Source organism: Dipodomys merriami, unplaced genomic scaffold (assembly GCF_024711535.1).
Source record: "Dipodomys merriami isolate MVZ:Mamm:240054 unplaced genomic scaffold, mDipMer1.0.p SCAF_750, whole genome shotgun sequence".
NCBI classification, from domain to species: Eukaryota; Metazoa; Chordata; class Mammalia; order Rodentia; family Heteromyidae; genus Dipodomys; species Dipodomys merriami.
Genome location: NW_027206347.1, coordinates 389,524 through 461,612, shown reverse-complemented (window position 1 = coordinate 461,612; position 72,089 = coordinate 389,524). Strand labels below are relative to the sequence as shown.

At 42.8% G+C, this 72,089-nt stretch overlaps 1 long non-coding RNA gene across 1 annotated transcript; it reads left to right on the top strand.

Annotated features, from left to right (window-relative positions):
- The first annotated feature begins 43,533 nt into the window (after positions 1 to 43,533).
- Positions 43,534 to 67,188, top strand: LOC138818406 (uncharacterized). The gene is made up of 3 exons (XR_011369113.1): positions 43,534 to 43,938; positions 58,225 to 58,329; positions 67,140 to 67,188. It is a non-coding gene; the product is annotated as an uncharacterized lncRNA (long non-coding RNA).
- Positions 67,189 to 72,089: the final 4,901 nt, after the last annotated feature.

Here is a 72,089-nt window from a genome sequence, read left to right as displayed (position 1 = left end):
TATATCCACCCTTCTTCCTTCCTTCCTTGTCTTTTTTTTGCCAGTCCTGGGGCTTGAACTCAGGGCCTGGGCACTGTCCCTGAGCTTCTTTTGTTCAAGGATGGCACTCTACTACTTGAGCCAGAGCACCATTTTTGGCTTTTTCTGTTTTTGTGGGACTGAGGTAGCAAACCCAGGGCTTCATGTATGCTAGGCAAGTACTCTGCCACTAAGTCACATTCCCAGCCCTGAACTAATTTTTCATTTAAAAATGTACATTTACCATTTGTTCTTGCTACACATTTTTATAATGCTATTAAAACTTACATAAGAAATTACAAAATATTATTTAGAGCTTGTAAAAAGAGCTCTATTGTTACTAGCTTTATGTATTTTTCCATTATTTTTGTAAATGTTGGAGCAGGTTAATTCTTTTTTCTTTCCTTAAGCCTCTTTCTTTTGAAGCAATTATCCTTTTTCTAGCCAAAGTATTAGGAAACAGAGACAATCTTCCTTTTAAATCTAAATGACAAAACTCAAACCAATTAAGATTTCAGAGACACAAGAATTAAGGAGGTTTTAATCTAAACTTATATTTGCATTTATGACCATTGCCTCTCCAGAGGGAGAGCTGGGGAAAGTCGACCCCTACACCTTGCTTTCAGGTTGAAGACAATCGACATGGAATAGTTTAACATAAAAGGCTTTTTTTGTGTGTTAAACGCCTTTTTGGAAAGGAGCATACAATCTTTAATCAAAATCCTGCCAATTTGCATTGTTCATTGGGGAATAGGCTTTCAAAAGCCAAGGAACAAAAGAGGATTTGGTTTTCCAATCTCCCCAAAGCAGCGGCAGATTGTGAAGCAGCTAACAAGAGAAATCAGAGTACTGTACACATTATCTAGGTGTGTGTATATGAGAGAGATCGAGATCTGTTACACACTATTTATAACAACAGGAGCATCAACAGATGCACTGAATCGACCTGCATGCTCCCAACTCCTGTTTATCTCCTCCCCACCCCAAACTGGGATACAAAGAGGATGGGAGGAGGGGACTAGAGCGAGAGAAATGCAGCCACCTATGCAGCAGCCCCCCAGAGAAGTCCCTGGAGGTCCTGCCCCCCCAGCACCGGGGTGGGGGTTGGGGCGCCCACAGGCTCGCCTGCTGGGGTAAAGGTACAGGAGCTGGGTTCTGGCTTCGGTGATGTTTACTCAGTAGGCTGGCAAAAGGGCTGAGGAGCAGGAAGCTGCGCTCCCATTAGGGTCAGGAAAGCAGGAGAGTCTCTGTGACCCGAGAACCCCCTGCGGAGTCATGGCAGTGCGAGCATGAAGGCAGGCTTGGGGAGGAGGAGAGTCTAGTGCGGGATCGCGTGTGCGCACCTTGTGCAGGTGCATCGGTGCCTCCTCCCTCTCCTTTCCCCTCCGCAGCAACAGCGCATGCGCCGGTCTAGGTGAAAGCAAAGCTGAAGCAGGTGAGCTCTCCCAATCAGAGACCGGCATTCTCCAAGTACGTATCCTGAAGCTGCCTGCACAGGGCAGCAGGAGGCGGGAAGCTAGAGGCTGGTGGCAGGTGGCAGAGCAGAGGGCAGGCCCCACGGCTGGGGGGGGGGGAAAGTGAGACTTGGGCATAGCCTGGAAGGCCGGAGAAAGTCCTAGAAGCTGTGTGTGAGGGAAGTTCCTTCTTTCCTCAGCCCCCGGAGGTGGCTGTTGTAAACTTCACCCGCGGGGGGCGGGGTATTCCCCCTCCCTCTCCAGGCTCCTAGAGGCCCTCAGGTTCCAACAGTTTTCATTTGGGGCCTCCTACTCGGAGGCTGGGAGCTGCCTCTGGGGTCTAAGGACCTCTGGACCACAAAGCCCCCAGAGGTAAAGGGTTCGACTGGGAAGGGAGGTGTGGAGCTGAGCCGTGGGGGGAACGGGGGTCCTCGGGCTGGTTTGGGCCGCTGCGGGGCCCCGTCGTTAGCCGGGACAAGCCTTCCCAGCCAATCCTGGCCCACTGAAGCTAGATCTCGGAGGAGCAACCTAGGAAGAGAAGAGCAGGTAGGACTCCACCTCCCCACAGTCAGCCCCTAGGGGCATAGCCTCGCCATTCACTCATTTGTTCATTCCTCATCATTTGTCATTCATTCATTTGTCAGCCCTAACCAGAGTCCGGCAAACTAAAGAACAATTTGTGCTAGACTGGCTTTTGCCTTCCCTCCAAGACTTGGAATATGTCAAGTTGTGAGTTTTTCTAAAGCTAGATTTTCTACAGTTATCATCTCAGTTTGAATGTTTATTCCATGCTGGTATTTTTTTTGTTTCTCTAGGCAGATATTTATTAGAAAGGGTGAGAATTCAACTCTTCCTAATACCTTACCCATTGATAAGTCTAATGATCCTGGAGGAAAGAACCTACCATTTCCTCATTTAACAGTGCCTCATAACAGAAGAGTGGTTAGAGCAGGAAGTGAACATGCTTTCCTAAGAAATGCATAGGCGGCAAAGGCACTGCCACCTGCTATAAAGGAAAAGGGAAGGATCCCTTTCATTCAGTACTTTTCTGTATTAGTCCCGGCTTAGCCATTTTATTAACGGTGTGATTTTAAGCAAACCACTTAATCTACCTGGGCATTAGATTCCTTCTTGGTCTGATAAGGAGAATGGACTTAGTTTCTGAAGTCTGTTTTAATGAACCCAGGGGCCTGTAGATGTATCTTCTCTGGTGAGCTACATCCTCAGCCCTTAAACATTCTCTCCCCTCTCTCTTTTCTCTCTCTCTCTCGTTTCTCTCTCCTCTCTCTCTCTCTTTCTCTCCCTCTCCCTCCCCACCCCCTGTGTCAGTTGTGGAGCTTGAAATCTGCTGCCCCTCAGCTCTTCAGCTCAAGGTGAGCTTCCACCACTTGAGCCACAGCACCACTTCTAGTTTTCTGGTGGTTCATTGGAGATAAGAATCTCATGGATTTTCATGCCTGGGCTGGCTTTGAACCTTGATCCTCAGATCTCAGCCTCCTGAGTAGCTAAGATTACTGGCATGAGCCACCAGTGCCTGGCTCATAAACATTCTCTTTAAAAGTAAAATGTGAAACTGCTGATGGACAGGGGTGGTTTTCTAAGGATGAAAGCACTGAATGAAAAAAGATGGGTTTACATTCAGGAATCCAAACTTCCTTGCTGCTTCAAAAGGGTCCCGTGAATTGAGGATGACTTTTGGGGGCTAGGAAAAAAGATTTATTTGGTGAGCCATTAAACATAAGAAGAGGATAGATTATATTCTGAAAGACCATCTTTTCATTTTCTTATAATTTTACTTTTTTTGGGCGGGGGGGTCTGGTCGTGGGGCCTGAACTCTGGGCCTGGGTGCTGTCCCTCAGCTCTTCAGCTCAAGGCTAGCGCTCTACTACTTGAGCACAGTGCTACTTCCGGTTTTTTTCTTATGTGGTGCTGAGGAATTGAACCCAGGGCCTCAAGCATGCAAGGCAAGTGCTCTACCACTGAGCCACCTTCCCAGCCCCAGGGCTTCACATTTGTTCACATGTTTCACTGGCATTCTACCACACCTCTTGCCCTGCTTTTTTTTTGCAGGTTATTTTCAAGTGTGTAATTCAATGGTTTTAATATATTCATTATGTGTTACAAAAATCACCACTAACTGACTCCTGAATATTTTCATTATCCATAATAGAACCTGTTATCAGATGCAGTGCCCTCCTGTTCTTGAATCTCTGGTAATCATGAGCCTTGTTTGTCTGAATTTGCCTATTCTGGACATTTCAATCTGTTTAATGGCTTTACTTACTTCTTTTCTGTGTTGTAAATTTCATTAGTCAAATGATGTTTCCTATTACTCCCCCCTCCTTTTTTTTTTCTTTGGCCAATCCAGGGGCTTGAACTGAGGGCCTGGGTGCTGTCCCTGAGCTTCTTTGGCTCAAGGCTAGCACTCTACCACTTGAGCCACAGCTTCACTTCTGGCTTTTTCTGTGTATGTGGTATTAAAAAATTGAACCCAATGCTTCAAGCATGCTAGGCAAGCACTATACCACTAAGCCACATTCCCAGCCCTTACTCCCCATTTTTTAGGAATACTGGCACCTACTTTTTTTTTTTTGGTCGGTTGTAGGGATTGAACTCTGGGCCTAAGCAATGTCCCTCAGCTCTTCAGCTCAAGGTGTGTGCTTTACCACTTGAGCTACAGCTCCACTTCCGGTTTTCTGGTGGTTTATTGGCGGTAAGAGTTTCATGGACTTTCCTGTCTGGGCTGGTTTGAACCATGATCCTCAGATCTCAGCCTCCTGAGTAGCTAGGATTACAGGCATGAGTTACTGGGGCCCAGCCTGTCACCTACTTTTTAAGCATTAATAATTCTGATTCCTATTTTTATGGCTTAAGATCATAAAGTCTTTTAGTCATTTTGAAATAGTTACAGTTTTCATGTGTTTTGTGAGTATGTCTTACTACACTACTTTTCATTCATACTATTCTTTCTTTATTCTTTTTTTTTCTCATATTAACTTTCTTATTCTTATTTTTGTGGGCAAATAAAATGACCTAACTTGAGAATGAGATAAAGCTGAGAAAGCTTTCCTTCTTTCCTTCCTTTCTTTCTTCCACCCTCCCCTCCCTTCCTGCCTTCTTCCTTCCACCTTCCTTCCTTCCTACCTTCCTTCCTTCATTCCTTCTTCCTTCCTTCCTTCCTTCCTTCCTTCCTTCCTTCCTTCCTTCCTTCCTTCTTCCTTCTCTTCCTTCCTTCCTTCCTTCCTTCCTTCGTTTCCTTCTTTCCTTCCTTCCTTCCTTCCGTCTTATCTTTTCATTTCTTTCTCTCTCTCTCTTCCTTCCTCGTCTTCCTCTTCCTCCTCCTCTCCTCCTCCTCTCCTCCTCCTCCTCCTCCTCCTCCTCCTCCTCCTCCTCCTCCTCCTCCTCCTCCTCCTCTCCCTCCTCCTCCCTCCTCCTCCTCCTCCTCCTCCTCCTCCTCCTCCTTCCTTCTTCTTCTTCTTCTTCTTCTTTCTTCTTCTTCTTCTTCTTCTTCTTCTTCTTCTTCTTCTTCTTCTTCTTCTTCTTCTTCTCCTTCTCCTTCTTCTCTCCTTCTCCTTCTTCTCTTTCTCCTCCTTCTCCTTCTCCTTCTCCTCCTTCTCCTTCTCCTTCTCCTTCTCCTTCTTCTCTCCTTCTCCTTCTCCTTCTCCTTCTCCTTCTCCCTTCTCCTTCTCCTTCTCCTTCTCCTTCTCCTTCTTCTTCTTCTTCTTCTTCTTCTTCTTCTTCTTCTTCTTCTTCTTCATTCTTCTTCTTCTTCTTCTTTCTTCTTCTTCTTCTTCTTCTTCTTCTTCTTCTTCTCCTCCTCCTCCTCCTCCTCCTCCTCTTCCTCCTCCTCCTCCTCCTCCTCCTCCTCCTCCTCCTCCTCCTCTTCCTCCTCCTCCTCCTCCTCCTCCTCCTCCTCCTCCTCCTCTTCTCCTCCTCCCTCCTCCTCCTCCCTCCTCCTCCTCCTCCTCCTCCTCTCCTCTTCCTCCTCCTCTTCCTCCTCCTCCTCCTGGGGCTTGAACTGAACACCTGCACACAGTCCCTGATTTTCTTTTGCTCAAGGCTAGTGCTCTACCACTTGAGCCACAGTGCCACTTCCAGTGTTTTCTGTGTATGTAGTACTGAGGAATCAAACCCAGGGCTTCATGCATGCTAGGCAAGCACTCTACCACTAAGCCTCATTCCCAGACCTTGAGGAAAGCTTTTATAACTTCATAAAATTTATTGTTTCTTTGTCCTATGTGTATGTTAATGACTCTAGCGCTTGCTTTTTGTGTTTATATTCCCATTTATTTGCTACTGACAATTCCACTTGACAATTCGAAAATCTTCTATTACAAATCAAATATTTGAAAATCAGAACACAGTGAATCATCTAATTCTTACCCAATACCTAAATGACCCAATACTGATTAAGTATATGCAAATAACTATTTCCTATCACAGACGTTTTAGCAAACAAATGACTGGCATTGAGGTATGAAGAGATACATAGGATCAAATAAAAAAATCACTGATACATTAGCTATTCAAAATTCCTGTCCTCTAGAATTGTAGCATTCAGGAGCGTTTTGTTCATAGGCTGTATCCAATCAACACCATGAGATTGATTCCTTACTCTCTGCTGTAATCAGACCCTAATCTTGCAAGGATCTTGGTCCCAATCATTCCTCAAACAATAGGTGGAGGTACATCTGAATTGCTTTTATTCACTCTGGTCAAGGCTGCTGTTTGGGCTTCATCCCCAGGCCCTAGCCCAGGTAGGTCCTTTGTTGAGGGATGGAGGAGCACACAGGCATCCTACAGCTGGTGGTCCCTGGCCCTGCTGGCAGACTGGGGAGTAGGGAGCATGACTTCCACATTTGGACTCAAGAAGTCATGGACCCCAAGGAAGCTGGAGGGGGCGGAGAGTCTTCTAAATCACTTGAGGTGCTGTCTTTGTCAGATACTTCAGAAGACTGAGGTGATGTCTTTGTCAGACACTTCAGAAGACTCTGTGTTAGGGTTTGTCAAAGTCCCTCTGAGGCGTCCATTGGCAGCTATGTGGAAGAGCTGAGAATAAGTCTCCAAAGAGGCCTGGGAAAATTATGCACTCATGAAAAAGCCAAAGACCAAAAGCCAAAAGCCAAAGTTTGTGAGATCTCATTTCAATGAACATGCTAGATATTGTTCTATATATTTGTAATTCAAGATATGTGGGAGGTATAGATAAGAGAGCTGTCTAAGACCAGCCTGGGCAAAAAGGTGAAACCTTCTCTGAAAAAAAAGGCTAGAGGTGTGGCTCAAGTAATAGAGTCATACTGGTTGTGAAGTTGTGGGATCATATGATTACCACATTATCTGTATCAATTATGTGGAAATTGAAGAAATTAATAAACTCCAGTGATTCATTTCTGTAAACTCAGCTTCTCAGGAGACTGAGATCAGAAGATTGAGATTTGAAACTGACCAGGACAGAAAAATCTACAAGACTCCATTTCCAATTAACCAACAAAAGCTGACTTGGAAGCAGGATGCAAGTGTTAGAACACCAGCTGTGAGCAAGTAAGTCAAGAGAGAACATAAGACGTTGAGTTCAATCCCCACTCCCCCGTAGTAGAAAAAAAAAAGGAAAAAGAAAAGAAATTGAAGAAACTGAGCTCTTTGTGGAAACTACTATCTGTCTGGAAGAACATTTAGATGTGAAGATGTTAGATGCTGAAATATGCTTGTAATAATGGGGATCAAATATCCTATCAATTTCCTTTCCTATAAGATAAACGGAAGGCTGTTGATACCTCTTTGCCATATGTGTACATATATGTGTGCAGTTTATTCCAAATGTGTACATATTTGTATGCAGTTTATTCCAAATGTGTGCAGTTTATTCCCAGTTTCCTAGTCTTCTTCCATTCTGAAGGCAATTTCTTTGGGATTTACCTTTGGGAAAATAGTGGTATAATTAATTAAATGATTTTGGGGCTCAGTAGTTTTTCCCTGACGCACCCAATTAATGGCTGCCTGCTCTTGGACAGTCTTTAGCCTCTCAAAATCAGATAGGTTTCCTTAGTTGAAGCAAAGATAATAAACCTGAGTAAGGGAAGGGGTGACAATGTCAAAAAAGAAATGTAAGCCAGGGGCCAGGGGCTCATGCCTGTAATCCTAGCTACTCAGGAGGCTGAGGTCTGAGGATGGTGGTTCAAAACCAGCCCAGGCAGGAAACTCCATGAAACTCTTATCTCCAATAAAGCACTAGAAAACCGGAAGTGGCACTGTGGCTTAAGCAGTAGAGTGCTGGCCTTGAGCTGAAGAGTGCAGGGATAGTGCCAAGCACATAGTTCAAGCCCCACGATGGGCCGAAAAAAAAAAAAAAGAAAAGAAAAGAAATGTACTCTACCTGACTTATGTAACTATAACGCCTCTGTACATTACCTTTATAATAAAATTAAAAATTAAAAGATAATAAATCTGAGGTAAAATAAAATAGTCAGGCTGGGAAGGTGGCTCAGTGGTAGAGTGCTTGCCTTGCATACATGAGGCCCTGGGTTCGATTCCTCAGCACCACATAAGCAGAAAAAGCCAGAAGTGGCGCTGTGGCTCAAGTGGTAGAGTGCTAGCCTTGAGCTGCGAGCTGAGGGACAGTACCCAGGCCCAGAGCTCAGGCCCCATGACTGGCCAAAAAAAAAAAAAAGTCACTTTAGGAGTCATCAAAGGCCTTGCAGATGGAATTGGGGTTTTACAGTTATTGTTGGATATTTGGTCCTGTAATTATATGACTTTTATTAAGGCATTTATAGTTAATGAGTCTTAGTTTTCTCCTTTGAAAAATGGGATAATTCTTTCATTACAATGTTGTCAGGAGCAAAGTTCTAGTCATAATTAAGTAGTAAGTTGCTCAATATATTAATAACTGGTATTTGTGTGTACCTACTACTGTTCTCAAGGTATTTAGGTCCTAGAGAAATTGGATTCTTTATCTCTGACCTTTTGGCTGACATTTCACTTTTTTTTTTAGGCCAAACTATTTTATTAGTTTATTACTCTTGAACATTTTGTGTTTGTGGTACACTTTACTTCTTTTTTTTTTTTTTTCAGGTTGTGGGGCATGAACCCTAGGCCTGGTCACTGTCCCTCAGCTCTTCAGCTCAAGGCTAGTACTCTAGCACTTGAGCCACAGAGCCAATTCCAGCTTTTTCTGCTTATGTGGTGCTTAGGAATTGAACCCAGGGCCTCATGCATGCAAGGCAAGCGCTCTACCAATGAGCCACCTTCCCAGCCTGGAGACGTTAGTTCTTGTTACTGGGTTGTGTCTTCTCCTTAGTCTCTTTATTTGAACAATTTTTTTTTAATCCCCAGTGGTCCTTTTTGAGGCTTGCTTAGTGGGAGCAGATACAGAGCACACTGGTATTTTGTTCCTCTTTTTAGTCTTCAGGATGTATTTTTTTTCTTTTTTCTTTTTGTTGGCCATGATGCTTGAGCTCCAGGCCAGTGTGCTGTCCCTGAGCTCTTCAGCTCAAGGCTAGGGCTTTCTACCACTTGAGCCACAATGCCACTTCTAGCCTTTTCTGTTTATATGTTGCTGAGAAATCGAACCCAGGGCCTCATGCATGTGAGGCAAGCACTCTATGGCCAAGTCACCTTCCCAGCCCCTTCAGGATGTCTTTGTACGTTCAAAATGTCAATAATTATTTCATTATTTCTTTCCCCTTCACCAAATCACTTCAAGTTTTACCTGTTCCCTTTCTTAATCAGGAATAATGTTTTTCAGATTTCTAGGTTAAGTGATAAAAACTGAAGGACAGGAACTTGATATGGCTGCTGGATGGGTGGGTTGGTAGTACAGAGTGATGGGAGGGGTGACTGATCTCAGATTCAGTGTACAAACAAATGTACATGTAAAACTATAACCCTTTTGTAGAATCATTAGAAGATAAAAATGAAAAAAATTAATAACAAAAACCCATTGTCTTAGAATATTAGATTTCTGTGAATAGACGTTCTCGTGGTTTATTAGTACTTGCATATATTTGGATGCTGTGAATTATTTTCTCTCTGTTTAGTATATTTACCCAGAGATTCCTTAATACTGAAGTAAGGTAAATTGGCTCTATATAAGTTGAAGTATCTCCTATAGAAGAGGTTTCTAGGAAGTAGGCAGGCTAAAGCAAGTGACAAGTTCTCTTTCCTTCTTCCTTTTTTTTTTTCTTTTGTCAGTTGTGAGGCTTGCACTCTGGGCTTGGGCGATGTCCCTCAAGGCGAGTACTATACCACTTGAGCTACAGCGCTACGTCTTGTTTTCTGTATGTTTATTGGAGATAAGAGTCTTATGGCCTTTCCTGACCAGGCTGGCTTTGAACTATTCAGCCTCCTGAGTAGCTAGGATTACAGGCGTGAGCCACCAGCACCTGGCTCCTTCTTCCTTTTATCTTTTTGCAAGAAGGCCTTTGAAAATTACCGTAGATTATATTATTAAAAGTTAATTTATGAAGAAGGCCTTTTGTACACATTAGTAAAAAAGATTTTTATAGAGATATCTCTATGATCAAGAGAGTTAATCATTATTATTCTTTTCTATGTTGGTATTGGGCTTGAACTCAGGGCCTGTTGCTCTTACTTAGCTTTCTTGTTCATACATGGACCTCTAACACTTGAGCTTTGGCGTTACCTTTTTGCTGTTTTTTTTAATTATTATTTTTTTGAGATGCAGTCTCAAAGACTTTTCTGACCAGGATGGTTTTAAATATTAATTGTCCTGTTATCAGTGAGCCACCAGTGTCAGCTGAATTTTCTTGCTTTTGTTTTTTATTTTTGTTTATCAGTGAGAGTTTACCTGTCGAGTGAGAGAGAGATAACTGTAGTTTTCTTTCCCAGGACTTGCTTAATTAAAAAAAAAGGGGGGGGGCATTTTAAACTGTATATTTTATTGGATTGTTAGCTTTTAAAAATTTTTTTAGGGCTGGGAAGGTGGCTCAGTGGTAGAGCACTTGCTTTGCATCCCTGAGGCCCTGGGTTCAATTTCTCAGCACCACATAAGCAAAATGAAAAAAGATGGAAGTGGCGCTGTGGCTCAAGTGGTAGAGCACTAGCCTTGAGCTGAAGAGCTGAGGGACAGTGCCCAGGCCAAGAGTTCAGGCCCCACGACCGGAAGAGCTGGCCCTCAGCTCTTCAGCTCAAGGCTAGTGCTCTACCACTTGATCCACAGCGCCACTTCCAGCTTTTTTCATTTTGCTTATGTGGTTCGGAGGAACTGAACCCAGGGTCTCATGCATGCAAGGCAAGTGCTCTAGCACTGAGCCACCTTCCCAGCCCCTTTTTGTTTTATTTCTTTTTCATGTTTTTTTTTTTAAATTTCTATTGAGGAACGCTGAATAAAAGAAACCACAAATCACCATTGGACCTTTTATTTGGGAGTGGTTTGGACTTTTCAGTTGCAATATTGTTTTACAACTATCTGGTTGGGCAGAGGGAGTAGGTGACTAATGCCTGTAATCTTAGCAATTCCTGAGGTTGAGATCTGACTATCTTGGTTCAAATCCCGCCAGGAAATTTGTTACTCATCTACAATTAACCACTAAAATGGCTGGAAGTGCAGCTGTGCGTCAAGTGGTAGAGTGCTAACCTTGAGCCCGAAAACTCAGGCCTTGAGTTTTAGCTTCAGGACCAGAACCAACAAAACAAAACAAAAAACTTCATTAGGAGGAGCTGCTTGTTTTTTGTTTTTTGTTTTTAAAGAAATAGAATTATCTGTCCTGCAGTTGGGTAATACATATTCCATTTCCAAGTTCAAACATAATTTGTTATTATTTTTCCACAATTATTATTTTTTGGATAACTTTTCTTATAAAATATTAAAGTAAATACCTGTTCTTTCAAGAAGGATCATGTTTGTGGCCTTTTTTAAAAAATGTTTTCATCATTTTTGCTTCCAATGCTTTTTTTTGTCCATTGTGGGGCTTAACCTTGGGTACTGGGTGCTGTCCCTGAACTCTTTTGGTCAAGGCTAGTGCTCTCCCTCTTTGAGCCACAGTGCTACTTCCAGTTTTTCTGGTAGTTATTTGGAGATAAAAGATTCTCATGGGACTGGGAAGTTGGCTCAATGGTAGAGTGCTTGCCTCACATGCATGAGGCCCTGGGTTTGATTCCTCAACACAACATAAGAAGAAAAAGCCAGAAGTGGCGCCATGGCTCAAGTGGTAGTCTACTCGCTTTGAGCTGAAGAGCTGAGGGACAGCGCCCAGGCCCAGAATTCAGGCCCCACGACCAAAAAAAAAAAAAAAAGAGTCTCATAGACTTTGTTGCCCAGGATGGCTTTGAATTTTTATCTTCAGATCTCAGCCTCCTGATTAGCTAGGATTACAGGTGTGAGCCACCAGTGCCTGCTGCTTTTTAAAAATAAACCCTTCTTTTAAAAAATCACTTGTTTGCTAAACAATAATTAAAAAAAATTAGGAACCAGCCTATAGATCCAAAGAAAAATAATCAGTTCTTTCAGGATTCAAATATAAACTTGCTGTTGTATTGTTTATTATATTAACAGACTTTAGTCCACCTAACCTGTAACACACACATCTTGAACAATTTCAATCGCCAATAAAGAACTATATCATTAAGAAACAGTGGGGTATTTTTAAGGAGTTGGAAGACTTACCATGAGTGTAAACTCTTCAAATAGTGCCACTGGTGATACTCAAAGGTAAGCCTCCAGTCTCTTTTTTTTAGTTGAAAAATGCTATTGGTTGCAAGGAACAAGTAATTGTGACTGTCAGAGCTAATTGGAAGAATTTTGATGGAAGCATAAAGGAAGTAAAAATATCTTGGAATGGAGGAAACAGGATGATGGCTTATAAACATAGCTCTGGGTCCAGAGATTCTATAGGGACTATTATGCTTCTTTGTGAACTTTGTTAACTCTGTGTATGTGAAGTTTGTCCTGAGACTAGAGCTTTGGTTGTTCTTTTCCATTACTCTAAATCTTTTACTTGTGTCTCTGCTTATTTCCACTTGGGTTTGGCCATTATTTCATTTTGCCATAATGTCTGTGATTCTAATTTCTCTTGTTCATCTCAGTAGCTCTAATTGCTTCTGCTTAAGCATTCTTTTAGTTTTAGCTCTACTGTTAATTGCTCTTGTACTTTGTATCTCTCAGTTTACATTTTGAGAAGATGCATTTAATTGCATCATTTGAAGGTAGAATGAGATTTTTTTTTTCTGTTGGCCATGGGGCTTGAACTCTGGGCCTGGGTGCTATCCCTCACCTCTTCAGCTCAAGGCTAATGCTCTACCACTTGAGCCACAGCACCACTTCTAGTTTTCTGGAGATTTATTGGAGGTAAGAGTCTCATGGACTTTCCTGCTTGGCTGGGTTTGAACCGAGATCCTCAGATCTCAGCCTCCTGAATAGCAAGGATTACAGGTGTGAGCCACCGGCGCCCAGCTTGCTTCATCTTTTTTGTATCATAGATTCCTTTATACCTTTGAGTAAGGTGATTAATTTTAGTTCATTCACCTATGGTAGGTGGAGTACAGTATTCTAAGGTATTACAAAACTGGGCCCTTGAGGAGAATTCAACTTTCTATTAAGTATAGTTTTAAAAAATGTAAGTACAGAAATTGAACCTATATATGTAGAACTTTTTTTTGTCAGTCGTGGGACTTTGAACTCTGGGCCTGGGCGCTGTCCCTCAGCTCTTCAGCTCAAGACTAGTGCTCCACCACTTGAACCACAGCACCACTTCTGTTTTTTGGTGGTTAATTGGAGATAAGAGTGTCACGGACTTTCTTGTCTGTGCTGGATTTGAACCGTGGATTCTCAGATCTCAGCCTCCTGAGTAGCTAGGATTACAGGCGCGAGCCACTGGAACCTGGCTATGTAGAACTTTTATAGTCACATAACAGAAAAATTCTGCTAAATCTAAAATAATTGGGGATTATATTCTGTATATTTAATTCTGTTTTCAAAATAATTTATTTAAAAGATATTCTAGGGCCTGGGAAGCTGGCTCAGCAGTATATTGCTTGCCTTGCATTCATGAGGCCCTGGGTTCGATTCCTCAGGACACATAAGCAGAAAAAAACCAGAAGTGGTGCTGTGGCTCAAATGGTAAAGTGCTAGCTTTGAACTGAAGAGCTCAGGGACAGGGCCCAGCCCCAGAATTCAGGCCCATGACCGAAAATAAATAAATAAATAAATAAATAAATAAATAAATAAATAAATAAATAAATAAATAAAAATCTTTAAAAAAGATATTCTACAAGCCAGGTGCAAGTGGCTAATGTCTATTATCCTAGCTACTCAAGAGGCTGAGATCTGATCAATGTGGTTCAGAGTCAGCTTGGGAAGTCAAATCCATGAGATATTTATTTATTTATATTCTTTATTTGTTTTAAATTTATTGTGTAAACACTGTACAGAGGAATTACAATTACATGGGCAAGATAATGAGTACATTTCTTTTTATTTTTTTGTCGGTCATGGGGCTTGAACTCTGGGCCTGGGCGCTGTCCCTCAGCTCTTCAGCTCAAGGCGAGGGCTCTACCACTTGAGCTACAGTGCCACTTCCGGTTTTCTGGTGGTTTATTGGAGATAGGAGTCTCACAGACTCTCCTGCACTGGCTGGCTTTGAACCTCGATCCTCAGATCTCAGCCTCCTGACTAGCTAGGATTACAGGCATGAGCCACCAGAGCCCGGCAATGAGTACATTTCTTATCAAGCATTGTAGCTTCCTCCTTTGTTTCCCCTTCCCATACCTTCCCAACCTCCCCCTACCCTGCCCAGTTAACTAGCAAAAAGCTGGAAGCAGAGGTATGGCTCAAGTAATATATTACCAGTGTGAGGGGGAGATTGCTGAGGGATGCTGAAAGGCCCTGAGTTTAAACCACAGTAATGGCAGATACAAACTGCAGAAGCATCATGAGGGTTGGGAGGGGATAGTCTTTTCTCATACTTCATTTGGCAAGGATAGATCTAGATGGTATACATGTTTGAATGTAATCCTACTTCTTAGAGTTTACTGCCAATAGTATTTTGGGAAATATTTGTCCAGACTTTTTCCTACAAAAGTATTAATATATTAATGGTACAATAGTTCACATTAGTTTCATTCTTTTTTAGTTTGGAAAGGGAAAATGACTAGAAATATTTCATATTATTAGTGGCTACAGTATTCTTCATAATTCTAGAATTTGAAAAAAAATTATTTAAACTACCAGTAACATATACATTTGTCTTTTAACAGATTCTAATTCATATCATGGAATATGTAGTATTTGTCTTCTTTCACTGGACATATTCTTGAGCTTTATCATTTTGTAGCCTGTATCAAAATGTTACTTCTTTTTATTGCTGAACATTCTATGGTATGGATATACTACATTTTGGTTATCTATTCAGTAGTTAGTAGCTGTTTGAGTTGTTTCCACATTTTTTTTTTTTTTTGTCGATTATGGGGCTTGAACTCTGGGCCTGAGCACTGTCCCTCAACTCTTCAGCATGCTCTACCACTTGAGCTACAGCACCACTTTCAGTTTTCTGGTGGCTTATTGGAGATAAGAGTTTCATGGACTTTCCTACTGGGGCTGGCTTTGAACAGCGATCCTTAAATCTCAGCCTCCTGAGTAGCTAGGACTACAGATGTCAGCCACCAGGCCTCTGCTTTGTTTCCACTTTTAACTTCTATGAACATTTGATACAATTCTTATGTCTGCAGGGGTCCTGTGGCTCACACCTGTGATCCTAGCAATTTGGGAGGCTGAGATCTGATGATCATGATTGGAAGCCAGCCTGGACAGGAAAAGCCATGAGATAACTCCAATAAGGCACCAGAAAACTGCAAGTGGAGCTGTGGCTGAAAGTGCTAGAGTTCTAGCCTTGAGCACAAAAAGCTCAGGGACAATGCCTAGGTCCTGAGTTCAAGCCCCATGACCATACCCCTCCCCCCAATCTTTATGTTGACATGTTGTTTCTCTTGTTGAGTTGATTCTTTTTTGTTTTGTTTTGTTTTGTTTTGAGTCCAGTAGTGGGCCCTAAACTCTGAACCTGGGCGCTGTCCCTCAGCTCTTCAGCTCAAGGCTAGCACTCTACCACTTGAGCCACAGTGCCACTTCCAGCTTTTTGTTTTTCTTCTGCTTATGTGGTGCTGAGGAATTGAACCCAGGGCCTCAGGCATGCAAGGCAAGTGCTCTACCACCTTCCCATCCCTGAGTTGATTCTTTTAAGTACCATTGTTGTATCATATAGTAAAGTTGTGTTAAAAAATGTAAACTGCCAAATTGTATTAGTAATCCTTCCAACAATATATGAGGGTTTTAGTTTCTTAACATCCTTCCCAATACTTTTTACCTCATTTAAAACTTTGAGCCTTTCTAGTGAGTGTGAAGTAATATAGCATTGTGATTTTAAACATTAATAATGTTATTTTTTTTGTTTTTTTGTTTTTTTGTTTTTTGCTTATACTGGGGTTTGAACATGGAAAATCATTCTTGCTCTGCTTGTTTGCTCATGGCTGGTGCTTTGCCATGCCACTTAAGACATTCTTCTAGTCCAGCTTTTTGCTGGTTAATTAGAGACGTTCTGTTGGACTTTTCTGCCTGGGCGATGCTGGAACCATGATCCTTGATCTGAGCAGCTAAGATTACTGATTAGAGCTACTAGTAACCAGCATCTTTTTTTTTTTTTTTGATCCGGTCGTGGGGCCTGAACTCTGGGCCTGGGCGCTGTCCCTCAGCTCTTTAGCTCAAGGCTAGCGCTCTACCACTTGAGTCACAGTGTCACTTCCGGGTTTTTTCTTTTTTGCTTGTGTGGTGCTGAGGAATCGAACCCAAGGCCTCAGGCATGCAAGGCAAGCGCTCTATCACTGAGCCAACTTCCCAGCCCTGTAACCAGCATCTTTATATATTCTTTTTGGCTAGTCATATACCTGCCTTGGTGAAATGCCTTTTTAGATCTTTTCACCATTTTTAATTGGTCATTTCAAATTCATTTATTCATTCACTCTTTCTTTCATTCATTTAAAAGCTTTTCGGTTGACCTGAGTTTTAAACTCATGGCCATGCTTGCTAGGCAGGAACTCTAATGTTGAGCCTTGTATCCAGCCCTTTTGCATGCTAGTTATTAATTTGGTGGTAGTACAAGGGTTTGAACTGAAGACCTCACGCTCTCATTTAGCTTTTTTAATTTTTTATTTTTTTTGGGTCCAGTCGTGGGGCGTGAACTCTGGGCCTGGATACTGTCCCTCAGCTCTTCAGCTCAAGGCTAGCGCTCTACCACTTGAGCCACAGTGCCACTTCTGGCTTTTTTCTTTTTGCTTATGTAGTGCTGAGGAATCGGTCCCAGGACCTCAGGGATGCAAGGCAAGCGCTCTACCACTGAGCCACCTTCCCAGCCCCAGCTTTTTTTAATTTTTTTTTTAAATTCAGGGCTGGTGCTCTACCTCTTGAGCCACACTAACATTTTCCAACTTTTTGCTGTCTCCTAGTTTTTCTCTCCAATCCTACCCTTATGTTGTATAGTTCATTTCTACATAGTGTCTAGTGAGTACTACTGCTGCATTTGTTCACCCTTTGTTCCTCCATTTCTGTGCCACCCCTTAAAAGACAGATAAATGAACAAACAAGACAGAAACAAAACAGAACAGCAACAAGAAAAAGCCTGTTTCCATTTTCTGGAGTTTATTTTTGATAAATAATTATTTTATATGATCAGAGGCACATAGGCATTGTGACTTTGTGTTCTACCCCTAAGAGTATCTTCCTTTGGTTTCATTGTGTGTGAATGCCTAGAGTTCTGTGTATTTCACCATGTTCAGTGTATTTTAGATCTAGCTTCCTTTCCTTGGATTTAATGGTTATCTCATTTATTTCTTGGTTTGCTTAATTTCTATGAACGTATCATGAATCGAACTAAGCTGTAGGAATCATGCCTCTACCAATTTCTATGACTCTCCATTCAATATGTTCAGATATTTTCTGTTGCTTCCTATCATCATCTTTTTAAATAAATAATTCCTAGAGGCTCTGGCCAGTCCAGTTGGAACAGATTACATTTTAAGTACTTTGCTGCATAAATGTCATCTTAGTATTTCTTTTTATCCCTATCCTGGAAATCCTTTCAATGCTTTCTTTTTTGGGGGGTCCAGTTGTGGGGCCTGAACTCTGAGCTTGGGCGCTGTCCCTCAGCTCTTCAGCTCAAGGCAAGTGCTCTACCACTTTAACTACAGTGCCACTTCTGGTTTTCTGGTGGTTTATTGGAGATAAGAGTTTCATGGACTTTCCTGCCTGGACTGGCTTTGAACCAAGATCCTCAGATCTCAGCCTCCTGAGTAGCTAGGATTATAGGCATGAGCCACCAGCACCTGGCTCAATGCTTTCTTATGTGTAAAACTTACTCTAAGAACTTAACTCTCAGTTTAGGTCCTTATTTTGGTGGAGCATATTCTCCATTAGCCTCCTAAGAACCTTTATGGGAGGTATATATTTTGAGATGTTGCAAATCTGAAGTAGCCTTTATGGGAGGTATATATTTTGAGAGGTTGCAAATCTGAAGTAGCCTTCCTTACTGTCTTGTCTTTGACAAGGCAAAAGTTCTAACTTGGAAATTATTTCCTTAGAATTTTGTCAGGCATTGCAGCATTATTTTCTAATTTCAAGTGTTTCTTTTGAGAGTTGATGCCAAAAATAATTCTTAATCTTTTATGTAGAGTTGCATAATGTCTTACACTTGTAATCTCAGCTACTTGGGAGGAGAAGATCACAGGAGAATTACCAGGATTTAAAGCCAATCTGAGCACAAAGTTAGTGAGACTCCTTTTTAGTCAATAAGCCTGGCATGGTGGTGCATATCTGTGATCCCATCTATGGTATAGCTTAAGTGGGAGGATGCCTGGCTTGAATGAGACTTGGAGTTTAAACAGTTCTCATTAGAGGAACTGTTATCTGTGCTGAGGTTTGAATTCAAGTCCTTATGCATGCTTGGCTTTCTGCTGCTTGAGCCATGCCTCCCGACTAGCTTTTTTCTGGATATTTTGGAGATGTTGTCTCTAGGACTTTCCTCCCCACGCTGGCTTCAAACCTTGATGATCTGGATCTTAACCTCCTGAATAGCTAGGATTTAGTGTGTGTCACTGGCACCTGGCTGGAGGGTCTCTCCCAACTCCATTGTCTGATATTTTTCAGCATTGAACACACATTGAATTATATTCTTCAGAATGTCTACTTTTATTTCCTTTAATTATTTCTTTTCTTCCAGAAAGGCATTATAGGTTAAAATGACATATCATGGAGCCAAACTGTGAAGTATGAATTCCATTTCTGTCTCATATTAGTCCTGTTAAGTAGGGCAAATGACCTTATTTTCCTGATTTGTAAATCAGGGTCATAATGGTATCTCTCTAACAGGTATCTATCTAGCAGTGTTATTAAAAAGATTGAATTTATGAGGCTGGGAATGTGGTTTAATGGTTGAGTGTTTGCCTACCATGCATGAAGCCCTAGGTTTGATCCCTCAGCAGGTACCATATAAACAGAAAAAGCCAGAAGTGGTACTGTGGTTCATGTGATAGAGTATTATCCTTGAGCAAAAGAAGCTCAGCGACAGTGCACATGCCCTGAGTTCAAGTCCTAGAACTGGCAAAGAAACAAGATTAAATTTATATGTTTAAAATGCTTAGGTGAGATTTTTCTCCCTCCCTCCCTCCCTCCCTACTTCCCTCCCACCCTCCCTCCCTTCGTTTCTTCTTTCATTCCTTCTTCCCTTCCTTCCCTCCCTCCCTCCCTCTCTCCTTCCCTCCCTCCCTCCCTGACTCCCTCCCTTCCTCCCTACCCTTCTGTCTCTCATGCTTTCTTTTCTTTTCTATTCTTTTCTTTTTCCATTGGTCGTTGGTCATGTCTTGAACTCAGGACCTGGGAACTGTTCCTGAGCTTTTTTGTTCAAGGCCAGTACTCCACCACTTTGAGGCAGAGTTTGACTTCTAGTTTTTAGGTGGTTAATTGCAGATAAGCATCTCAGAGACCTTCCTTGTGGGGCTTGCTTTGAACTATTATTATCAGACCTCAGGCTCCTAAGTAGTTAGGACTACAGAAATGAACCACCGGTGCCTGGCTCAGATGAGTGTTTGTAAAGCAATATTGCTTTTTGTTAGCAATTTAGGTTATGGTTATTATTATTATTATTATTATTATTATTATTATTATTATTATTATTATTATTATTATTATTTGGTAGTGGGGTTTGAACTCAGGGCCTAGGTGCTGTCGTTGAGCTCTTTGCCTCAAAGCTAGTCTTCTACCACTTTAACATGGTGCCACTTTTGGCTTTTGAGTGGTTAATTGGAGATAAAAGTCTCCTGGGGACTTTTATGCCTGGGCTAACTTTGAACATGATCCTAAGATCTCAGCCTCCTAAGTAGCTAGGATTATAGGTGAGCGCCATCAGTGCCTGGTCTATAATCACATTTGATAATTCTTTCTATAGATTTTTTTTGGTTGGTCATGGGGCTTGAACTCTGGGCTTGGGAGCTGTCCCTGTGCTGTTCAGCACAAGGCAAAAGCTCTACCACTTGAGCCACAGCACCACTTCCTGTTTTCTAGTGGTTTATTGGAGATAAGAGTCTCACAGATTTACCTGCTCGGGCTGGCTTTGAACTGTGATCCTCAGATCTCAGCCTCCTGAGTAGCTAGGATTATATAAGGTGTGAGCCACCATTGCTGGGCTTCTATATAGATTTTGAACCTCAGTGGTCTTCTTCTTTGTTGTTGTTGTTGTTGTTGGTTGTGACACTTGAACTCTGGGCCTGGGCACTGTCCTTCAACTCTTCAGCTCAAAGCAAGCACTCTACCGCTTGAGCCACACCAAAAAAAAAGAGTAGCATCTCATTTTGTGTGAGTAAACAGAGGATTTTTTTTCTTTGGCGGTCATGGGGCTTGAACTCTGGACATGGGCGCTGTCCCTCAGCTTGTCCTGTGCAAGGCTAGCAATCTACTACTTGAGCCACAGTGCCACTTCTTGTAAACTGCTGATTTGAACTGTCAGAGCAGTGCTTCCTAGCCTCAGTTTTGTGATGGTCTCTTGTGTAAGGTGTGGTACAACTAGTTTCTTTCTAGTATTCTACTAAAATGTATAATCTTTTTTAGTCTTTCAAAAAAAGTAGCCACGTGTTTCATAGTCTTAAAAAACATTGACTTTTTTGAATTTAAGATTATTTACAAACCAAACAACAGCAGGGATAATTTCACTGTGTGACCAAGGTAGTTGAAGGGTTGAGTTTGAGATAGTGCTAAGTATGAACCTTGGGATGAGATCATGAGATTCAAAGGACCAAGGCCTTACCCAGTATTCCCACTTCCAGCTTTTCCTGTTGTCTATCTGTAGAGGACTTTGTGTATTTATGAGTTTTTCCTGCCAAAAGTTTTTGCTTTTGTATCTTAGTCATTCTCTGGCCTCTGAAATCTCAGTCATATGAGTGTAGCTCATGAGGACAGCCATAATGTGTGAATTTGAAGACACTGTTCTTAATGGCTTGCTCAGCAAGTAGCATCTTTTGCAGTACAGCTCCAACCAGAAGTAATGGAACGCAGAGGGAGTCTAAGATCCAGACTGTTACAGAGAGGTTATTTCTCTAGATGCAGACAAATGCATCTCTTGTCTGGGACTGAGACAATGTTCATTTTACCAGCTTTTCATATGATTTTGATTTGGATGACCCCTGAGCCACTGTTTTGGAAAACAGTATCATTCCCCAAAGATCGCATGTAACAAGAGGGTATCAAAGGATCTCAAAGGAATTAGGGGTTCTAGTATTTATTTAGTACCAGTTTTCTTTTTTCTTTTTTCTTTTTGTCAGTGGTGGGGCTTGAACTCTGGGCCTCAGTGCTGACCCAAACTCTTCAGCTCAAGGGTAGGGCTCTGCCACTTGAGTCACAGTGCCACTTCCCATTTTCTGGTGTTTTTTTGGGAGATAAGAGTCTCATGGACTTTCCTGCACAGGCTGACTTTGAACGGTCATCCTCAGATCTTAGCTTCCTGAGTAGCTAGGATTAAAGGTGTGAGCCACTGGCACCAGGATACTTAGTGCCTGTTAGAACTCTGGCACTGAATTTGGCATGCAATAATCTTGTTACTTTAACTTGTGCAGATTCCATCCAGTGTCCTTTGGCTGCATTGACTTTTTAGGAAAACATTTTTTAAATTTTTTATCTTTATTGAAAAGATGATGATCTGGGGTATACACTTACATAAGTAAGGTAATGGATACATTTGTTTTTAAATAGTGTTACCCCATCCCTATTTTCTCCATCTTACCCATCCCTAGTCCCCTTCCCCACAGTTGTAAGGTTAATTTCCAACTTAGTGTCAAATGAGTATTAATGTTGCATTACTTCATCCTTTGTCCTGCTTTTTCTGTGATTCCCTTTCTTTTCCAAAGAATGAATAAATTTATATAAAAGACACAAGGTACAGAAAACTATAAGAGGAAAAAAATAATAACTACATACAAGATATGAAAGGAGCCTCTTGTTTCTGATTCTTGGAGTTCATGTTGTTATGTTTCATTATATGTGGTCCTATGCACTTAGCAATTTGGGGTATTGAGAGCTTGTTATAGAATATCATAGACATATTGTAGTTCTTACAAATGAGGCAAACCATGGGTCATTTTTTAAATTATTGGGAAAATACTGTACAGAGGGGTTACAATTACATGGGCAAGGTAACAAGTACATTTCTTATCAAGAATTGTTGCCTCCTCCTTTTTCCCCTTCCCATCCCTACTTACCCCCACACCCCCACTCCCCCTCCCCCCACACCAGCCAAAGTTGTAAAGTTCATTTTTCAACATAACGACTTGTACATCTCATTGTTGCAGTGGGTCCTCCTGTATCCAGAGTTAAATGATTTGTTTTTTCCCTTCCTCTTCACAAATTATACCAACATCAAATAGAGTGAAAGCAGGGGTTATGCTGTGGGGGAGGGAAGTACAAAACAATAAAGAACTCATCAACATTTTAGTAACAATCCCAAGAAAGGAAAAAAAAAAACATTTGAATCCTTATCTTGGAGTCATTTTGCATAACATCAACTTTTCTGATCTTTTCTGCTGGTCTACTTCACCCCAGTTAAAATGGCTATAATCAGGAACTTTAATAACAACAGATGCTGGAGGGATGTGGACAGAAGGGAACCTTACTGCATTGTTGGTCTGGTGTAAACTTGTTCAACCACTTTGGAAAGCAGTATAAAGGTTCCTCAAAAGATTCCACATAGAGCTTCCCTATGACCCAGCAATCCCACTTTTGGGCATTTACCGAAATGATCACAAACAAGGACATACTAACGCTGCCATGGGTCATTTTTAAAATATATATTTATTGTAAAGATACATGGGTCAATATTTAATAGAACCAGATCTCATAGACTATGAAATAATTCTCCTATAATCTATTAGTCTCAAAGGTTAAAACAGCTATAGTAACTGCAGTCAGGTACCCAAGTGGTGCTGGTATATAGAGAATATTATCCATCTCTAGAGAATATAGACACCTATCTGGGTCTCAGTGCAAGCTCTATTTGTTGCCTGGTTTTCTGGGTTCTTCATTTCAAGTGAAGCTCAACACATTATTATTTTTTTAAATGCAGATGTGCACTTTTTTTTCTAAAATATTGGTGGCAAGAATAGGCTTAGATAAATGTAGTATAGTGTAGCCAGATTCAGATTATAGTTGATGAATTTATAATTCCAATCTAATTCTTGATGGGTAGTGTTGGTTTGAGATGGAAAAAGACCTTTAATTATGGTGGAGAAGAAAGAGTGTCAGCTATGTAGTCAGGAGAATTGATTTTAGTCTCAGTTCTATATGACACGAGCTCTGAGCCCTCACCTCTCTAAGTATCAATATTCTATAGGTAGAGAAAAATGTGCTAATAGTGCCTTTTCACAGGACTGCCTCAAGGCTAAAATGAAATACATGCCAGTATCTCTTCCCTGTATTTTCATTTCTTTCTTTCTTGTCAGAAAGTATATCACCCTGTTGACCTATGTTGACCTGAAGCAAATGATCCTCCTGTATCATCAGCTTTCTAAGTGCTGGGATTACAGGCATTTACTACCATGCCTAGTTTACAGATCAGTATTTTCTTTCTTTGAATTCTTCACAAGCAACTATTACATTGACGTATCCAGGTAACAACTTAAGTAAATAACACCTGTTATTTGCTTGTTTTATTTACTTTTAAAACTATCAGAAACAATCTGAACAATCTATCTTGCTGTTCTCAGTCAAGGAAATATTTCTGGAAATCTAATCTCAAGGTAATAATGCATTTCCTTATTGTGTGATAAGTAGAAAAACATCTCAGTGTAGTTTGGCTATAGGCTTTTATCTATCCAATCATAAAATTAATGGATTGTATAAAGTAGACTAACCTAAAGCTTTGAGCTGAAGAGCTGAGGGGCAGTGCCCAGGCCCAGAGTTCAAGCCCCACCACTGACAAAAAGAACAACAACATTAAATACAGTGAAAACAAGGGTTATACTGTGGGTGAAGGATGTATAAAGCAACAAAGAAATATCTTGTAAATACATTGGAAACAATAGCAAGAAAGAAAAAGACATTTGAGTCTTTATCTTGGGGTTTATAAAAAAGTTATACAAAAAGACCACCACCAACAACAAAAAATCCAAACAAAAAATATCAGCATAGGTCTTATAAAACTCAATACATGTACTTAATGTCATAGCTTTGATTCCACATTGATTTGTGCACAAACATTTCAGTTCCTTAGCATGTCATTTTAGTGTTAAGTCAATAAACAGCTTTATCTTAAAATAGAAATTTCCATTACATGTTTCGTAGGTCTTCAGTGTTCTGAGGGTGAAGTTGGATGGGTGGATAAACAAGCTACACATTTGATTCACAGAGGTTGTTTTGTGGGTCTTTTATTTTATTTTTGTGAGGCTTAACCTGAGAGCCTCATATCCTCATTTGCTTTTTTGCTCAAGATATTACTCTTCTACTTGACCATTCTCTACTTTTGTTTTTCTTGTGGGCTACTTGGGGTAAAGAGTCTCATGGATTTGTCTGCCTAGGCTGGTTTCTCGCCATGATCATCAAAACTTAGCCTTCTGAATAGCTAGGATTACAAGCATGAACCACCAGTGTTGAACACTCTGTGGGTCTTTATTTATCCATGACACATTGAGCACCAATGTGCAATAGCTGTAGAAAACAAATGAGTCCATAAGAAGCGTCAGTCAGGTAGGAGAAAAGAGGTCATGAAAATAATATGTTTACCGAAAATTGCTGGTGGCTCTTGCCTGGTTGCTGAGGAGGCTGAGATCTGAGGATCACAGTGTGCAGTCAATCGAAGGCAGGAAAATCCTTGAGACTCTCTGCTCTAATGCACCATCAAAAAGCCAGAAATGTTGGAGTGTGTGGTTCAAGTTTTAGAGCACTAGTCTTGAGTGAAAATGCTAAGGGACAGCTCATCCTAGGTCCTGAGTTTAAGCCCTAGTACACACACACACACACACACACACACACACACACACACACACACACACACACACACACACACTAGGTCATGAAAAATGTGATTAAAGAAAAAGAACAAGGACACACACACACACAAACAGAGTATTATTAGGTCATGAAAAATGTGATTAAAGAAAAAGAACAAGGAGTTATTTATCTGGGAGGAACTCTCAACTATGTGGCTGTTTTATTGAAACCAGAGTTTGGAGAGAGAGACATGATTTTATCTAGGAGAAAAGCAATTCAGAGCCAGTGAATGCGGCCCCGAGATGGGTTTTGGGAATGTGGGTGACTCACTTACGAAAACAGCAATAGCCAGAAGAGAATGACCAAGAGAAGTGGCAGTGAGGAAGGGTATCATAACACAGAGACATTTCATTTTCCTTCTGAAATGAGTAGGACGCCATTGTGAAGTTCCAGCCAAGAAACACTTCATAGTGTGATAGTGTTTGAAAGAGAGTAGGGATGGGAGACCTTGTTTAGGGACTGTAGTTTGCAGGTATGGGAATAAGGATGCATTGCACTCATGTGGATTGAATTACAGGTAGACACAGTGGTATGTTCAGTTTCTGCATGCAGTTTAAAAGCCCAACATGTAGTATTTTGTGATGGCATGGATATAGCATAAAAGCAAATAAAGTCTCCAGGAGAATCCCAAAGTGTGTGAGAATGGAAAGAGTGCTGGGAAGATGACAGTACTGATTGTGAGTTTTTATCTTTGCTGGATTCATCAGGCTTTTTCGATCCATATGTTTGCTTCCAAAGCACTCTGTGCAACCTTCTCCCATAGGTAGCAAAGCTCAATTTGAATTCATGCCTCCAGTGTGGTTATAGATGCTGTGGCCAGTGCCCAAGAGGCCATGTTTGTTCTAGTGGCAAAAAGCAGCAATTGGAGAGGTGAAAAGAAATACAGGTTACTGCTTGCTTTTATTTTTTTTGGACATTTCTTGTCCTCCACTTGTTCCTCAGGAGTACTGATACACAAGCTGTACCCTCAGAAAGAACCGTTGTGCCACCATATGAAGTGAAATTGTTCAATCTCAATTGGGTTATTTGTCTTTTGTCTGCTTTTTTGTCCGTTACTACATAAACCTAATCATTTATAATTTCCTGGATGCTGGTTGACTCTCCCCTTTCTTTTCTTCTAAACACCGTGCCCTTCATTATAAGTAGTAGACTCCTGTGTTCCCAGTGCCCCCAAACTCATTGCTTGTCCTCCTTTCACAGCTGAGCAATACCAAGTGTCACTGAGTTGTGTTCATGGAGCTTTCTGAAGCTAGGATGCTGAGATTTGGAGCTGGAATGTCCTAGAGGCTCATGGAACCATTTCTCAGTGCTGCCCTGTACTGGTTCAAAGATCTGCTTTTGCAGGTTGCATTAACAAAGATCATTTTGCTACCTTTGCTAAGAATAAGACAAATGAGCATCATGTCTTTTACTCTGGAAATGCAGGGAGAGATTCTTACTTTAGTCAATTCCTGTTCCAGTGTGTGTGTGAGGTGGAGAACTCCTTGTGAGCTGCCATCTAATGTCACCAAAATTGAGATTTAAGTAAGTTACATTCAAAAAATAAGTGAAGTCAATGCATGTTTCCCCTTCTATTGTGGATGGTAGATTTAGGTTATAAACGCATCAGTAAATACGTTTGGTGATAAGCATGTATACACAAATGTATTCACAGAAATATGGTGGATTGAAGGGAGATCTCAAATATGTAATTCCTTAGAAAGACAAAGATTTTAGCAAAATGAAACATCAGGAAGCAGATACTGGAAAAAAATGGGTGGGGTCAATAGGAAAAGTGTGAACAAATAGTAAAGAGGGGGGAAATGCAGTCAAGAATCCAATGTATCTGCTACAAAATTAAGAGTGAGGGAAGGGCTAGGTAGGGAAAGGATCGGTTGAAAGCGGTACCATTGATCAAGATATATTGTATTCGTGAACTGCTTTGTTACATGGGAACTCCTTTGTACAACTAAAGAATAAGGACATTCAAAATTATATTTTTAAGAAAATGCTGCTCAAGGGCCTCTCTATGGAATTTTGCCCTAAAAGTTACATTAAGTGCTTCCATTTAAGGTATATAATCTTGAACAATTCTTACTTTTGATCAATTTTATTTTGATCAATTTGAAAGGAATGAGGTCAAGTAATTTCTGCATTACCTTCATTAATCCAGCAACATTTTTGAAGTACTTAACTATGCTTGTAGATTATGCCAATGACCTAAGAAGGGGGTCACAAATGTGAACTGCCCATTTCCTTTTCTCTTAAGAGAGAGGGCATGAACATTTCATCATAGGGCTGGATATGAAACTTGGAAGCCTTTGTAATCTACGTGGTTGTTCTCTGTCACAGTCCCTCTGGTTTGCTGTCATGATGGGAAAGCTCATTGCAGGGACATTAATGAGCCCAACAACCTTCTAGGGAATTTGGTTTACTAAATAAGGTGGAAGGATGCATTTGGTTTACTGGCTACAGTGTATCAGTTGCTTAAAAACTGTATTGGAGTAGAGGAAGAAAATAGAAACCATAATGACATGTCTGAGAACACCAAAGTGTGACTACTTGGTGATGATTCTTTCACATGATCTGGTAGCAACAGTGCTCGGGAAGTCTTCCTAGAGAAGGTAATATCTTAGAAGATTCTCACAGAGAATGATATTGGGGGAAGAATTGTCAGACACAATTCTTAGGATGATTATTAAGAATAAAATAAAATGGTGTAGATAGATTTCGGTGATCTTTACACAATAGGAAACCAAGATTTGGAGACTTCAAACATGCTGTGTAATTATTCTCTGCAACAACAGGTAACATTTTTTTGCATTCAAAAAGCATTACTAATGTGTTCTTATGTATTTTCAATATGGGAAAAGCAACATGCAAGGCATTTTTTTTTGGTTGGTCATTGGGATTGAACTTTGGGCCTTAGGCTCTGCCCTCAGCTCTTCAACTCAAGGAGAGCACTCTACCATGTGAGCCAAAGTGATGATTCCTGTTTTCTAAGTGATTTATTGGAAATAAGAGTCCCCGGACTTTGCTCCTAGGACTGGCTTTAAACCTTGATCCACAGATCTCAGCCTCCTGAATAGCTAGGATTAAAGGCTTGAGCCACCAGTGTTCAGCTCATAGGCACATTTATAAACGCTGATGTACTTGAACTATTGAATCAGGTCAGTTGACTGGGAATGGAAAAGGTTTATAAATTGCCTGCTCTGTGGGAGTTTTTATTTGTGTATATCATTTATCTAAGCCTGTGCTTAGACATCTCCAGACTTAAGTATCTCCAGATACTTATCAGAGACACACTTATCAGAGATGGATAATCTAGCCAGGGCCATCCCCAGATGTTAGTCAGCGATACTTTGAAACTCATTCTCTCAGAGGTGACTTACATCCATCACTCTTCTTTGGGGACAGGTCTCTGCAGAGATACAGTACCTGTGACACTGTGGCCTCATCTGATATCATAGTGCTCCATCATGAAAAGCCTAGAGAAAGACCTCCTTTTCTTTGCCCCATCTTTCTAAATGGAAGTTAAGATTTGTATTGCACAAAGCAAAAGGGCATGCTTTGGAACCACAATGTCTGCTTCTCTGTGCAGTAATGTTTAGAATGTAACATCTCCTCTAGGTGACTTTGTTACTGTTGGATACATTTTAACAACGTGGTCGCATCCTCTTTATGGCCATTGTTTCAATCACTGCAGGGCACTGGTCTGCAGTGGGAGCATAATGCAGCCAGGTTCTGTTGCATGAGAGGAATGAGAAACTTTGCTGGAGAAGACTTGTCTGTTAAGCCATCAGAAACTTGGAACAATCTACTTTTTGCCATTCAGGATTCGTTTCTTCTTAGTCCATAGGAATGGCCATTTGCCACCTTTGGATATCATTTTCTCATTTGGGAAGTTGTGCCCAACTCATTAGTTGTCTATTTTTATTCATAAACCAAAAGAGATAGATTCAAAACCTGGATGTAAATCAGAGTAATTTCCAGACATGACTACTTCCCACTCCTTGTCATGGGGCCTTCTCCATAGACTCCTCACACATGGAGTTGTTTTGGCCAGAGCAAAGGATGAAAGGGAATGAGAGAGAGCAAGAGAGCAAGAGAAATATCCCACTGTGAGAGTAACAGCCATTTATATTGCAATCTGAGAAGTGATATCTCTCATCTCATTTCTTCCACGTTTTATTCACTAGAACCAATAACTAGATGTGGCCACATCTGAAAAATGAGAGATTGCAGGCGATTGTCAGGACAGGTATAGTTTTGAAACTGGGACTAAGGGGTCCTGCTCAGTTAATGCTCATAGGTCATGAAATGAAGGGACAATCTACACCTCATCTATGCTCTTGCCGTATCCAGTGCCTGAATGAGTCTGTGCCCAAGATTCATGGTCTCAGAGAGGCACTAGTTGGAACCATCCCAAGACTAAGGACCACAGAATGGGACAGGAAACAAAAAAGGAAATTCAGAAAAGAGCCTAAGAGACATATAAGACATGAAACAGCCTAATGTGTGTGAACAGCCTAGGGAATCTTGGGAGAACTTTATGGAAAAAGATAATGGGCCAGTATTCTCTCCCACTGGGAATTTGCCAGTCATGATAGCATACTCCTGTAGGACTACCAGACACAATACTGAGGGAGGAAAATTATAAATTTCAGTACATCTTGGGCTACATCACCCAATTCTATCTCAGAAAGGAAGGGAGGAACAGATGAAAGGGAGGAAAAGTGCAACAAGAAAATGAAAAGAGAAAATCAGGAACTAGTAAAGAAAAGGTAGGGGTAAACAGAGGAAAGAAAGGAGGGAGAGAATAAAAAGAACCAACAATAGGGAAAAAGTATATGTTGGGATGGCTTAATAACCCTCATGTATGACCCAACAATGATAAATGTCAGTAACTACTTATGGAGACTTTTTAAAAAAAGAAAGAATAAAGTAGCATGTGACAATATTTGACCAAATGAAATAGCATTATGGAGGAACAGCTCTCTGAGATTCTTCTGTGAGTGAACTTACTAGGTTTTTATGGGGTAAGAGGAGAATGGATTTGGAACTAAGTCTTGCTACGTAGCCCAGGTTGGACTGGAACTCACTATACAGGCCAACCTGTCCTCCATCCCTAAACCTCCTGTCTCTGCCTTCTGCCTTCTGTGTTTGTGAGTATGGCTTTATTACACCAAGCTCATTTTTAATGCTGCTGTTCTTGCCAGTCCTGGGACTGGAACACAGGGCCTGGGCACTATCCCTGAGGTTTTTTGCTTAAGGCTAGCTCTTTCCCACTTTGAGGCACAGGGCCATTTGCAGTTTTCTGGTGATTAATTGTTGAGAAGAAGCTCATGGACTTTGCTGCCTAGGCTGGATTTAAGCAGAGATCCTCAAATCTCATCCTACGGAGTAGCTAGAATTACAGGTGGAAGCCACCAGTGCCTAATGCATTATTAATTCTTTTCCCTTTAAAAGATCTTTGAGATAGCTCAGCAGTGGTGGCGCATGCCTCCAATCCTAGCTACTCAAGAGGCTGAGATTTGAGGATAGCAATTGAAAGAATGTCCAGGCAGGAGTTGGGAAGGTGGCTAAGTGGTAGAGCGCTTACCTTGCATGCATGAGGACCTGGGTTTGATACCTCAGCACCACATAAGCAAAAAGAAAAAAAGCCAGAAGTGGTGCTGTGGCTCAAGTGGTAGAGTGCTAGGCTTGAGCTGAAGAGCTGAGAGACAGTGCCCAGGCCCAGAGTTTAGGCCCCATGACTGGAAAAAACAAAACAAAACAAAAACAAAAAAAAAAACAGTGTCCAGGCAGGAAAGTCCATTAGATTCTTCTTCTTCTTTCTTTTTTCTTTTTTTGTTTTTGGGTCCGGTTGTGGGGCCTGAACTCTGGGCCTGGGCGCTGTCCCTCAGTTGTTCAGCTTAAGGCTAGTGCTCTACCACTGAGCCACCTTCCCAGACCATTCCATTAGATTCTTTTGTGTGTGTGTGTGTGAACATACTGTACAGAGGGGTTACAATTACATGGGCAAGATAATGAGTATATTTCTTATCAAGCATTGCAGCTTCATCCTTTGTTTACCCTTCACATCCCTTTCCAGCCTCTCCCCGCCCCCCCCCACACAATCCATTAGATTCTTATCTCCAATAAACCACCAGAAAACCAGAAGTGGTACTGTGGCTCAAGTGGTAGAGAGCTAACCCTTAGCTGAAGAAGGGGTGGGGTGAAGTGGCCCACTTACTTCAAACCAGCCGTACTCCAGGTGGGCATCATAGGCATGCCTGGTCACATACCGACAGGGACTAGGAGGATGGAGATCCACGCAGCTAGGGCATAGAGATTTCTGGGTTTCTTGTGCCAGCGGCAGGTGCAGCACCAGCTGCAGGAGGATGGCAGCAAACACAGCCTGGGTCCTGAGACTGTCGGTGGACACAGTGGATGCAGTGGAACCAAGTAGCCTCAGGCCGGAGCCGGGAGAGGATGCAGGGCAGACAGACTCCAAGCCTCCTGCTTCCTTAAAGGGTGGCCGCTATGGTGGTGTGCTTCCAGACTCATCCAGGACTGTGTGCATGTGTGTGCCCATGAGTGTCCCTCACCAGCATTTGTGCTTATGCCCATTGCACGTTTGTACTGTCACAGTTTGTGACCATGCATGCCCCTTCTTCACACTTCCCGGCTGGGCTTCTATATCTCCTGAGAGGCTGGAGGACCCATGACCGCTGGAATCTAGACCTGAGGTGAGACTTTCCCAGTTGCTACTGGAAAGCATCCAGTGGAGGATGTAGCATGGCACCCTGCTCGGTTGGAGCACTATCTATAAAATAGATTTTGTATTCCGTTTACGAGTGAGCTTTGTTCTTTTTTTTTTTTTTTTTTTTTTTTTTTGCCAGTCCTGAGGTTGAACTCAGAGCCTGGACACTGTCATTGTTCCTTGCTGTGCTCAAGGCCAGAGCTCTAACACTTGAGCGACTTCTAGTTTTTTGCTGTTTATGTGCTACTGAGGAATCGAACCCAGGGTTTCTTTTTTTTTTTAATTTAATTTTATTTTATTTGTGAACATACTGTACAGAGGAGTTACAATTACATGGGCAGGATAATGCGTACATTTCTTACCAAGCATTGCAGCCTCCTCCTTTGTTTACCCTTCACATCCCTTCCCAGCCTCCCCCCTCCCCCCATCCCAATCCTTCTCCTTTCCTGCCTCTGCCCTCCCCCCGCACCAACGTTGTAAAGCTCATTTTGGACATGACAACTTGTACTTCTCATTGTTGCAACAGGTCCACCTGTATCCTTAAACAACTAGTTTTTCCCCATCTCCTTCACAAGTTATACTGACATCAAATATAGTGAAAGCAGGGGTTATCCTGTGGGGGACGGACATACAAAGCAACAAAGAGATAATCTTATAAATGCGTTAGAAACACATGCATGAAAGAAAAAAAACATTAAAATACATATATATGGGTTCATTTTCCTGACATCACATTATCTGACCTTTTCCGCTTGACTCATACTATACTAGATATTACAAATAAGGGAAATCATGGGACCTATGTTTCTTTGGGCCTGGCTTACTTCACTTAATATAATTTTTTCCAAGTTTTTCCATTTCCTAACAAATGGGGCAGTGTCATTCTTTCTGATGGAGGCATAGAATTCCATTGTGTATAAATACCACATTTTCTTGATCCATTCATCTACTGAGGGGCATCTGGGTTGCGAACCCAGGGTTTCATGCATATGCTAGACAGGCATTGTACCACTAAGCGACATTCCCATCCCTTTTGTTAATCCTCCAGCTTCTCAGGAAATTTAGAATCCCAGCCCAGAAGTGTGTGAGAAGGGCATGTGCGTGTGCATAGGGTAAGAGAATGCACATGCACTGCACATAATCATGCACGCTGGTGAGGGACATGCATGCACAGACGCGCACACATGCACACTCACCTGGATGTGAGTGTCACCACAGTGGCCACCCAAAAAAGAAGCGGGAATTCAGGAATCTGCCCTGCATTGTCTCCGGGGTCCACCCTGAGGCTTCTTGAATCCACTGCATCCACCAGCAGTCTCAGGACCCAGGCCATGTTCATTTCTTTCCTTCCCCAACTGGTGCTGCACCTGTTGCTGTGATGTGAATCCTAGGGTATCTTCAGCCTGACTGCATGCATCTCCATCCTCATAGTCGTGTGACTGCGGCATGTGTGTGATGCCCTCCTGGGCTCGGGCTAGTTCAAAGTAAGTGGGCCACTTCACACACGTGTGTATGCACACACGTGCGCACAGGCACAAAGACACACACACACACATACACACACACACACACACACACACACACACACACACACTCATAGGACCGGAAGTGCAGGTCAAGGTACTGTAAGTGTGTGTCAAAGGACCTGAAGCTGGGTGAGGGGATTGGGAACGCACTTGCAGAGCTATATAGACATGGACTAAGGTGCCCTAGATCCCCAGGGAGAATGAAGGGTGGGGCTGTCTCAGAGACCTCCTTGCTACCCCCAGTATGGCCCCAGGGTTGGTCAGTTCTGCCAGGATCTCTGGTGGTCATGGAGCTGGAGCCATATTCATTGCCACCTTTCCCGAACTGGCACTGCATCTGCTACACTGATGTCTCTTTGCCTGTGGACCTCCGTCTTCCTGGTCTATATGTGCCTTGTTGCAGTGCCATCAAGAGGACACCCTCATTGCCAGTAAGTGCCCCTCCTCTTGATCCCCCTCCCCACCAGGGACTGGAAGCCATGGTAAGAGGAGGTCTGTTACTCCTGTTGATACAAGAAAAGATGGAGATTTGGAGAAAGGAGTTGACAGTGGGGATGAAGTCCTGCTTTGTATACAATAGATGTCCACTAAGAGATTCACAGTGTACAATGGCATACTGATAATTCAGAGAAGCCTAAGAGTAGAAAAAGGATGTCATTTTCGCTCACATGAGTCTTTAGCACTTCCTGTGAAACTTGCACCAACAACTTCATTTTCTCTATCTTTTCACAGGAGCATAGGACATCTGGTTTTGAGCAGAGTTGACACCAGAATGCCAAGGGACCATTATCATTGCATGGCCACCACCACCTGGATTTTGTCCACAGGGGACTTGTCCCCTTTCCTACTGGTGCTTCAGTTGCATCATCTGCAGAATGCAAGGTCAGAAACATTGAATGTCCCTATGACTTTCTTTGACCAAACTGGTTTATGGGAGCATGTGTTTCTGTCCATCCTTGAGGGGTGGATGCTTTAGATGACATTGCCAACTTACTTTAAATGATAGCTTTGTAATACAACCTACCTTTTATCTATCTTAGTCAATCATAGTTTGCTCTCTCATACCCTGTGAGCATTTTTAAAACATTTTTTGCTCTTGCAAAGCAGGCAGTTAATAATTGGATCAGAAATGTAACTTTAAATCTTGTTTTTCACTTGTAATAAAGGTAATTATTTACAGGGTCATAACTGTATTGTATACGATACTGGGCAATTTTCCACTGTGGGTTGGAAGGAATATTGACACTTAGAAGATGCCATACATGGTCATTTGCTTCAAATCTCTAGGGTTTCATTTCTTTTTAGCAAAATGTTTTAAAAGGTTGAGAAAGCATTCTCTTACTTTTCAAAACAACTGTGGGACCCATGAAAACACAAGCCATGTTTCAGCATGCTAAGTACAATATTAATTGTATTGAAGAAACCAGGGTTCCAAAGGCCTTGGAATCAAGGCCTTCATTTGTTGAGTTGACAGAAGGGGGCTCTAGTGTCAGGATGATCCCCTATCTCTATGATGTGTGAAATCTTCTGCATCCATTCGTGCTTCCTTTCTGTCATACATTTGCTAAAATGTGTTCAAATCCAGGGTTAACCTTCAGGAGAACAGAGAACAAAATCAGTCAGTCAATCTTGGGACCCCAACTCCTGTGACCAGAGAGATACATTTTTCTCATTTTTGTCCTGAGTTGTGGCTCCTGTGGTTGCTTGGGGAATGGAGCATAAGGAACAGAGAGACTGAGAGGATAACTGGGAGCTATGCCTTGCCCTTCCTGCTCTCTTCTCCCACTCCTTGAGATCTATCAAGAGGCCTACCTTGGAGTCTTTCTGCACCTCCCATGTTTTAGGTTGAGTTGAATTTAGGCATAAGGATATTGCAGAATATTCCACAAATATGCCAATTCCAACCACAGGTCAGATGGTCTTTTCCATTTTGAAGCAGACTTACTTGCTCAGCTTACCTGCTGTTGTTTGACCATCTTCCATAGTGCTGGGGTGACAGCTATATATAGAGGGAGAGCCAGGGCCCAGAGTATGGCTACTGTGTGATTCAGACCCAGATCTCTCACTCACTCATGATGTTTTCTTTTCTTTTTTTTTTTTTTGGGTCCAGTCGTGGGGCCTGAACTCTGGGCCTGGGCTCTGTCCCTCAGCTCTTCAGCTCAAGGCTAGCGCTCTACCACTTGAGCCACAGCACCACTTCCGGCTTTTTTCCTTTTGCTTATGTGGTGCTGAGGAATCGAACCCAGGGCCTCAGGCTTGCAAGGCAAGCGCTTCTACCACTGAGCCAACTTCCCAGCCCACTCATGATGTTTTCTTTCTTGAGGTACATAAAATATGTTTTCAAACCTTATGAACACTGACATGTATGAGTCATCTCCATCACTGACTGTGTCAACATGATCACGGGATACAATCATTATCTGGTCTTCTATGACCACTTAGGAGAATGCTCTGTGTATCAATCTTTGTTTCATTCAACAGCCCACTAAAATTCATGAACTTCAGCACTGGATGAGCTCCATAAAATCAGTCTTGGGGGAAAACTGGATATCTTGAATGCTAAGACTAAGATAAAAATGAGCATCACTGGAAGTGATGCTGTGGCTCAAGTCGTAGAGTACTTCAGCTCGCCTTGAGCTGAAGAGCTGAGAGATAGTTCCCAGGCCCAGAGTTCAAGCCCCACCACCGACAAAAATAAGACTATCCAACTACAAATGAGCATCATTCAATTGTCTTTTTCACTAGAAATGCAGGAAGCGATTCTTACCTTGGTCAGTTTCTAGTCCTCTGTGTGTGTGTGTGTGTGTGTGTGTGTGTGTGTGTGTGTGTGTGTGTGTGTGTGTGTGTGTGTGTATGTGTTTGTTGGGGAGGTGGGGAACTCCTGGTGAGCTGTCATTTAATGTCACCAAAAATGAGATTTAAGTTACATTCAAAACATTACATTCAAAAAATATTAAATGAAGTCAATGCCTGTTTCCCCTTCTACGTGGAAGCTAAATTTAGCTTATAAACTCATCAGTAAATATATTTGAGCCTGAATTCCAGGCCTGGGAGCTGTGTCTGAGCATGGCTTTTTTGACATTGTTGTTTTAATTGTTACTTAAAACGAGTACTGTACCACTTGCCACATCTGGCCTTTTGGTGATTAATTGGCCATATGAGGCTTAATGGTCTTTCCTGACTGTGTTCACTTCAAAGTGTGATCTTCAGATCTCAGCCTCTTGAGTAGCTAGGATTATAGGAGTGTGTTACTGGCACCCAGAACAAACTCTTTTTAAAGATGATTCTTATCATGTAATTAGTTGTCTAAAGAAAGATCTCAGGATATTTCCATACATGCATACACTGCATCTCAGTTAAACTCACTCCTCCATCACTTTCTTTTGTTCCATCCTTGAAACAAATGTAGGCAGGCATTGGTGGTTCATACCTGCAACCCTAGATACTCAGAAGGCTGAAATCCAAGGATCTTGATTCAAAGCCAACTGGGACAGAAAATTTTGTGAGACACTTATATCCAATTAATTATCAAGAAGCCAGAAGTGGAGCTGTGGATCAAGGGATAGAACAATATCTTTGAGCAGAATAGCTAAGGAACAGTGCCTGCTGGATCCTGAGTTTCCATATCCCTCTACCACCTCATTCAGTAGCTTTAAATGTGTCTCCTTATACCATTTTCTTACCTAGTCACAATGTATTTTAATCTTATTTATACCCTATCATTCTCCCTCCCTTTTATCCCTATAGTTCCACCTTTAAATCATGTTCTCTAGTCATGTCTGTAAAAATGTTCATATCTAGATATGCATATTTTTCTAAGTCTAAATGGGTGAAAAAAAGTGATACTTGGCTCTTGGAGCTTGGCTAACAAATCAGATACATCCTCCCTCCCCCGCCCCCATCCTCTTTTATAGCTATAAATTTATTTGGGCTTTCAGGGAAACAAAGCACCTAAAGCAGAGCTTCTCAAGAGGCTGAGATCTGAAGATCACAGTTGGAAGTGAACCCAGGTAGGAAAGATCTTTAAGACTATTATTGACAATTGATCACCAAAAGGCCAGAAGTGGAGCTGTTACTCAAGTGGTACAGCAAAATTAAACAAAAACATCATCAAGTAATTGCTTGCTTGCATTCCTCTTCATCGAGTTGTGGACATGAGAGTGGTTGGAGCTGGGTTCCAATTCTAGATTCCACACTTAAATGCCTGACTTGTAATTTTAAGCTGCAGTCTTGTGTGTGTGTGTGTGTGTGTGTGTGTGTGTGTGTGTGTGTGTGTGTGTGTGTGTGTTTGAATAATAATAAATAAAACACAATTCTTAGGATGATTCTTAAGAATAAAATGAACTGGTGAAGATAGATTTGGATGATCATTACATAATAGAAAATCAAGATTTGGAGATTTCAAACATGTGTAATTATTCTCTGCAACAACAGGTATCATTTTTTGCATGCAAAAAACATTACTGATGTGTTCATACAGATTTTCTTTTCTTTTCTTTTCTTTTTTCTGGTGGTCATGGGGCTTGAACTCTGGGCCTGAGCACTGTCCCTCAGCTCTTCAGCTCAAGGCTAGCATTCTACCACTTGAGCTACAGGTCCACTTCTGGTTTTCTGGTGGTTTATTGGAGATGACTTTCATGAACTTTCCTTCCCGGGCTGGCTTTGAAACTCGATCCTCAGATCTCAGCCTCCTGAGTAGCTAGGATAGGTGTGAGCCACCACCGGCTTCTTACAGATTTTCTATATGGGAAAAACAATATGTAAGAATTGATTCATAGGCACTTCTTTTTTTTTCTCAGTCATAGTACTTGAACTCTGGGCCTGGGAGCTGTCCCTCAGCTCTTCAGCTCAAGGCAAGCACTCTACCATTTGAGCAGCCATGACACTTCTAGCTTTCTGAGTGATTTTTGGAGAAAAGTCTGTCACAGCCTTTCCTATCCAGACTGACTTTAAACCACCATCCTCAGCCTACTGAGTAGCTAGGATTACAGACATGAGCTACCAGCACCTGGCACATAGGCACTTTTATATAAACACTGAAATACTTGAAGTGTTGAATCAGGTCAATTGACTTGGAATGGACAAGCTTGACCTATATCCTGCTCTGTGGGAGTTTTTGTTTGTGTGTATCATTTATTTCTATGGTTTAGAAAGCCTGTGCTTATACATCTTCAGACACACTTAGCAGAGATGGTTGATCAAGCCAGAAGCCAGGGGCCATCCCAAGATGCTAGTCAGCACTACTTTGAAACTCACTCATTCTCTCTGAGCTGACTTCCATCCATCACTCTTCTTTGGGGATAGGTTTCTGCAGAGATATAGTACCTGTGACTCTTGGCCTCATCTGGTATCAAACTGCTCTGTCATGAGAAACCTAGCCAAGGACCTTCTTTTTCTTTGCCCATCTTTCTAGATGGAAGTAAAGATTTCTGTCTCACAAAGCCAAAGGGCATGCTATTTGGAACCACAGTATCTGGTCCTACGTGCAGTAAAGAGACTTCAGAATGTAACATCCTTGTTACAGCTGGATGCATTTTACCAAGGTGGTCTCATCCTCTTTCTGGCCATTGTTTAAATCACTGCAGGGCACTCATCTGCAGTGGAAAGATGCAGCAGCCTGGTTCTGTTGCATGATAGGAATGAGAGACTTCGCTGGAGGAGACTGTCTGCCAAGGCATCAAAGACTTGGAAAAAAGTCTACTTTTTGCCATTCTGGACATGGTTTCTGCATAGTCTGTAGGAATGGCCACCTGCCACCTTTGGGTATTATTTTCTCATTGGGGAAGTTGTGCCCAGCTGATTATTATTCAGAAACCAAAAGAGATAGATTCAAAACCTGGACTTAAGTCAGAGTCACTTCCAGGCTTGACTGCATCCCACTCATGTCTTCCAGCTGTCATCTGGAGCTGCAGCTCCTTGTCATGGAGCCTTCTCCGTAGACAGCTCACACATGCATTTGTTTCACCCAGGGCAAAGAGTATAGGAGAAGGAGAGAGAGAAGGAGAGAGCAAGAGAGAGCAAGAGAAAGAGATCCTACTGTGAGAGCAACGGCTATTTATATTGCAATCTGAACAATGATATCTCTCATTTCTGCCATGTTCTATTCACTAGAAATAACTAGACATGGCAATATCAGAAAAATGTGAGATTGCAAGGGATTGTCGAGATTGGTATGGTTTTGATCTGGAACTTCCTTTCAGAGTGTGTTCCCTTAAGTGGATCTGCTCAGCTAATAGGCTCATGGGTCCTGAAAGGAAGGGACTATGTACACTTCATCTATGCTCTGTCATATTTATTGCCTGAATGAGCCTGTGCCCAAGATACTTGGTCCCAGGGAGGGTTGGGTATGCCTGGCATTGGTTGGAACCACCCCAAGGCTAAGGGCCACTGAATGGGACAGGAAACAAAAAAGGAAATTCAGAAAAGAGCCTAAGAGACATATAAGACATGAAACAGCCTCATGTCTGTGAAGAGTCTAGGGAATCTAGGGAGAACTTTATGGAAAAAAGATAATGGTCCAGTATTCTCTACCATTTGGAATTTTCCGGTCATGCCAGTGTACTCCTGTATTTCTGTCAGTCAGAACACTGAGGCAGCGAGAACATAAATTCCAGAATAGTTTGCGCTATATCACCCAATTCTATCTCAGGAAGGAAGGAAGGGACAGACAAAAAGGAGGAATTATTACAACAAGCACATGAAGAGAAAAGGAGGAACTAGTAAAGAAAAGGAAGGGTAAACAGAGGAAAGGAAGGGGGGAGAGAATTCAAAGAATCAAGAATAGGGAAAAAGTATATGTTGGGATGTCTAAATAACCCTCATGTATGACCCAACAATGATAACTGTCAGCAACTACTTATGGAGACTTTTTGAAAAAGAAAGAATGAAGTAGTAGGTGACAATATTTGACAAAATGAAATAGGGTTATGGAGGAACAGCTCTCTGAGATTCATCTTTAAGTGAACTTCCTGCATGTTTTAGGGGGAAGAGGGTTTTTTTTAGAACTAAATCTTGCTATGTAGTCCAGGTTGAAGTGTAACTCACTATAAAGGCCAAGATGGCCTCAATCTCTGAACCTCCTGCCTCTACCTTCTGCATTCTGTGTTTGTGAATAAGGCTTTATTACACCCAGCTCCTTTTTAATGCTGCTGTTGTTGCCAGTCCTGGGACTGGAACATAGGGGCTGGGTGCTGTACCTGAGATTTTTTTTTTGCTTAAGGCTAGCTCTCATCCACTTTGAGGCATAGGGACACTTGAGGTTATCTTGTCGTTTTCAAGAAGAGTCTCATGGACTTTTCTGCCCAGGCTGGATTCAAACCAAGATCCTCAGGTCTCAGCCTCCTGAGTAGCTAGAATTACAGGTGGGAGCCACCAATGTCTGACAAATCATTAATTATTTTCCCTTAAAAAGAACTCTCAAGTTGCTGGGTAGTGGTGGTTCATGCGTAAAATCCTAGCTAAAGAGGCTTCGATGTGTGGATAGCAGTTGAAAGCCTGCCCAGCTAGGAAAGACCATGATACTGTTATCTCCAATAAACCACCAGAAAACCAGAAGTGGCACTGTGGCTCAAGTGGTAGAGTGTTAGGCTTTAGCTGAAGAACTGAGGGACAGCACCCAGGTCTGTCCAGAGTTCAAGCTCCATGGCCAAAAATAAATGAATAAATAAATGAAATAAAGAATAAAAGACCTCTCAAATGAAATAAACTTCAGGTCCATGGTCCATAAAATAGGAGTCTGCCTCTGAGATAAGACATATTTTGTGTATGGTTTTTATTAGAACAATTATAGATATATTAAAATCTGAGACAATGGTACTAAAATATATAAAAGCAAGATACTTTATTTCTAACCTGTGAGGGATAAATAAAGATTGAAAAAAGTGATTAAGCGAATCAAAAACAGTAAAAAAGAGGTACAAAGCAGCACAGGAACCAATTCAAACTGGAATCAGAAATGAGAATGGCAGATGTGGACAAAACTATGACTTCATCTTGGATGTCTGGTCTCTCTTCTCAAGTGGAAAGACATTTTTGAGTTGAATCGTTACAAAATCTCCATATCTCAGGCTCCCTTGCAATTAGATGTAGACCATGGTATGTGAAAAGGACAGTGTTATAATTTCTGTACAAGGATAGTCTCTGTAATAACCCGTGGTGCCCCGAAAATCAGCGGGGCCCAATAGTGTTGTCCCATGGTCCAGCCTGCTGGAAGGGGAGCGGCATCAAGATTCAAGCCTCACAACTCCACAGACCCGGCCCCTGGATAGAGCAGGGTATTGAGAGACTGATGTCACCACCCCAAGGGGCACTGGAGGGGTGTGCCATGGCTGGGACATGCCACTGAAAGGGGCGGAGCATGCCACCAAAAGGGGGAGGGGCATGCTCCTGGAGACATGCACATAGTGAGCTGCCTATTGGAATTGGACTTGGGCAGCTTGGGGGATGAGCATTAATGTCAGTTTGAAACCTGACAGTGGGACAGGGCTGCAGCCTATCTGGGTGTATATAGGCTGCATGCTCCAAGGCCAGGGAGGACGTTAGGGGGAAAACACATTGGGAGGGAGAAGGGAAGAGTCCAGAGGACAACTGGACTCCTGTGGAGAGGGGAGTCCAGAGGAGACCAGGTGTCCTGAAGAGAGGAGAGAAGGGAAAGACCAGGAGTCCTGAGGCAGAAACTGAGTGTGGAGGAAGGAGAGGAGTGGGAGTGGAGGGAGAGAGATGGCAGGAGGGGAAAGCCTGCTGCAGTAGGGCAGGGCAGGCTTGTGGAGGACAGGGCAAGCCTTGAGAGGCCATTTGGGGCTTCTCGAGTGGCCACTTGGGACCTCCTTGAGAGGTCCTTTGGGGCTTCTCGAGGAGCTATTCAGGGACTTTTTTTTTTTGTAGTCCTGTTGTGGGCCTGAACTCTGGGCCTGGGCACTGTCCCTCAGCTCTTCAGCTCAAGCCTAGTGCTCGACCACTTGAGCCACAGTGCCACTTCCGGCTTTTTTCTTTTTGTGTATGTGGTGCTGAGGAATCGAACCCAGGGCCTCATGCATGCAAGGCAAGCACTCTACCACTGAGCGACCTACCCAGCCCCCCGGCTTTTCTTCTTTTTGCTTATATGGAGCTGCGGAATCGAACCCGGGTCTCAAGTATGCAAGGCAAGCGCTCTACCACTGAGCCACCTTCCCAGCCCTTCAGGGATTTCTTGAGGGGACATTTGGAACATCCTCCGGAGGTTACTCAGGGCCTCCTGGAGGGACCTGTTGGGACCTCCTATGGAGGTCATTCGGGGCCTCCTCTGGAGGCCATTTGGTACCATCCTCTAGAGAGGCCTGTGGACAGTGGAGAGGTCTGCATGTGGGGGAAGAAGGGAAGAAAGGGAAAAGCCTTCCCCTTTGGAGGTTTGGAGCTTTGGAGCTTTGGAGATCTGAGGTTTGTAGGTTTGTGGACCGACTAATTTGTGGTTTGCAGACCAACCAATAAAGGTTGGAGTGTCAGGACTGCCTATTGGAGGTTTGGTGGTTGAGGCTGCTCTTGGTTCTGGGTATCTAACCCAGGACAAGGTGTCTCAAGACACCTTTCTGGTGTAAATAGTGTAAATAAACTTCTTTTGTTCACTTCTCACTGTGCCTCCATGGATTGTCTCACTCTCTGGGGTTCATCAATACCCCACTGGGTGATGTCCTCACAGGGGTCTTCCTAGGATGCCCAACCCCGAAGATGAAGGCCACTGGCCAATGTCCTCATGGTTCCCACATGGCTGTCATGGTAGCAGTAAGAGCATCCTCCCATGTGCCCAGTGTTGTTGGCAACAGACTTCCTGGCCCAAGTACCTAACTGCCAGAGGGTGTGCACTGGGCTCTGATTGGTTCACTTCCTCACTGATGTCAATGGCCTGACTTGTGATTGGTCCATTTCCCCCTGACATCACAGGGCATTGTGAGGCGTGCCCAGCAGGGTACATATGAGGCAGCTTCTCTCCAGCTTTTTCAGTTACAGCACTGGGAGCTTTTACTTGGTGACCCGCTAACTCAGAGCTACTTGGTTACTTTCATTGGGTGTGGGGGGGGTGGTGGTTGTGTTGTTTGGGTTTGGGGAATTCATTTACTCATCTGGGGATTGTGTTTACTTTGTTAGTAGTTTACCTTCCGTTTCTTAAGATTTATTAGTTGTCAACTTCATTGAGATCATCTTAGGTAAATTCTTAAGCTTGATCACTTGCCATCCCAGGGGCAAGATGTTAATGTACAACTTTAGTTCCTCCCCAAAGGAGGAGGAGATCACTGTCATTGGACAGTACAACTTGAAAGAGATCATCGGTTATGGCAGCTGTGGCTATGTGAAGCTGGCCCATCACTGCCTCACAGACACCACAGTGGCAGTCAAAGTTCTCCCAAAGAACGATCTAAAAAGCCATGAGATAGAAAATGAAGTAGCCATTTTGAAGAGTGTATATCACCCACACATCATACTATTGTTCCAGGTGATGGAGGATGAAGACTGTGTGTACCTTGTCACTGAGCTGGACACTCGGGGCTATCTCTTGGGGTGGGGCAATAAATCCCCTTGCAGTCACCTATTAGAGTATGAAGCCAAGAGATTGTTCAAGCAGATCACGAGTGATGTTCACTACATTCATGAGAACAGAATTGCACACTGGACCTGAAGGCCGACAACGTCCTGTTGGATACCAATTGCAATGTCAAGGTCAGTGATTTTGGCATTAGCATCAGGGTGACAGGGAAGTTGCTAAAGGGGGGTTTGTGGAGCCTTGCTATTCCTGAAATGTTCCTACAGAACATGTTCAATGGGTACAAGGTGGACATTTGGGAACTTAGGCGTGCTTTTGTATATGATGACAATGGGAAAGTTCCCATTTGAGGGGAATAAAATGATTCAGATACGGAAACAAATCCTAGAGGCCAGGTACACCGGTCCCCTTTACCAACTGCAATGGGACATGATCTCCTTCCTAAACTGCTGACTGTGGGCTTCAATCTGAGGCCTGCTATTGAGGAGATAATGGAGCACTGATGGCTGACTCTAGGTGTGGGTTTTGGCCTGCTTCCTGATGAGCCACTTTCCAGCAAGCTGGACCCCATTATTGTCACAGTCATGGGCAACATGGGGTACACCCTAGCTGGTATTGAAAGGACATTCCAGGACAGAGCATTCAATGAAGCCATGGGCACCTACCTGCTCATCCAAGAAAACTTGAAGGAGAATACCAGAAGTGTGGAATAAAAAACCATGCCTTTGGCTAGTCCACCATGCACACCTCCTGATGACAATCCCACCAGCCCTCTCCACGAAAAAGAGCCACCTTTTCTTCAGGATATAACACCTCCAGCTTGTCCTCAAAATTTCAGTTACCTCTTGAGAGCCGGAAGTGCCAGTCTGCCTGTCCTTCCACTCTATACCCTTCAGAGCTCCAGTTCCAGCTACATTTGGGGCCTAGATTCTTTTAGCTGGTCGGGCACACTAGACATTTTCCACCCAGTGAAGACAGTGGTTGGGAAGGAATTAACTGTTGATTTGTAAGATTTCTCAATTCCTATTCTTTTATTTTTTTTCCTTTTGTTTGTTGTGGGTATGTGTGAGTGTGTGCTGCTACACCTCAGTGCTTTTTTTCTTATGCTCTATTTCCTTTGCCTTCTCTGTTCTCTCTCCACTTTTCTCACCTTCTCCCTGCCCCTGCCCACCATTTTTCTTCCTTTGTTTTCATTCCTCCCATAACTACTCCTATTCTACTTCTCCTGTTCCTCTTCTTGATGTTCTACTACTACCCTCTACCATTCCCTCTCACTCTCTTCCTGCCCTTGAATCTGTCTCTCTCTCCATCCACCTCCCTCACTCCTCCTCTCTCTGTGCACTTCTCCCTTTTTTCCCTCTTTCCCTTTCTCCCACTCTGTCTTCCTCTTTTTTTCTTTCTCAGTTTTCATGGCTATGTCTGGTTCTCTCCTGCTTGAGTTACAGTTCAGGCTTGCATTTCTCTATTTCCTTGAAGATGGAGATTTCCCAGACTTGCTGTAAATGCAGTCTTCAAGGTGTCACCTTGGGAGATAGGTAGGATTACAGACAAGAGCCTACAGCATCAGGGAATGCAATTGGCTTTGTTAATCTGGTGTGGCAAAGGTTAGTTTCTCTATTTTGAAAGGGGATTTGTGTATTTATGTGAGGGACAGCTGTGTAAGAGTCACCTTACAATTGTTTGTGGAACCTGTTGCAACAATGAGAAGTACAAGTTGTCATGTCCAAAACGAGCTTTACAACGTCGGTGTGGGGGGGGGAGGGGGGGAAGGAGAAGGATTGGGATTGGGGGTTAGGGGGCAGGCTGGGAAGGGATGTGAAGGGTAAACAAAGGAGGAGGCTGCAATGCTTGGTAAGAAATGTACGCATTATCCTGCCCATGTAATTGTAACTCCTCTGTACAGTATGTTCACAAATAAAATTAAATTAAATTAAAAAAATTGTTTGTGGAAGGAAGGGGTGATGGGTTAGTGTAAATGGACAGGGAAGGATGACATGTGCACTGTACAAGTACACTGAGAGGTGTCAGATTCTTAGTGGAGACTCTATGAGTCCCCAGAGAGGGCCCCTCCAGAGCACCCAGCTTGTACATGGTGCTTCTGTTTCCCAGTAAAGACTTTAGGCCTCATGGAAGAATAGCAGAGCCCAATTTTTCTCCTTGGGGAATAAAGAATGCTATCAGAGCCAAGTTTAAATATTTGAACATTCTGAACATCAAGAGGCAATTTTTGGAATCACAAAGTGTATGAATTAAAATACATTCCCTTCTATTCAGCTAGAGGTGATCAAGGAACAGGAGACCTGAGGAATCATGGAGATAAACTGGGATCTGTTTAAGGACATAGCCTGGATGGACTTTGGTTGTATATGGACCACACCCGTGGTTGGGTGGCCTGGGATGACTGCTTTCCCACAAGAACAAAATTCAGTAAGATGTGAGCCTTCACACTAGAATATTTGTATTGGTTCACCCAGGGCATTAGAATTGCACACAGAGGCAGTGCTGAGGATTGATATTGCCTTTGGGTGCCAAGTGTGTGATGGGGAGGAGTTGGGCAAACCTGGCCTTTTCTATGTGTACACTGGGTCAGGTGGCTGAACCCGCAGAGTAGACTAATGAGATTAGCAGTAAGAAGAGGGCTGGGGCTCCTGGTAGATCAGTGGTAATGCTCAGGGGTATTTGGGAAGCAATGCTATTCTCAAAGAATGAGATGGGTTTCCTGTGAGAGAAGCAATAAGGGTCCAAATAGGCAAAGGATGCATAACTGGTTTAAGACAGGGTTGATACTGATGCTGAAAGAGACCTGAGGAGGAATGTAAGGAATGCTGAACTCATGGAACAGTGTTCAGTGAATAGGGTGGGTGGGGAAGGAAGTACTATTAATTTCCATGATTTCTCAATGCTTTTTCTTGTCTTTTTGTTTGTTGTGTGTATGCATTTGGGAGTGTGCTGGCTTGAACTTTGTTCTTTTTCTCTTTCTCAGTCTCCTTTTCCCTCTGTGGCTTTTCCTTGGGCCCTCCTCCCTCTAATGTCTTTAATCTCTCCTTTTTTACACCCTCTCCTTTTCTCCTCCCTCTAATCTTTCTCTTCTCCCTATCCCATTTCTTTTCACTCAATCCTTTCTCCTGAATTTGTCTGTCTCTCTGTCTTTAGGTATGTATGCATGTCCCTCTGTTTTTCTCTCTGTCCATTTTCCTTCTCCCCCTCTTTCCCTTTCTCTCTCTTGAGTGTGAATGTGTTTCTGGCTGATGTTCTACCAGTGGAGTCACTCTTCTAGTCCTGATTTTCTACTGAGTTGGACATGGAGTCTGCTCAAGCTGGCTTTATCTACAGTCTTCTCAGTGTCAGCGTGTGCAGTAGTTAGGATTATACAGGTGAGCCTCCAGCACCTAGAATTTGTGACGGTACAGCACAGGTTGGTTTCTCTGTAATTACAAAAGGAATTTGTATACTTGTATGAGGGACAACTTAGAAATGTTTGGGGGAAGGAAAGGGTGTTGGGTTGGGCTGCTGTGGAAAATGGACAGAGAATTACATTTCCATAATACAAGGGTTTCAGCACTGAGACATGTCAGATTCTTAGGAGAGACCCTTTGAGTCCACAAAGATGCTTCCAGTTGACACCCCCCTTCCCCAGAGCACCAGGCTTTGGGCTTGGTGTTTCCTTTTCCCTGGCAGTTCTCAGGGGAAGCCTCTAGGTCTTATGGAAGAAGAGTAGGGCCTGATTATTGTCCTAGGGCACATAGTGTGGAGGAAGCTGTTTCAAATATTGCCACACTATAAACCTCCAGAGCCCATTTTTGAACCAAAAAATGTAGGAAATATAATACTTTTCCTTCCTATCAACTAGAGGTGGAGAAACCTTTGAATGAGCAAGAGACCTAAGAAAGAATGAAAATATAGGAGCATGTGGATGGAGATGAGTACATGCAGACATGAGCAGAACTTCAGTAAGATTAGATATGAACCTCCACCACTGGGATATTTGTTCAGCAGGGCATTAGATTTCTACACAGAGGAAGTACTGAGGGTGATTCTGCCTTTGGGTGACAGGTGTGTGATGAGGAGGAATTGGACACATTGGACCTCTGCTGTATGTTCACTGGAGTCAAGAGGCTGAGCATGTAGGGCAGACTGATGAGATTTGCAGCAGGAGAAGACTGAGGCTCCCAGTGAAACAGGGTATACCTCTGGGTTATTTAGGAAACAGAGCTCTTCCCAGAGAATAAGATAGGATTTTTGTGACAGAAGCACTGAGAGCCAAAAGTATACAAGAAATGGGCACCTTGCTGATAGACAGGGCTGACCCTAATGCTGAAGGAGAGCTGAGAGGAGGAAACTAGGGACACCTGAATTCCACATGGATCATTGTTCAGTGAAGTGGGTGGGTCGGGAGGGAAGAACTGTGAATTTCCATGGTTTCTAAGTTCTTTTTCTTTGTCTCAGGCGTCCTGAAATGAGGGAGTAGACTTCAGTTCATGTCAGTGGGTTTGTCTTGAGGCTAGTTTCTAGTAGTCCCAGAGCAGTAGAGAGGGTGCCTAATCACTGCTGCACTGGGTAGGATTTCAGTATTGGGTTGCATTAAGGAGATGTGGGAGAGGGGCATTGTGGACCCTTGAGGCTGTGGCCAGGGCCTTGTGCCAAGCAGGAGGCAAGTCATTTTATGATTTCATGCCAGTCTTGTCTTAAGGGGCCAGATGAGCTCACTCTCTAAAACTCAGGTCTTACTTTGACTTTTCAATTGACAGTATAATGCATGTGCATGCTAGAACACTCCTAAACCTTTGTGGAACAGATGGAGTGCATTTGGCTCAGCACTTGGAGAGAAGATGAAAAGTTGGCCTAAGGATGAGGATTCCACAGGTTAGCTACAATGTCACACAGACCATTATCTAGGACGGGTTCATGGCTTGCAGAGAGACTTGGAAGAACTCGAGTGAGGAGTTGAGGTGGTATGGAAAGGCTTCCCAGAGGAGGAACAGGTTATTTGGTGTGTGTACACCATCTCCATATGTAAGATTGAGGGGCAGAAACTTCAGGCAAAGGGCTTGGAAACACAGGTGGGGAGACCACGAGGCAAGGGTGACAGGGGCTCTGGAGAGGAGTCATGGGAAAACAGTGGGAAAGAGCTTTGACCATGTATGGCAGTATACTTGTTGAATAAGTGTGTGAGGGAATAGGTAGGCTTTCATTCAATGGACATTTACTGAGTGCCCACAGGATCAGTCACATCATGCTGAAGACTGACAGAATGCTGGGAACAGCATAAAAATACCTCTCTTTGTGAGTTTACACTCAAGCATGGAGAATGAGAATACCCAAACTTTACAAAAATACCACATAGTATATATGAAAATGAAGATTAAGGCAGAAAAATTCAGGATGAGTGTTCGAAATACTCTATGTTTTTGTGTGTTTGCAGATGTGTGTTGTGTACACATGTGCACAAGGTTTTATTTTTAAGTATCAGAGGAGACCTGTTTGGCAAGGGGGTTTTGGGGAAGGATAGGGGATTGAGCAGCTGGGTGTTGGGAAAAGCATTCCAGGCAGTTGGAATAGCAGTGGCCCCCAGCTGGTACAGTACAAATGCCAGTGTGGCTGCAGCAAGGAAGCCTGGGCTCAGTGGAGAGAGACAGGATCAGAGAAGCCTCCTTCACCAAACGAGGCTGTGGGCAGAGGGGTGACCCATCATGCTTCAACAATGTCCTGTAGTTCTCCTGTCTATTCTAAAGCCACATTTCTTCCTATATGAAAGGGTATGTTTGATATTGGTGTTCCTCTGCCTGTATTACTTCATGAAACTGAGTGTCCTCCAGTTCCATCCATAGTGTCTGAGTGTTGGTTTCTTTTTTCTGGTTCCTTTTTGGTGCTTGAATTAGGGCCAGTAAGTGGTCCCTGAGCATTTAGCTCAAGGCTAACACTTTACCTCTTTGAGGCACAGCTCCATTCCTGGTTTTCTGATGGATATTTGAAGTAAGAGTCTCATGGACTTTCCTGCCTGGGCTGGCTTTGACTTCAATCCTCCTATCTCATGTATAGTTAGGATGACAGGCAGCAGCCACCAGAGCCAGGAAAATTTATTGTTTATTTTTTTAGGCTGAATAATGTACTACAATATGTATGTACTGTCTTTTTATTGGTCCAGTGATTGACACTTGAATGATACCCTATATTATTGTGAATGGTGCTATAGTAAAAACAACATGCATGCAGATAAAAAAAGTATTCTATGGCTGGCTGCTGCCAGGTCATTATTAAAATCTATCCTGTGTAGGAAAGTGCATGACCCCAGAAAACTTGGAAGTGGAGCTGTGGCTTAAGGAGTAGAACACTCACCTTGAACATGGACTTCAAGCCCACGTATTGGCCTGTGCTTGCACCCACCCACACTCATAAACAGACAGAGAATAGTATGCTGTGGGTTGTGTTTACAAGGATGATTTTGGGAGGGACAGGGAAGGGGGAATGGGAAGACCAGCTAGGGACAGGGGCAGGGGCCTAGGCTGCAGTGGTGTCATCTAGGCAGAGAGAAATGGTTCTCTTCTGGAAATAGAAGATGACTATCTTAATATTGATGCTTTTTATAAGCAAGTAGTAATCGTACACAGGACATGACACACACTGATCAAACAAACCTCACCTTCCCCCTTTTCATCCCTCCTTCCCAACCTCTGGCCAGCACTAGTCCATGGTCAACATTATTCTCTACATATCTGAGCGATCCTGGGCCATTTGTCTCGATAACTTTACTTAATCTTTGCTTCCATTTGTCACGAAATGATAGCTTTCCAATCACTGTTATGCTTGGAAAATTCTCCTTTGTGTGTGTGTGTGTGTGTGTGTGTGTGTGTGTATGTGTGTGTGTATGTGTGTGTGAGTATGTATGTGTGTGTGCATGTATATATGTGTGTGAAAGAGAGAGACCATTACCAATTTCTCCATTGATAGACATTTAGACTGAATCTATACCTGAGCTGCTATAAATAATCTAGAAATAGACATATTATAATTGTACTTGAGTTCATGTATTTATTTAGAGACCTTCAAACTGTTTGCCATAATGCTTGTATCAATTTACAATCTGTCTGACAGGAGTTCTCTCTTCATCCTGGCCAGCATGTGTTATCTTTCTATCATTTTGATTTTTAAAAAGTTTTCCAGCATGGCTATAGACACTGGACATTTTTTCATATATTTTTGCCTATTTGCATTTCTTCTTTTTGGAAATTTCTATTCAGATCATTTACCCCTGTCTCTTTTTTTTTTTTTTTTGCCAGTCCTGGGTCTTGAACTTGGCCTTGGCACTGTCTCTGAGCTTCTTTTGCTTGACGCACTCTAGCACTTGAGCCACAGCTCCATTTCTGGCTTTTCTATGTATGTGGAACTGAGGAAGCAAAAGCAGAGCTTTGTGCATGCTAGGTGAGCACTCTACCACTAACGCACATTCTGAGTCCTGTACAATTACTTATAGAATATAAAAACCTAATTAGGAAAGATTCTATCTTCCTTCAAGAGCCATTAAGAGTTCCATCCTGCATCATAATAGTTAGTAATGACTTATTAAAAATAACACCTTGGGAACTTTTCCACTTCCGGCAATTGACAATGGTGGCTGTTCCATAAACATATTTGGAAAATAATGTCACTGAAACCTTTTAAAAATGAAATAAAATACAAAATAAAAACATTGCTATGGGCAAACTCAGATAAACAGAGAGTCCTTTACAGAGCAATGGCAGACAAGAACTTGAACTACTCAGCAACAGTTATGGTAAGGTCTCAGCCCTTCGGACCTCATGGTCTTATCCTAAGGTTAAACTTGGCATCTTGTTAAAATCCTATTTGTGCCAGGTACTGGTGGCTCACACCTGTAATCCTAGTTCCTTGGGGGACAGAGATCTGAGGTTCTAGGTTCAAAGCCACCATGAGTAGAAAGCCCATGAGACACTTATCTTCAGTTAACCACCAGGAAACTGTAAGTGGCATTGTGGCTCAAAGTGGTTGAGCATTAGAGCTCAGGAATAGTGCCCAGGCCCTGAGTTCCAGCCCGCACATGACCAAAAAACATACAAACATCAATTTGTTTGGTTTTGAAACAATGTAAATAATTTCAAATTGATGACATTTTAATTTCAAAGCAAATGAATAACCTTTCAAGAGACAAGAGGCAGGAACTCCACCCACCCTGACTCAAAAGGCCTTGAAAGTGAGTTGTGACAAAATGTAGTAACAACAGCCAGTACAGGATAGGGTTGACTGGCAAATCCTCCTGCCACCACCTAGTCAATTATGAAGCCAGGAGGCTGTTCAAGCAGATGGTGAGTGCTATGCAATACTTTCACAAGAACGAAATCACACACAGATACCTGAAGCCCAGGAACATCCTGTTGGATGGCAAATGCAATGCCAAAGTCAGTGATTTGGGGCTGAGCATCACGGTGTTGCTGGGGCAGTTGCTAAAGGGGTTTTGTGGAGCCTTGATATTCAGACCTCGTGAAATGTTCCTTTACAAAATGTATGATGTCTATAAACAGGACATTTAGATCCCAGGTATGCTTCTGTATGTGAGGACAACAGGAAAGTTCCCATTTGAAGGGAGGAAGATGGCAGACATGGCTACACATCCTTGAGGCCATGTACACAGCTCCCTTTTATCTATCTGCGAAGAGACACAATGTACTTTCCAAACTGCTGACTGTGGATGTCACTAAGAAACCCATGGCTGGCTGTAGATGTGGGGTTTGGCCTGCTTCCTGATGAGCCACTGCCCAGCAAGCTGGACTCCATTAGTGTCACAGTTCTGTGTGACATGGGGTACAATATAGCTGACATTGAAAAGGCAATCCAGGACAGGGCATTCAATGAAGGCATGAGTACCTATCTGGTCATCCAAGAAAACTAAAAAGAGAGTGCCAGAAGTGTGGAGTGGAAAATGATGACTTTAGCTATTCCACTGTGTACAACTCCTCAGGAACTTTGCACTAGCCCTCTCTCAATGAAGGGGAGTCAGCTTCACTGCACAACTTAACACCTTCAGTTTGCCCTCAGAATTTCAATTGCCAGATGATAACAAACAGTTGCCTCTGAAGAGAGGCCAAGGTCCTAGTCTGCCTGTCCTTCCACTCTGCTCCCCACAAAGCTCCAGTACTAGCTTAATCTGGGGCCAGGATTCTTTTAGCTGGCTGAGCAGACTAGAGAGTTGACACTTGGTTGAAAATGCCCTTCCCTCTTGGCAGCCACACGGGGAATCCATAGCCTCCAGATGGAATAAGTGATGGGGCTGGAAGAGTGTGGCTCACAGGATAGTCGCCATTTTTCACAAACTCTGGTACTGTGTGAAGCCCAAAAACTAATGTCCACAGCTTAAGAACAAAGCTGTTCCAGAGAAAGATGTGCAGCACTCTGCCACAGCACTAGGGTGTGGAAAATCAGAGAGGTGTGGAATTGAAGAGCTGCAGGAGGGGAGGGAGTCATACAGGAAGTTCACACTGCTGTGTGCCCAGTATCCTCAGCAAAGGTCTCAATCCAGCATAGCCAGGCATAGTCCTAGCATAGCTAGGGGGTTCTCCAGCTAGCATTCTTTCTAGTGAAAGGACAGCTGACAAGGAGCTGACTTTTAAATTTTGAAAAATAGGCTGAAATGTGGCCTCAAGCTGTCTGTACCTTCTGAGCTTGGTGAATACACCTCAATCCCTTACTTTCAAGTAATGTCACTTTATTAAACAACTTTTCCCATTTGTTTCTGAACACTAAGGTGTTTGTGTCCCAAATGCTGCAGTAGGTCATCATCTCACCTTCCAGATATGTTGCATATTTTCCTACTTACTTACCTAGTTTGTTTACTTAGGTTTAAAGTGAGGCCCTTGGGCTTCAGGGGGATCTTAGGGGAAGGTGGCATCCTGGACTCGTTTCTCCTTTGGCAGTCTCTAGGTGACTGTGTAAAACTCCTGAGAACACTATTTACTCTGGCTGTGTCGAAACTCAGGGGCACATCTTCATTGGGAAAATAGAGAGAACTGTCTCCATGGACCATGAGAGTAGTTTCTGCCCCAACTTTCCTCCATTTTAATGCAGTTTCTTGTGTGTTCTGTCTACACTTAATCACCATTCTAACATTATGCCATCATCCAAAAGTCCCTTATTTCAGACTTATTTACTCACAGTAAAAAAAAAAATAGTAAATTTTAAAGACCCGATTTCCTACACAGGTTACTTACAATTGCAACTGCCCTGGGAGTCCAAATTTCTCTAATGGGAATCAGAGTGCTGAGGGAGCTGAGTTTCAAATTTGAGAACATTCTGAGCAAACAGAGTCCCTGGTTACACTGGAAAAGTGTATGAATTAAGCTAATTTTCTTTCCTTTCAGGTAGAGGTGTATAAACATGTTAAAAAACAAGAGACCTGAAAAAGCATGGATATATAGTGATATCTGTGGATGGACCAGGCCTGGGATGACTGTGTCTACACATGAGCAGATATTTGAATGAATCTGTCTCTCTGCCTCTGTCTCTGTCTCTATCTCTCCTCTCTTTCTCTTTCAGTTTGCATGTACATCACAGGTGCTCTACCACTTGATTCCAATCTCCAAGCCTGCATTTCTTTTTTTGTGTGTGAAAATACCGTACAGAGGGGTTAAAATTACATGGGCAAGATAATGAGTACATTTCTTATCAAGCATTGTAGTCTCCTCCTTTGTCTCCCCTCACATCCCTTCCCATCCTTCCCCCGCCCCCCCAGTCAATCCTCCCTCCTCCAATCCTCCTCTCCCCTCACCCCTACTCTGCCAAAGTTGTAAAGTTTGTTTTCAACATAACGACTTGTACATCGCATTGTTGCAATAAGTCCACCTGTATTCCCTATTTAAAAGATTTGTTTTTTCCCTTCCCCTCCACAAATTATACCAACATCAAATACAGTGAAAGCAGGGATTATACTGTTGGGGAGGGACATACAAAGCAACAAAGAAATAATCTTATGTTTTAGAAACAATCCCATGAAAGAAAAAAAAACATTTGAATACATACCTTAGGGTTCATTTCCCCATTACATCAACTTATCTGACTGTTTCTGCTTGACTCAGATATATACTAGTTATTGCAAATAAAGGAAACCATGGGACCTACGTTTCTTTGGGCCTGGCTTACTTCACTTAATATAATCTTTTCCAAGTCTTACCATATCCTAACAAATGGGGCAATGTCATTCTTTCTGATGGAGGCATAGAATTCCATTGTGTATATATACCACATTTTCTTGATTCATTCATCTGCTGAGGGGCATCTGGGTTGGTTCCATATCTTAGCTATGGTAAATAATGCTACAGTAAACATAGTTTCGCTAGTAGCTTTAGTGTGGTATTGTTTGTGAGCATTTGGGTAAATGCCCAAAAGTGGGAATGCTGGGTTATAGGAGAGGTCTATGTGGAGTCTTTTGAGGAACCTCCATACTACTATCCAAAGTGGTTGGACAAGTTTACACTCCCAAAAACAATGCAGTAAAGTTCCACTCCAGCATCTGTTGTTATTAGAGTTCTTGATTTTAGCCATCCTAACTGTGGTGAGGTGGTATCTCAATGTTGTTTTGATTTGCATTTCATTTATGGCTAGGGAGGTGTGTCTATTGGTCATGTGTCTATTGGTCATGTGTCTATTGGCCATACTTCTTTCCTCTTCAGAGAAGTTTCTCTTTAAGTCATTAGCCGACTTAATTGTTGGGCAGTTGTTTCTTTGAAGATTTGTTGTTGGGGGATTTAATTTTTTGAGTTCCAGGTATATTTTAGTTATGTGACCCTTGTCCGTTGTATGAAGACCTTCTCCCAATCCGTGGGCTTTCTATTGATCTTGCTAGCTATGTCCTTTGCCATGCAGAAGCTCTGCAATTTCATGCACTCCCATTTGTCCAACCTTTCTTTGATTTGTTGAGTTTCTGGGTCTCTATTAAAAAAATTTGGACCCGTGCCAAGGAGACCTACGGTTTCTCCTATTCTATCCTGTAATGTTTTCAGAGTGTCTGCTTTGACTCTGAGGTCTTTGATGCATTTGGAGTTGATTCTGTGCAGCATGATATATAAGGATCTAGCTTTAGTTTTCTACAAGTAGTTAACCAATTTTGCCAGCACCATTTACTGAAGAGGATGTCTTTCTTCAATTCTATCTTTTTAGCTCCATTATTAAAGATTAGATGCCAAGCCTACATTTCTATGCTGTGTTTTTGCTGGCTTTAAGTACTCTGTTCTTGGTGTGAAGTTCTGGAATAGTTAGGATTTCCGTCTAGAACCATACATATATGGCAGTACTTTTGACCTTGTTCATCTGGTGAGACACAGGTTGGCTTTTCTAATGTGGAAAAAGGGATTTGTGTACTTGTCTGGGGGACAGCTGTGTGAGGGACAAGTTACAAATGGATGTTGAAGGGGGCTGTGGGATAGTGTGTACAATCAATAGAGAGGCAAGGCATGTATACTGTTCAAGAGTGTCTGCACTGAGAATTGGGATATCTTGATAGAGATTCTGGGAGTCCCCTCAGAGGCCCCCAGGTGTCACCCCTTCTCCAGGGCACCATGCTTCAGCACAGTGCTTCCTTTCTCTTGGCTTTTCTCTGTTGAAGTCTCTAGGCCTCATGAGAAATAGCAAGTACATTTTGTTCCCCTAGGGAAGAAAGATTACTGGGAGACCTGAGTCTAAAGTATTAGAACCTTCTGAACATCCAGAGCCCAGTTTTAGATCCACAAACTTTATGAATTAAAACATTACCCTTCCTTTCAGCACCAGGTGGAGAATCCTAGGAAGGAGCAGCAAGATACATGAGAGAGCATGGAGATATATTGGTGCCTGTGGATGGACGGGGCCTGGATGGACTTTGCCTATGGATAGGCCCTGCTTGATATGACTGTATTGGTACATGAGCAGAAATTCAGTATGTTTGGATATGATCCATCACTGGGTTATTTGTGTTCGCTTCTCCAGCGGCATTAGATTTCCACATAGCAAGTGATTTTGTCTGATGCTGCCTCAGCTGACAAGCATGTAATAGGGAGGATTTCGGCACACCTGATTTTGCTATGTGTGCACAAGGGTCAGGAGGCTGAGCCTGCAAAGCAGCTGATGAGATTTGCAGCAGAAGGTGGGCTGTGACTTCTGTTGGATCAATGATCCAGTTCAGGATTATTTGGGGAATAGAGCACAGCTAACAGGTTGAGAATGTATTCCATTGAGAAGAAGCAATGCAGAACAAAAGAGGGCAAAGGATGGGCACCTTCCTGATAGGCAAGGTTGACACTGATGCTGAAAGACAGCTGAGAAGATGAAGCTAAGGACTCCTGAATTCCACATGGACCAGTCTCCAGTGAAGAGGGTGGATGGGAAGGGAAATAGTGTTATTTTCCTTATTTTCTCAGTCCTTTCCGTTCCTTTCTTTTTGTTGTGGGTATGTATTTGTGAGTGTGTGCTGGTACTGGCACTTGAACTGGGTGATTTTCTCTGTGTCTCCTTTTCTCTCTCTTCTTTCTCCCCATTTCCTCTCTCCCCTTTTCCAGGTAACTTCCCTCCAGACTATTCATCTCTTCCTCTTCTTCCTCTTTTCCTATTCTCTTTCTTCTTCTCTTCTTCTTCTCTTCCCTTCTCCCTTCCTCTGTCCTCATAAATCTGTCTTTTTCTTTCCTGCCTCTCTAGATCTTCTCTTTGAGTTTGAATGTTCATAACCGGTGCTGTACCACTTGAGTCACACCTCCAAGCCAGGATTTTTCTAGTTAATTGAAGATGAAGTCTGCCCAGGTTGGCTTTAACTGTGATCTTCGGGGTGTTAGCTTCTGGAAGAGTTAGGATTACAGGCATGATCAACCACCATCAGCAATGCTTTTGATCTTGTTAAACTGGTGTAGCACAGGATGGCTCCTCTGATGTGTAGTTATCTGAGGGACAGGTGTGTGAGGAACACCTTGAAAATGGTTGGGGGAAGGACAGGTGTGGTAGGCTGCTATGCCAAATGCACAGGTTGAGAAGTAGGTGCAAAATTGAAGGGTTTGAACACTGAGTGATGTCATATCTGGGTAGAGATTCTGTGAGTTCCCAGAGTCCCCCAGCTAACACCCAGAATTTGGGCATTGTTCTTCCTCTCCCCTTCAGTTCCCATGAGAAGGCTCTAAGCCTCATGGAAGAATAGCAGAGCCCTGTTTTTGTTCTTAGGGTATCAGAGTGCTGGTGAGCAGAATTCTGAACATCCAGAGCTCATTTTTTTCTTTTTATTTATTTATTTTTAAAATTTTTATTGGGAAAATACTGTACAGAGGGTTTACAATTACATGGGCAAGATGAGTACATTTCTTATCAAGCATTGTAGCCTCCTCCTTTGTTTCCCCTACCCATCCCTTCCATCCTCCCCCCACCCTCATTCCCAATCCTCCCCCCGCACCAAATTTGAATCACATAAATGTATGAATTAAAATACTTTTCCTTCCTCTCAGCTAGAGGTGGAGAAATCTGTGAAGGAGCAAGAAGCCTAAGAAAGCATGAAGATATTGGATGGACCCTGCCTGGGATGAGTGCATCTGTACATGAGCAGAAGTTGGGTAAGATTGGATGTGATCCTCCACCCCTGGGCTATTAGTGTTGATTCAGCCAGGGACATTAGATCTGCACACAGAGGCAGTTGCTGAGGCTGATGCTGCCTTTGGTGACAAGTGTGTAATGGAGGAGTTAGGCCTTTGCTATGTGTGCACTGGGATCAGGAGGCTGAGCCTGAAGAGAAGACTTGAGATTTGCAGCTAGAGCTGGGCTTGGGCCTCCTGGTGGATGAGGAGTCCAGGTCAGGGCTATTTGGGGTGCAGAATGAGATGGGATTCTGGTAAGAGAAGCACTGAGGGCCACAAGAGGACAAAGATGAGTACCTGGTAAATGACAGGATGCACACTAAACCTAAATGAGAAATGACAGGAGCTAGGTTATGAAAGGAGCTGAGGAATACTGAATTCCACATGGACCAGTGGTCAGTGAAGAGGGTAGGTGTAAGGAAGTACTTTTGATTTCCATGATTCCTCCATGCTTTTTTCGCCTTTTTCTTTTTGTGTGTATGCTTATGCTGGTACTTGGACGCTGGACCTCAGTGCTGTTTTCTTATTGTTTCCTTTTTTTCTCCTTCCTATCTTCCCTTTTCCCACATTCCCTCCTCTACCATCTTCTTCCCTTTTCTTTCTCCCCATAACTTCTACTATTCTATTTCCCCTATCCCACTTCTTGTTCCTTTCATGCACACTTCCATTCTCTCTCCTTCACTTCCTGCTCATGAATTTGACTCTGACTCTCTCTGGTTTTTCCTCCCTCTTTCACGCTTTCTCCTTTTCAGCTGGCATGGTCATGTCTTGTTTACTATCACTTGAGTTACACCTCCAGACTTGCAAACCTCCAAATAGTCTGCAAACCTCCAAAGGGGAAGGCTTTTCCTTTTGCTTCCTTCCTCCTCTGCTTGCCTCTCCAGTGGCCTATCCTCAGGCCTCAGAGCTCTTCACAGGGTGTCCCTGCTCTGCTCTGCTCTGCTCTGCTCTGCTCTGCTCTGGATGGAGCCTCTTGCTGTCTGTCTCTCCCCAGCCCCTACTCCTCAGAACAGACAGCCTATATATAGGCTGGGCCCCTCCCCCACTCCAACAGCTATAAAAGTTTCAACCTCCACTAATTGCCCTGCCCCCACGAAGCCCACTGTTCCATCCCTTCTTGACCCCCCCTACAGCTAGGCCCAGGGGAACAATGAGCTCAGCATGTGGGGGGGAGGAGGATGCCTTTGGCCATGCTGTTTATTACACTACCATTACATGATAGCTCCCGGCCTGCATTTTTCTAGTTAAGTGAAGATGGAGTGTTCCCAGACAGGCTGCTGGGATAGTTAGGATGACAGGCAGCTCCTCCAGCATCAGGCAGTGCATTTGACTTTGTTAGTCTGCTGTAGCATACCTTGTTTTCTGTGTTGTTATGAAAGGGATTTGTGTGCTTATGTGAGGCACAGCTGTGTGAGTGAGACCTAAGAAATGGTTGTGGGAGAAAGGGGATGGTGGGCTGGTAGACAAATTGACAGGGAGGGAGGGACATGTGCACTGTACAAGTGGATCAGCACTGAGTGTTAGCTTATCTTGGTAGAGACACAATGAGTCCCCAGAGTGGCTGCCAGCTGACACCCTTTCCCCAGAGCACCAGGCTTTGGGTATGGTGCTTTCCCTTGGCAGTTCCAAGGGAAAGACTATTGGCCTCATGGAAGAGTATACCCTAATTTTTATGCTGGGTGAACCACTGTGCTGGGGGAGATGATGTTCAATAGTCAATCATTCTGAACACCAAGAGTGCATTTTTGGAATCACAAAGTGTATACGTTAAAATATAACCCCTTTGTTTCAGCTAAACATGGTGAAATATATGAAGGAAAAGGAGACCTGAGAAGGCATGGAGATATAGTGGTACCTGTGGATGGACGGGGCCTGGATGGACTCTGCCTGTAGACACATCCTGCCTGGGCTAACTGTATTCCCACATGAACAGAAATTCAGGAAGATTAGATATGAGCCTTCACCACTGCGATATTTGTGTTGGTTTAGGCAGGACATTAGCTTTGCCCAGATAGGCTATGTGGAGACTGATGCTGCCTTTAGGTGACAAGCATATGAGGGGGAGGAATTGGGCAGACCTGGCCTTTGCTATGTGTACACTGGGAATAGCAGGCTGAGACTGTAGAGCAGACTGATGCGATTTTCAGCATGAGGAAGGCTGGGCTGTCATTGATCCAGCTCAGGGAAATTTGAGTAGCAGTGATTCCCTCAAAGAATGGATGGGATTCTAGTGAACGAAGCAATGAAGGCCACAAGAGGACAAAGATGGGTACATGGTGAATGATAGGGTAGACAGCAATAATAAAGGAGAAATGATGAGATCCAGGTTATGAAGAGAGCTGAAGAATCTTAAATTCCATGTGGACCAGTGTTCAGTGAAGAGGATCGGTGGAAGAGAAGTACTCTTTTTTTTTATATATATATATTTTTTAATTGTATTTTATTTTATTTGAGAACATACTGTACAGGGGGGCGACAATTACATGGGCAGGATAATGCATACATTTCTTACCAAGCATTGCAGCCTCCTCCTTTGTTTACCCTTCACTTCCCTTCCATGCCTCCCCCCTCCCCCCACCCAATTTTACCCCCCTCCCCCCACCCAATTATACCCCCCTCCCCCCCCCACACCGACATTGTAAAGCTGGTTTTGACATGACATTTTGTACTTCTCATTGTTGCAACAGGTCCACCTGAATCCTTAAACGACTTGTTTGTCCCCATCTCCTCCACATGTAATACTGACATCAAATATAGTGAAAGCGGGGGTTACACTGTGGGGGAGGGACATACAAAGCAACAAAGAAATAATCTTATAAATGCGTTAGAAACACATGCATGAAAGAAACGAAAACATTAAAATACATATTTAAGGGTTCGTGAAATCAAGAGTACTTCTCTTAATGTGATGTTAAGAGAAGTACTCTTGATTTCACTATTTTCCCTTTTTCTTTGTTTGTGTGTGTGTATGTGAGTACATGCTAGAGCTGGGGCTTGACGTCTGTGTAATTTTTCTTATTCTGTTTCTGTTTCTTTCACTTCACTCTCTCCCCTTTTTCCTCCTTTCCCCCCATCATCTCTCTTCCCTCCTCTTCTAACCTATACCATCTCCTCCTCTACTTCCCCTTCTTCTCATCTTCCTCTCCTCTCTCCTTTCCATTACCTCTCTTTCTCTCTTCCTGTTCATGAATCTCTCTAAGACTGTTTGTTCACAAAAGGCTAGAACTCCACTACTTAGAGCCACAGTTCCACTTGGTTTTCTGATGGTTAATTAGAGATGTCTCACTTTCCTGCCAGGGCTGGCTTTGAACCAGGTCCTCAGAGCTCATCCTCCTGAGTCGCTAAGATTTCAGATGTGGGCCACCAGAACCCAGCCAGAGGTGAACTTTTGGTTCAATCCTGACCTCCTGCACATGAACTGCAACACAGGAGTGCTTTTCCGTCACACTTCCATTCAACATTCCACATTCCTCTTTCTCTCATGCAACATTCTCCTCTTCTTTTTTGTACCTTTCTTCAAAGTCACCTAAATCTAATTATTAGGTCCTCTCTCAATTTTCCAAAGCACTAGCTAGCATTCCCATTCACTAGCATCCCCTTTCTTGTAGCTATTTGCTAGAATGTAAAAGCTTTGACCCTAAGTGGCTTTGGTATTTCTTGAGAAAATTTCTAGCAATTTGTAGTTATCCTAAACACTGTACTGAATGAATGAAAACATTATTCTATTGGTGATAGAAAGTTTGAGTTTTAAGCGCAATTTTTCTAGAATCTGATCACAGCCTAAACTGCCACTGGAAACATCCCTGAAAATTTCTTAGAGGTGGTATTTTCCTTTCCAGGCATTCCATCAGAAGTCTCACTTTATTCTGAATATACAAGTCTGCCAATGCCATGAAAAACTAGTTGGTTTCAACCTACTCAGTGAGAGGGGGCAGGGTGGGGGAACGAGTTTTATTACCACCCTCCTCCTCCTCGTCCTCGTCCTCCTCGTCCTCGTCCTCCTCGTCCTCCTCGTCCTCCTCGTCCTCCTTGTCCTCCTCGTCCTCCTCGTCCTCGTCCTCCTCGTCCTCGTCCTCCTCCTCCTCCTCCTCCTCCTCCTCCTCCTCCTCCTCCTCCTCCTCCTCCTCCTCCTCCTTCTTCTTCTTCCTGGGGTTTGAACTCATGGCTTGAGCAATGTCACTGAGCTTCTTTTGCTTAAGGCTAGCACTCTACCTCTTGAGCCACAGTGCCACTTCCAGCTTTTACTGTTGATGTGGTACTGAAGAGTTGAATCCAGAGCTTTATGCAGGCTAGGCAAGCACTCTACCACTAAGCCACATTCCTAGCCCATCACTACTTCTATTCTACCATATCTATGCTGTTTTCCTGCACCAGGATTTTCTGTGTGTGTGTTAGTCAGTGTTGTGGTTTGAACTCAAAGTGTGAACACTGTCCCTTCACTTATTTTTTTTTAACTTTTATTGTAAAGAGGCTATACAGAGGAGTTAGAGTTACATGAGTAAGGTAATGAGTTCATTTCTTTTTTTTTTAATTTTTTAAATTACTTTTTGGTCCGCTCGTGGGGCCTGAACTCTGGGCCTCGACGCTGTCCCTCATCTCTTCAGCTCAAGGCTAGTGCTCTACCACTTGAGCCACAGTGCCACTTCCAGCTTTTTTCTTTCTGCTTATGTGGTGCTGAGGAGTCGAACCCAGGGCCTTGAGCATGCAGGGCAAGCGCTCTACCACTGAGCCACTTTCCCAGCCCATGAGGTCATTATTTGTGAAACATTTTAACACCTTTTTTTTCAAGTTTTTAATTTTTTAATTGAGATTAAGTGATTACATACATTTCATAAAATTCACAGTATTGTGGGATAGAGATACTTAAAGTCACAAACACTTTTTAACCTTCATGAGGCGCATTGTCATTATCATGGTCTATAAGGTTTATGGTCTCTACAAACTTGACTTAAATTTTATTGAGTAGCTTTGTATATGTGGTCATCAAAGAGATTATTTTGTAGTTCTCTTTTTTTGTTGGATCTTTGCCTAGTTTGGAGATGAGTGTGATACTGGCTGTTTATTGAGTGGTAAGGACTTTCCTGTCCAGGCTGTCTTTGAACTATGATCCTCAGATCTCAGTCTCCTGAGTAGCCCAGCTCAAATTATGGGGTTTTGTTTGTTTGTTTGTTTACTTGTCAGTTGTATACCCTAGACTCTGTCCCTGAACTCTTTTTCCTCAAGGCGAGGGCTCTCCACTTGAGCCATGGTACCACTTCTGGTTCTCTGGTAGTTTATTAAAGATAAGATTCTCATGGACATTCCTGCCTGTGCTGGCTTTGAACCATGATCCTCAGATCTCTGCTTTCTGAGTAGCTAGGATTCCCGGCGTGAACCACCAATGCCTGGCTCATGATATAGTTTTGATAGTGAAAAGATCCTGTCCAGAAGTCAAGATGGCCTTCACTGGTCCTGGCTCTGCCGTCTTCTTCAATCTTGAAAATTTTTCAAGATTTTCTTGACTGTTTTCAAAATTATATGCCACTTCTATTTTATCGATTGTTTTTCTTAGTCTTGTCTGAAGATTTATCATGAGTTGACTTGGGTCTTGCATGGTTGGAAGGCTGTCGTGAAGTGACACTGTGTGCCTCCCACTGCATCCCACCAGGTGGCTGGGGACATCAGTTTGTCCCAGCAGTGAAGTAGGTAATTTTTTTTTGGGGGGGGTCCAGTCGTGGAGCCTGAACTCTGGGCCTGGGTGCTGTCCCTCAGCTCTTCAGCTTAAGGCTAGCACTCTACCACCTGAGCCACAGTGCCACTTCTGGCTTTTTCTTATGTGGTGCTGAGGAATCGAACCCAGGGCCTTGAGCATGCAAGGCAAGCGCTCTACCACTGAGCCACCTTCCCAGCCCCTGAAGTCGGTAATTTTGATCACTTGAAGATAGCCAAATTTGCCTGTTTTTCTACTGTAAAAATTCTCCTTTCCCTTTGTGACTGAGTGATGTGTGGGAAAACACATAAGGCTGTGGAAATATACCATTACTCACACCACTGACAGTTTACTTATGTATTTACATATTTATTCATATCTGAACTGGCTAAGGGATTCCTGTTGAATGCATTGGGTTGTAATTCCACTCCTGTCATGGTTTTGATGTGCAAATGGTTCCAGACTTGGCCAGTGGGAGCTCCTTCTAAAAGACTTTTATTAGTGCTTTAATTTAATTTAATTTAATTTTTTTTGCCAATCCTGGGGCTTGAACTCAGGGCCTGGGGGCACTATCCTTGAGCTTCTTTTGCTTAAGGCTAGCCCTTTACCTCTTGAGCCACAGTGCCACTTCCAGCTTTTCCTCTTTATGTGGCATTGAAGAACCCAGGGCTTCATGGATGCTAGGCAAGCACTCTACCCCTAAGCCCTCATAAGTTCTTTTGTTCTTCACTAATACTCAAGATTGATGTTTATTTAGTACCTTCCATGCTCTGGCCTTTGAATAAACTATTATCCCAGGAGCTGTGGCTGGTTGGCATTTAGAAACCAACATCTTTTCTTTTGAGATATTATTGTTCCTAGGCCCTTTTGGAGAAGACAACTGGAAAATATATAAAATTAATATACAAAATACATGTATGCATGTATGTGGATGTGCATTGATATATACAACTACATACATGTATATTTACACATACACACATTTAAATTTATATTAATTTCTTTTAGTAGTACAGAAATGTAAACTCAGAGCCTCTTGCTTGCTTCGCTTGTTTCCTAGTAATTGAGCCACCCTTTAAGCCCTGCTTTTTGCTGGTTGGTTTGGAGGGGAAGTCTAATAAACTTTCCTGCCTGGACTAGTCTCAAACTTCAGTGTTCAAGCTCTTAACTCCTGAGTTTCTCAACTTCTTATTGGTACACCAATCTATGTATATATATCCATCTATATATACTCAAAATCATGAGTTCACACTGACACCTCCAATTGCAATCTCACCCCAAATATTCTTCCAGGATTTTTTTTCTTTTCCATATTTGTAACTACCAAGAAACCCATTACCCTTGATAGGATGACTTACTGAGTCATTTATACTGTTTGTAAACAATCTCCTGTGATTGCCTGTGATGTTGTAAAATAATGTATTTGGCATTTTTCCATGGTTCCTGACATAGAAATCCAAAAACACTCATGCTTTCCGGAGTAACAGGGGTGGTAGTACGATCTTTTGTTCTACTACTTGGTCATTGACCCTGGGTGCTCAATCGGAGCTCCTAAGACCTTAGTAATTTCCTGAGTTGTAGTAGCATCTGACCCAGAGCTATGAATCCTTTGGAATTTCCTGTCACAAAAGCATGTTCTAAGAGGTGCAACCCTTGATGTACACCTGGATAGGCTCAGGATGGGAGATGATCTTTTTATGATGGACTGGTAGTGCAAACCTTTAATCCCAGCATTTAGAAGGATAATGCAGAAGGGTCTTGAGTTCAAGGCAGGCTTGCTCTACAGTAAAACCATCTTTTAAAAAATCAGATTTAATAGGTACATTATTTGGGGATTAGCTCCAAATTTGTTTTTTGGTTTCATGAAATTTTGTTATGACTGTTAAATTTATACTTGCCAAGAGATTCAAACTTGCCTGATCAGCCCATTCTCTCTCTATTGCTCTGTCTCTATCTGTCTGTCTCTCTGTCTGTGTCTTTCTGTCTCTCTGTCCCCCTGTCTCTGTGTCTGTCTGTCTGTCTCTCTCTCCCTGTCTCTGGTCGATGTCCTCATGGTTACCACATGGTTTCCAAGGTAGCAGTAGCAGCATCCTCCCATGTGCCCAGTGTCCTTGGCAATGGTCCTCTAGGCCTCATGGAAGAGTAGTAGTAGAGTCCACCAAGCTCTCACAGAGACTTGATTATTGTGACTATTTATCAGTCCCTTACACACTAGTTCATTCATTTCAGGAGGCATGACTAGTGCTGTGAGCCCAGCATACCTGGCATAGTCTCCGTGTAACACACTCAGGCCAAGTGCCTGGTGCTACAGGATTCTGCAGCCGAGTTTCTGGTCAAAGTAAATCTGACACTGAGCTGGCCTTCCCAGGCTGAAAGACAAGTGGAAAAGTAGCCTGAAGGTATCTTTACCTTCAGAGGTGGTAGGGGTTGCAGCTTGATCACATGGTGACTTCATCCGACAACCTTTTACCTTTGTCTTTTAAGGTGTTTTTGTTCCAAATGCTACAGCAGGTAATCACCTTACCTTCCATGTATGTTTCTTGTCTGTTTATATACTTATTTGTTTTTTTTTTTACATTTGAGCTGAAGCCCATAGATCTGAGGGTCAGGAGGCATCCTGGACTCTGCTTCTCCTACTGTGGGCTCTAGATGACTGGGTCGAACTTTTCTTGAGCACACTCGTTATACTGGTTAGGTTGGAGCATAAGTGCAAGTCTTCATTGGGAAAGAAGAGGGACCTGTCTCCATGTACCATGTCAGTGGTTTTCTGCCCCACTTTCCTCCATTTCAATGCAGTTTCTTGTGTGTTTGTTTTCGCTATAATCCTCCACTCATCAGTATCCCAACATCCATCATCCAGGAGGACCTGATTTCACACTTATTGGCTCACAGTGGTAAAAGATAAAACATATATTTGAAAGACCCTAATGCATACACCCTGAAGTCATTATTGCAACTTCCTCTGTTAGCCCAATTTTTCTCCTCAACTAAACAGAGTGTTGTGAGTGCTGAGTTTTACATATGAGACCACTGTGAACATGTACAGCCTATTTTTGGAATCACAAAGTATATTAATTAAAATATTTCCTCTTCCTTTCAGTGAGAGCTGGAGAAACCTCTGAATGAGCAGGAGACCTAAGAGAATATGGAGGTATAGTGGTGCCTGTGGATGGTACAGGCCTCTGTGGACTTGGTCTGAGGATGGACCCTGCCTGGGATGACTACTTCTGGACATGAGTGGCGATTCAGTAAGATAGGATGTGACCCTCCACCACTGGGTTATTTGTGTTGGTTCATCCAGGGCCATTAGATTTTCACACAGAGGAAGTGCTGAGGGCTGATGCTGTCTTGGGTGACAAGTGTGTGATGGGAAGGACTTGGGCACAGCTGGATTTTGCTCTGTGGACACTGGGGTCAGGATGCTGAGCCTGCAGAGCTGACTGATGATATCTGTAGCAAGAGGAGGGCTGGGTCTCCTGGTGGACAAGTGCATTTCAGGATTATTTGGGGAGCTCCTCAAAGAATGTGGTGGGATTCTGATGATAGAAGCAGTGAGGCCTAAAGAGGGTAAAGGATAGGCACCTGGTGAATGACAGGGTTAACATTGATGCTGGAGGAGAACTGAGAGGCGGAAGGTCATGAAGGGAGCTGAGGAATCCTGAACTACTCATGGTCCAGTGTTCAGTGAAGAGGGTACGTGGGGAGGGAAGTAATGTTAAATTCCATGATGTTTCAATGCCTTATATTTTTTTCCTTTTGTTTCTTGGTTGTGTGTATGTGTTTGTGAGTGTGTGCTGGTACCAAGGCTTTATCTCAGTGCTTTTTTCCTTAATTCTCTTTCTGTTTCCTTTTCCCTCAATTTTCTCTTTCATCTTTCCCCACCTTTCCCCCTCTCTACCATCTCTCATTCCTCCTCTTCCTCTACCTCATACTGTCTCTTAGTCTACTTTTCCTTCCCCTCATCTTCCTCTTTTCTTACCTCACTTTTTCTTCCTGTTCTTAAATCTGTCTCTAACTCTGTCCATTTCTCTGTCTCAGTCTTTCTTTTTCTTTCTTTCAATTTGCATGTTCATGCCTGGTGATCTTCACTTGAGTCACACCTCCATGTCTGTATTTTTCTAGTTAATTGAAGATGGAGTCTTCTCAGACTGGCTGTAACTGCAATCCAGGTATCAGCTTCTAGGATAGTTAGGATTACAGAGCCTCCAGCATCAGGCAATGCACTTGACTTTGCTCATCTCTTGTGGCACAGGTTGGTGTCTCTGTTGTTATGAAAGGGATTTGTGTACTTATCTGTCACTGACACACAGCTTTGTCAGTGACACATTAAAAATGGGTGTGGAAGTTAGGTGGTGTTAGTCTGCTGTGCAGAATGGACAGGGAGAGGACATGTATAGTGTAAGTGTATCAACTGTCAACACCCTTAGAATATCAGAACATGTGCACACTCAAGGACATGTGCACCCCCATTTCCTAGTGAAACAGCATGATTGAATAGCAGCTTCCTTCTATCTTTAGCAAGATGTCTCAGAAGCACACAAGCAGATGGCTGCTCAGGAATTCCTCTGGAAATCAGCCTCCTTCAAACCCAACCTGATGTGCACGTCGAGAGGGAATTAGGAAGGAAAATGTGCTCTTTTCTTCCTTCAAGTTCAGCTCTCAATGCAGAGCTAGATGTGTCAGAAATGATCTCCTCTTAGTGATGTAGAGACTTCCAGGAGACAAGGCCTTGCTGCCCCAATAAGTGCAGCTGAGGCTCAGAGTGAGGGAGTGGACTTCAATTCACATCTGTGGGTTTGGCTTATGAGGCTAGTGTCTTGTATTCCTAGTGCAGTAGAGAGTGTGCCTCATTGGCGCTGTGATTTCAGTGTTGGGTTGCATTGTGGAGATTGGGGAGAGGGGCAGTATGCCAAGCAGGAGGCAAGTCATTTTATGATTCCATGCCAGCCTTGTCTTAAGGGGCAAGATGAGTTTTCTGTCCAAAACTAAGGTCTACCTTTGACTTTTCAATGGATGGTCTGATGCACAGGCATGCTAGAACACCTTTATGGAACAGCTGCAGTTCATTTGGCTCAGCAGGTGAAGGAGACAGGACCAAAAGTTGGCCCAGAGAATGAGGCTACCACCGCTTAGCCAGAATATCACACAGACCATTATGAAGGCTTCTAGCCAGCAGGACTGGATCAGGGCTGGAGGAAAGACTTGGAAGAACTGAAGAGGGAGGAGCCAATGTGGGATGGAAAGGCTTCCCAGAGGAGGAGCAGGGGAGCTGGTGTGTGCATTCCATCTCCATGTGTGAGATTGAGGCACAAAAGGCTTCAGGCAAAGGATATGGAAACACAGGTGAGGAGACCATGAGGCAAGGGTGAGAAGGGCTGTGGAGGAGAATCTTGAGAAAGTAGTGGGAAAGAGCTTTGACCATGTGCAGCAAGATACTTGTCAAATAAGTGTGTGAGGGAATCAGTAGGCCTTCATTCAATGGATATTTACTGAGTGACCACAGGGTGAGAGACATCATGCTGAAGACTTACACAATGCTGGGAATAGCACAAAAGTATCTCTCCTTGTGAGTTTTAACTCAAGCATGGAGAATGACATTACCCAGATTTACAAAAGTAATAAACAGAATACATCAGAAGGAAGATGTAAGGAAGAAAGAGTGAGTAGGATGAGTAGTGGGAATACTGTGTGTTTGTATGCTTGTGTGTGTGTGCATGCATGTGCATAAGGTTGTATTTTTGAGCAGGGTATCATAAAGTAGACCTTTTTGGTGGGGGGGTGGGGATGGGACAGGATGTGGGAGTGAGCAGCTGGGTGTCTGGGGAAGAGCATTCTAGGCAGTAGAAATAGCAGCTACTTGAGAGAATGAGTTAGGAATGTCATTTGTGTCCAGGATTTGGAGATTAGCCAAAGTAAAAAAATGAAAGAATGAAAAGAAAGGAATGAAGAAAAGAAGGGAGAAAGGAAGCCTGGCATAGGTGGCTCCAACCTTTAATCCTAACTAGTCAGGAAGCTAAGTCCTGAACATCGTGGTTCTCAGCCAACTCAGGCAGGAAAGTTCATGAGACTCTTATCTCCAACAAGTTACTTAGAAAAAGCCAGAAATTGCCCTGTGGCTCAAATGGTATAGAGCATTAGTCTTGAGCACAAAGAGTCTCAGGGACAGTGCCCTGGTCCTGAATTCAAGCTCCAGGACTGGCAAAGAAAAAAGAAAGGGAAAAGAGAAGAGAGAAAGTAAAAAAGATTGGTGAAAAAAAAGTTTTAGAATCAAAGGAACTTTTCAGTCTGATCCAATCTGATCATACATTACTGTAGTTTTAAAGAGAAGTAGTGTTTGCCCAGAGTTTTGTAGTCAGTGACGATCAGCATTCAGGATTATAGAGTACACTTTTAACTTTTAATCCACTATTTTCTCTGAGAATATTTCTCAGTTTAATGCTTCCATTGGTCCCAAAATAGATGACATTATATATTGCTCTGCTTATGCATTATAGTTTTGTGCTCAGCTTTATTTATTTATTTTTTGTCGATCATGATCTCTGGGCCTGAGCGCTGTCCCTCAGCTCTTCAGCTCAAGGCTCTACCACTTGAGCTAAGGGCACCACTTCTGGTTTTCTGGTGATTTGTTGGAGATAAGAGTTTCACGGACTTTCCTACCCAGGCTGGCTTTGAATCACAATCCTCAGATCACAGCCTCCTAAGTACTAGGATTACAGGCGTGAGCCACCGGCGCCCGGCCTCAGTTTTATCTTTGAAGTGAACATTTAAATAGAAAAAAAATCCTTTTCAAGTTGTTCTACCTTACTAAAGAATAAGTTTACCTTATTAAAGGATAAATTTAGTTAATGGAAGCCAATTTGGAAATAAGGAAGAACCGGTTGTTGAACAGGATAATGAAGAAACTTAGCTCCCAATTTGACCTCTTGGTTTTGGATACTTTTTATTGTATGGCAAAATTTTGATCTTGACTATTTTATTACTGTCTCCTTTGTAACCCCATTTGAAACTTGAAAATGATCTTTTGTAATACCAATCTCTTTCTATGAGAATATCTAGAACATAAAAGTTGGTCATTTTTCAAATTATTTTTTTAAGCTGGTCATTTTAAAAGAACCATAGTTGGAAAGCCTCCTTGCTTCATGAAATACCTCAATTCTGAAGATTACATTTTGAAAAGGTTTGGAATATTTAGATGGGTGCAAGTGGCTTATGTTTGTAATTCCAGCTACTATAATTGTGGCTACAAAGCCAGAAGTGGAGATATGGCTCAAATGGTAGAGCATTAGCCTTGAACAAAAAGGTTCGCAAGAATGGGGGTGGCTCTGAGTTCAAGTCCTAGAACTGGCAAACCAAAAAGTTCGTAAATTACACTACTGGCAGTTTAAAAAGCCTTACATATTGTGAAGTGGCCAGTTTATTAGATTTATCAGATCTAACAATACATTGTCTTTCTGTGTCCTGGGAGTCTCCAAGAATTGTATTAATAACTATTATGGAGTTAACAGAGCCTTTTGGAACCAGAAAAGCCTAGAGACAAGCTCTTCTTTTGGATACAGATTCCATGTTCTAATTAGAGCCAATGGGCTAGGATTTCTGTTCTCTTGGACAATGTTTAGGGTACTTCCAAGACAGATAGCTAAGCCTCACTCTACTTTATTCAGTGGCATTTATGCAATGTATTTCCTCATTACTAAATTTATGGAATGCATATATTATAATCTAATGTTTGTGTATACTCTCATCTTTATAAATTACAACTGATATTTGTAGGTTGGACACTCGTGGCTCACACATGTAATTCTAGCTACTCAGGAGGCTGAGAGCTAAGGATAGGTGTTCAAAGCCAGCCCATTCAGGAAAGTTCAGAAGACTCTTATTGCCAATAAGCTACTCAGAAAAAGCTGGAAGTTGCACTGTGGCTCAAGTGGTAGAGTGCTAGGCTTGAGCACAAAGAGGCTCAGGGACAGCACCAAGCCCAGAGTTTAAGCCCAGGGTTGGGGGAAAAAAAGCTAAAGGATAGTGTGTAGGCCATAAGTTCAAGCCCTGGTTA